This window comes from Microtus pennsylvanicus, chromosome 1 (assembly GCF_037038515.1).
Source record: "Microtus pennsylvanicus isolate mMicPen1 chromosome 1, mMicPen1.hap1, whole genome shotgun sequence".
NCBI lineage: Eukaryota > Metazoa > Chordata > Mammalia > Rodentia > Cricetidae > Microtus > Microtus pennsylvanicus.
Window position 1 is genome coordinate 143,066,094 of NC_134579.1, and position 72,089 is coordinate 143,138,182.

Here is a 72,089-nt window from a genome sequence, read left to right on the forward strand (position 1 = left end):
ACTAGGATTTATCCCTATTGCATGTAATGACTTTTTTGGGAAACTGTTCTGTTGGAGGAGGGGCCGCTTCTTGGTTCCCGGCCACTTAATCCCAAAGTAATCACACAGAAACTGTATTAAATCACTTCTTGACTTCTAACTTCTTATTGGCTAACTTTTGCATATTAATTTAACCCATTTCTATTAATCTGTGTATCACCATGAGGCTGTGGCTTACTGGATAAAATTCTTAGAGTCTGTCTCTGGTGGAGGATTCATGGCTTTTCTCTGAATCTCCCCCTTTTCCTCCCAGCATTCAGTCCAGTCCTTCCTGCCTAGCTCAGCTCTGCTCCGCCCTGCTCTGCTATAGGCTCAAAGCAGTTCTTCATTCATTAAAAGTAATCACAGTATACAGAAGGAAATCCCACATCACTATTCTCTTTAGATGGATAATAGTAGTGAGGACCTTAGACCTTCCCTAAAGCAATGTTCCTTATCCTCTCTGAGGAATGGATGGAGTGGGAGTGGGAGGATATGTGGAGGGAATGGGAGGAGGAGAGGGAGTGGAAAGTTGGATTGGTATGTATAATGAAAAAAAAAAGGTAGTTTATTTTCTTTTAAAAAATAATACTTTAAAGAGAAAAAGGGGTTGGATATAAACATTTAATGGCCATAGTCAATTTCTAAATGAAATAAAGGGGGATATGATATAGAGATGAATATTGGTATTGGTATGGATCTTAGTCTATTGATACAAATTTAAGATCAATTTTGTTACACATTGTATATGTATTTCTGCTCTTGTTTAAGGTATTGTGTTTGTGAAAATCATTTAAAAATATAATGTATAATTAAAATTATAGATTAATACATAGCCATTTATAATAGTCAAAGTTATAGTCATGTTAGTTAGGTTTTCTAGATATACAGAGATATATTTCAGTTAGATAAACTTCAACACATCAAAGATCTAAAGAATATGGCATCTAAAATGTTTTAAGAACTTAGATTTTTCTCCACAGTAAGACATGTCTGCTTTTGACAGTACTAACTACTTTGGAGAGATTGATTGACATTGAAGAAACTCATTTTGGAATTTGCCTTCAATGTGACAAGGCTAACCATTTGTGTAGAAAACTGTTCTTGCCTGGACTGATTAATGTGTGCTGTATGGGCTGAATTACAGAACCCACAGAGAAATGAGTGATGAACTTGTCTAAAGAAGATGAGACAGTCCCTCAGGGTTCTAGCTTTATAACAGAGTATGCCAGACATTGATGTGGGAGTGTCATCTATCTGTTGCTTTTATTGGTTAATTAATAAAGAAACTGCTTGGCCTTTGATAGGCCAGCCCTTAGGTGGGTGGAGTAGACAGAACAGAATGCTGGGAGAAAGAAGCCGAGTCAGGCAGATGCCATAGCAGAGTAAAGTCATGTAGAACATCCAAACAGAGATGAAGAGAGAGAGTGGACAGAGTCAGAGAGACACCATATAGTTTCTAAAGGAGAAGGATCAAGAACTATTCAAGTAGGCCGCAGCCTCATGGCAATACACAGATGAATAGAAATGGGTTAATTCAAATATAAGAGCTAGGTAGAAATATGTCTGAGTCATTGGCTGAACAGTGCTGTAATTAATATACTTTCTGTGTGCTTATTTGGGTCTCGGTGGACAGGAAAAGAATGAGCATTCTCCTCTTATAATTGGTATCTAAAATGAGAAAAGGTTGTTTAAAGAAATTTTAAAAATCATATCTGTTTACTGTGTGGGTGTATATGATTTGGCACATTTGAGTCATAGTATATATGGAGATCAGATGATAATTCTGATGAAGTAGTCATGAAATCTGAGCTCAAGTTTTCAGGTTCAGTAGAAAGCATCTTTATTGATGACCCATTCTACCATTCTGGTTTCTTCTTTGATAGTGAAGTTCTGTTTAATCTAGTTGCATCAGTTTGGAGGTGTGTGTGTGTTGTTTATGTGTGTGTTTCTATGTGGGTGTTTGTGTTTATTTAGTTGATATATGCATATCTGGCTCATACCTACAAATACACCCTCTATTTGTTCTCTGTGTACTTTGTCATTTTATCTCTGTTCCCAGATAGCTTAACTTTGCAACCTTTCTGACCTCTTTCACTGACTCCTCTTAGAAGACACACATACTTTTCTCATACTGTGAACAAATCAGTTTTACATTCCACTTAGCCCCTATGAAATTCAGAGTTCTATAGTAAACCTAATCATGTTCTTCAAGGCCTTTTTTTTTTTAGTTTTTCTAGACAGGGTTTCTCTGTAGCTTTGGAGCCTGTCCTGGCACTAGCTCTTGTAGACCAGGCTGGCCTCTAACTCACAGAGATCTGCCTGCCTCTGCCTCCCGAGTGTTGGGATTAAAGGCGTGTGCCACCACCGTCAGGCCTTCAAGGCCTTTTTCAAGCCTGTGGTCCAATATTGACCCATAACAATAATGTTTTACCAACAAAATACACAAAATTTACTCTTGCTGATCTGGCATGGTTTTGTCTTCAAGTATTTGATAAAACCCTACCTCTAGGACCAGAAGACAAACCATTCAGAAATCCTTCATCCTTGCTCATAAAAATGATTCCAGAAGTCAACAAAATTTGTGAGATTTCCTTTTCAGAGCCAAAATCTTGTGATTCAAAGTTGCTTGTATCCTACTAGGCCAGGTCAAATAGAACATTCTGGGAAGCAGTCTCTATTTTTGCTCTCTTCCTACACTTCTGATACAGAATCTTGAAAGGGCTCATGAGAGAAAGTATCTGCCATCTATGGATAGTCTTCATATACTCTGCTTGTAGCAAAAATGCCAGAAGCACCAGAAGCCTTTTACTCATACATTCTCATGGATAGCCTTGGTCAGAGAACCACAAACTAGTGAACACAGTGGTCACTGCAAGACACCTGTGGACAGGTGTGTGAGCATTTCAGAAGCTGCTTCCTTAAAAGTTCCCAGGAGGTCTGGAGGGATAGCTCAGAGGTTAAAAGCACTGCTCTTCCAGAGGTCCTGAGTTCAATTCCCAGCAACCACATGGTGGTTCACAACCATCTATAATGAGATCGGGTGCCCTCTACTTGTATACAATACATGCAGGCAGAATACTGTATGCATAACAAATAAATAAATCTTTTTAAAAGTACCTGGGAGGGATGTGGCTGCAACTCCATGAATATGAGTGATCGTCAAACAACTGTATCACTGCAGAGCTCCACCCATCACAGATAACTTCATTGTTACAAGTTTTCTATTAGAACTTTCTGAGACTTAATGAGCTTCATTTCAGGATCAAACATTCTAATTTGGGGGAAATTAATATATAGGACTTTTGAAAAATGTAATGTGGAGTCCTGCTCTGAATTCACCTCTCATTGGCTCTTTGTACTAATTTTACTTTCAGTACATTACTTTTGGACCCAATCGTAATTTCTGCCCATCTACTGCTTAGGGGTTTGATTTATTTTTAAACATGACTTTAATATTCCTCATAAAGTTATTTCTTTGAAGTTACTTTCATTTTTATTATTTTATTTCTTTTGAATACTTTTAAATTCAGGCACATATATCTATAAATTTTTCTGCTGGGCTGAATTCCTTGGGTAGGTTTTTGATAAGTTGTGATATTTTGTAATTTTTTACTGTTGATTTCTATCTATATTTTATTATGATCAGATAGAATATAAGAACATATTTCAGTTTTCCTATATCTGGTAAGAGATTTTTTGTGTTCCAATATGTGGTCTACTTTAGAGCAAGTTCTACAGACTGTTGAGAGTAATTTTCCTTCTATAGTATGTGAGTGGAGTATTGTATAGACATGATGAATAGGTTCATTTGATCTATGAGGTTAAATTCAGTGTTTCTCCAAATGGCATATCCTGTGATGAGAGTGGGACATTGAAAACACCTTATGCCACGATCTTGGGATTGATCTTCTATTATGCACCATATTTTTTATAGAACTGTGTGTATCGACATTTGATGTGTATGTGTTCAGAATCAGCTTCATTTATATGGATTGTTACCCTGGTTAGTAAAAAATAATGTTATTATCTCTTCTTATTGGCTATGAATCAAAGTCCATTTTGTCAGATATTAGAAGAGTGATGTCTACTTTATTCCTGATTCCCTTTGCTGCATTCCATCCTTTCAACCTAACATAAATTATGGGATGTGTTTCATGTAGACAGGAAAATATGGAAAGATCAATCCTGTTTATAAAAGATACCTGCTAGCTTATGTCTTTTGTTTGGACACTGAGACAACTAATATTCAGTTATTATTGAAAGGCATGTGTTGACCCCTGTCATGTTCATTTCTTATTGCTTGGTGCTTTATTGGTCCTTGTTTGCATAACAGATGCCATAGCATTACATGTTTTTATTTGTTTATAGCTACTTCCAGCTGCCCATCTGTTTCTGCCCACTCTTCTCACTTCTAAACAATTATTCACTATCTCAGGCTGGTCTGCAACTTGCTATGTAGCCCAAATGGCTTAAACAATTTGTCTTCCTTGCCTCTGTCTAACTAGTGGTGAAATTACAGGAGTCTTTCCTTCTCTTCAGTCAGCACATTTACTTTTATTCTGCTTGCTCTATTTATTTCGTATTCTAGGTATGTAACACAATGGCTTTGCACATGCCAGACAGGTTCTCTTTTGCTGAGTTAATACAACTCAGTCCATCTTTTCAGTTTCTAAATATTCTCTGCAAATAAATTTGTTCAGGTAGGTGATGTCTGTTTATATTTACAGTGCTGGCTGTTGGAATGGGGAAGGTCTAAAAAATATTTGCTGATTCATTTGAAAATAGCAGTGATGAAAGAATTGTATAGTTACATAAAGAGCATCTCAGCATCAACAGAGAAAAAAGTAGAAGCACAGGTAGGGGACAGGGGGTGGGGCAAGGAGGCAGAAAGCAGGGTTAGAGAGAAATGAGGTAGGAGGTATCCTTAGGTAAAGTTCCAACATTTTGTGAATATGCAAGGAAAATGAATAGATAAAATTTGGAGAACAAACCTTGCTTGGCTTTGATTGTAGTTTCTGATGTTTGGGTAGGAACTTTGAAATGCTGTAATATTGACAGAGTCCATTCAACTTTGATGCTGTTTTAATCATTAACAATCTGGTCCATGTTATAAAAGTTATTGTTTACTTTTCATGTAATAGTTTAAAACATCAATGTTTCTGTTCCTCACAAGAATAACTTTCCGTGTTTTATGCTGAGTATTTACACAGTCATCATTAGGTTTTGCTACTCAGTAATGCTTGGTCCTGCTAGCATTCAGTTCTCTGATTTTTACCTTCCCAAACTGAATCCAAAATAAACAAAGAAAAGCTTTGATCTATCTTTTGTACTTAAAATTACTTTTGTAGTTTTTGAAGAGGGACCTGGGGCCAGGGAGGGTAAATCACAGATTGGCTTTCTTGAGATACAATATTATATTAAAATAATTAGACAAGTTTGAAAAGTTGCACGTGAATATAGGCCAAGATAGAATTTAAATCAGATTTTCCATACTTTCAATTGCTACTCAGACAGGGAAAATCTGTTCTGTCCAGGAAACAAGAACCCTCTGATAGATAAAGGGGCCTTCAGAAGAAGCACAAAAGAGATGAAATGCCCTTATCATTGATTTATTGAATTGTCCTAAAGACCCCCAAAGATCAGTGCATATTTTTGAACCATTTTCTGTGTGGAAATGTCAATGCATAAAAGTGTCCAAATCTTTATTCTTGGGGAATATTTAGATTATATCATTTGAAAAACTCCTAATTAGGCTAGAAGTTCCATCCCCTCTTGATTGAACCCCTGACTGTGTACTGTTCTAAGCTAAAAGAATTGTACGCAGTTTGCCACAAACAACTCTGTTAAATTAATATATGCTGAATTCCTTGTAGATTCCAAATTTTAGCTTCTTGTCAGATGTTCTGTCTAATTTTATGTCAACTTGGCAGAAGTGAGAGTCATCAGGGTGGAGGAAGCCTCAATTGAGAAAGTGCCTCCATGAGATCAGGCTACAGGCAAATCTGATGGTGAGAATCCCAGCACACTGGGAGTGGAGCCACCCCCGATTTAGTTTCTGCCTCCCCAAGATGATGGTGTAACTCAGAACATAATGGAAAAATAAATTACTTTTAGACTAATACCCAAATTTGTCTGCATAATTAGATACAAATTAAAATGTTAGGTTGTATATAAAAGTAATTCCCATGCATGAATTTTCAGGTGTTCTATATTGTGTGGGATACTCAACAAAGGTGGGTCACTCCAGAATGCAATTCAGGCTCTTTAGTAGCAAGGAGGTCCAGCCTGCAATGGAACAAACTTTGAACCACTGTACAAAAGCATATTTATGGATTGTTACACAATGGTTGCATTTGGGTACAAGTTCCTCATTCCAAAGCCCCATTAATCCATTGTATAGGTTTTATGAAAAAAATAATGGCACCTGTGTGATGTTAGCATCTTCTCTAGGTGTATGTTTTCTACTTAATTAGTTGATTAATACATTAGTTAGTTAATTTAATTAGTTTGAGACAGAGTCTTTCATTAGACCTGAATATATTTCATCAGTTCAGTTAGGCTGACTGACAGACCGGTCAATGAGATCTGATTTTACATGCTCTACCCTCAGAACAATGGGGTTCCATATGTATGCTCCATGTTTAAGCCTGGCTTTTATGAGGGTACTTGGGGTCCAAATTTAGCTCTTTATACTTGTGAGGCAGGTACAATTCAGCTGAGCTATCTTCCCAGCTCCTCTTCCTACTTTCAATCATTTTTAGTACATAAATATGAATTTCTTTATGACATTTTCATGTATATCATATTTTATTCCTCTTCCAGAACACCTCTCTCTGTTATGAGAATTAAAATAATAGTATCATGCTGGGTGGTAGTGAAGCACACCTTTAATCCCAGCACTTAGGAGGAGGAAGTAGGCAGATCTTTGTGAGTTTGAGACCAGCCTGCTTTAAAAGAGCTAGTTCCAAGGCAGGCTCCAAAATTACAGTTTCTCGAGACACAGTCTAGAGACAAAAATAAAATAAAATAATAAAATAAAAAATTGTAGTCTCATTTATGCTAGATTGTGGTCATACCATTGAACCCCAAGCTTCTCACTGTTGATTGCCAGAGTCCGTGCATGTTAGTTTGAATGAGAATGAACCCATAGACTTATACATTCGCATTTTTGGTTCCCAGTTTGTGGAAATGAGTACATACCATATTCATCTTTTTGGGTCTGGGTTGTCTCACTCAGTAAAGTGTTTTCTATTTCCATCCATTTGCATGCAAACTTCAAGATGTCATTGTTTTTTACTGCTGAGTAAAACTCTAAAGTGTATGTGTCACACCTTCTTCATCCATTCTTCTATTGAGGGGTATCTAGGTTGTTTCCAGGTTCTGGCTATTACAAATAGTGCTGCTATGAACATAGTTGAACAAATGCTTTTGTAGTATGATTGGCCATCTCTGAAATGTTTGGGAAGAATTAAGATGTGTATCTTTTTAAGGAGGCATGTCACTAAGGGTTGGCTTTGAAATTTTAAATGTCCAACCATTCCCTGTTAGCTCTCTCTCACTTGTTTCATGCTTGTGAATAAGGTTGTGAGCTCCCAACTACTGCTCTATCACCGTGCCTGCCTGCCAGCTGCCATGATAATCATGGACTCAAACCCTCATTCCATGCTTCCAACCCCCCTCCCACACCCCCCAAGGTAGTCTTTCCTCTATAAGTTGCCTTTGTCCTGGTGTACATTCACAGCAATAAAAAAGTAACAAATACATCAGGCAAGTGCTCCATCACTCTGTTATATCACCAGTGCTTTTAGGGTCTTAACTGGACATAGGGTTTTATTAAGTTACTTAGGCAAGGGTACATGCTTAATGTAAGCCTTCCTAGTGTTAAAATGAGAAGCATGGGAGGCCATACCCATCCTTAGACTTCTCTTCTTAATAAGACTTCATTTCTCTTTACTGGAGTGTAGTGGGGAAGCAGCACCCTTCTAGTGATGTTTAGCCAATGCCCATTGTTGTTGGCAGTAGAGCTTTACTCCAGTAGTTGAGTAGGTAAGTCAGGAAACCACAGTGATTTCAGAAAAGCATCTGTGCTTTTCTGACCTTGACAAAGTGCCATAATGGACCTGAACGACACTAGGACCTTGTTTCTGCCTTTCTGTCAAACAGGGTGATCCGGCATTGATCTTGTGTCATTATTCCAGCCCAGGATTCACAGTGGGAGATATGACGCATATTTCATGCAGTAAGGATTACAGTCTTCACACTTTGGGGGAGATATACTGCCTTCACCTAGTAATAGGCAGATATACATAGATATTAAGAACCTTTATCTTAAGCCACATAGTGTATTAGAACTACATTGTACTTATGATATCTACTCCCAAAATATGACTATCAGATATTTGAAATATCTCTGATGTGGTAGCACATACCTGTAGACCCAGCATTCGAGGAGTTTAAGAGAACATTATTGCTATGCTCTTGTGGTTGAAAATAAATGTCTGGAAAGTATGGTGATTTTAGGCCTAGCATCTGTACTTTTTTTTTTTTTACTTCAGCAAGGTGTCAGAATAGACTTAAATGTAACCAGGACCTTGGTCTTGTCAAGCAGGATAATGTGGCACAGAATTTGAATCATTGTTCCAACCCAGGATTCCCAGTGGGAGTCATGAGGTGCATTTCATGAAGTAACTGTCACAGTCCTCACTTTGGGGAAGGTGTATTGCCTTCATCTACTAACAAACTTTATCTTAGGCCACACAGTAGATTACAACATCATCAGCCTGGGACACAGAGAGAGACAAACAAAGAGGCCAACCACCAAATGCATTTCAAATGTGATATAGTCAATCAAATGGAAATTTAAATCAACTGAATTTTGACATTAATACACAACTCTTGGAATACTTCAGATATTCTTGGAACATCAGAGTAATGGAAAATTCTTTTTTTTGTAGTGAGAGAATACATGCACTTTAAATATATATACAAGTTTTTTTTTAATTTTATTTTTCCATTAAAATTTTCCACTTCCTCCCTCTTCCCATTCCTCTCCAGCTCACCCACTCCCCCACCTCCCTGCCTTTCCCTCCTTTGAGAGGGCAGGGTACCCTGCCCTGTGGGAAGTCCAAGGCCCTCCCCCTCCATCCAGACCTAGGAAAGTATGCATCCAAACAGACTAGGATCCCAAAAAAGCCAGTACATGCAGTAGAAACAAGTCCCAGTGCCATTATTAATGACTTCTCAGTCAGCCCCCATTGTCAGCCACTTTCAGAGAGTCAGGTGTGATCACATGCTTGTTCAGTCCCAGTCCAGCTGGATTTGGTGAGCTCCTATTAGATCAGGCACACTGTTTCAGTGGGTAGACCAACTCCTCACTGTGCTAACTTTTTTGCTCGTCTTATCCCTCCTTCTGCTCTTCAAGTGGACCTTGGGAGCTCAGTCCAGTGCTCCGATGTGGGTCTCTGTCTCTATCTCCATCCATCGCTGGACGAAGGTTCTATGGTGATATTCAAGGTTTTTTTAAAGAAGGATAAAACAAAAAAACAAAGAACAAAAGAACATCTTAGAAGAAAATTTTGGTTCTCAATTAAAACAGGCAAACACTGCCAAAATGTACACCATATTTCAAACATAATGTGAAAACCAATGACAGCAAAACCATAACCAGGATTGTTGACATTAGCTGGCAAATCCAGATACTTCACAAGTTGAGGCAAATTGACCACATGTTAAAGACCAGTCTGGGCTATAAAATAAGACATAAAACAAATAGCTGTGTTGGTAGCAAAAAAAAAAATCTATAATCTTGATATTTGGGAGATAGAGGCAGGAGGATCAGGAGTTTTAATTCAGCCTGGGCTACTTAGTGAGGCTTTTTTTTCCCACAACAAAACAAAAATACAAGAAATTATGGGTGCCCTGGGTATAGCTAAGTTGGTAGAATTCTGGCTTACAAAGCATACATGAAACCCTGGATTTAATCCTCAGTGTCTCTTAATATGACTGTAGTGGCTCATGCTTGTATACCCAGCACCTGGGAGGTAGATGCAGGGTGATCACATTTCAGTATAATCCTTGGCTGCAAAGTGAATTTAAAACCAGGCAGAGCTACATTAGACCTTGTCTCTAAAATAGGGAAGACATTATGGTACATATAAACCTCTTACAATTTATCAAGGGGACCATATTTGTAGAGTCATCTTTGACCACTGAATCATGATGGTGCTGATGGTTTTGGGTGTTTGATAATTGTAATTTCTTTTGATGAAAATACGTATGGAAAGTCATTATTACTGAAAGTGCATTAACTATGTATTTTAAAATGATTTATGTTCCTGTTCTATTTCAAAAGTCATGGATTTGTATGCATGTGCCCTCACATACCACTGATGACCAAGTCCAGAATTTAATAAATTCTCAGCAAAAACTACCAACTGAGCTACAACTCCAACCAATTTTGTCCTATAATGCCTCTGTAGTTGAAAGGTTTCTATAGATGTCAATGTTGTTTACCTGGTTCTTGCTTAGTTTCTCCCCCTTCTTCCTCTATAGTTGAGTCAACATGACCTTCCAGTTCTCTATTTATCAATTCTATTGTAGATAGAAAACAAGCTATGAGAAAGAGAAGATAAAATCTCATTGGAGGCATACACATATATAAACTTTCCATTAGCAATATACATGCACAATATAAGTTTATCCTAGTTTATATTTTCTCAGGTGAATGATGAATAATAAAGTCCACAAGTAAATCTTTGTGTGAAGGACTGTTGGCAAAATGAAACTTGGGACTTATTGGTATGGGAAAAATATATTTAGTATGTGAAGGGCTATGTGTTCGTATGTGTGTGTATATCTATTTTGTGTGTGTGTGTGTGTGTGAGGGCAGAAGGCATCAGTTTGAATGTCATCTCTACAACCACATGTTGAAATTTAAATGTCATTATAACATTGTTAAGAAGTGTGATCTTCCATGTGTAATAAGGTCGTAAACCATTTTGCCTTTATGTTGCATGGTTGATTGTGAATGTTGCCCAAAACATGTGCTTAAGCATTTGGCGCAGAGCTAGTTGTTCTGTTTTGGGAAATTATGGAATCTTTGAGAGGTGAGGTCTGTCTGGTAGTAGTAGGTTACTTACAATGGACTACAGATTGATCAGTCACAAGCTTCCATATCAAGACTTGAGTCCCAACTGACAGTGATTCCAGCCTTTGAGTAATACGGTCATGTTTACACTCTAATTCCTGCATTTGTTGCTTTTCTTGTCACTATGGACAAATTCCTACTGAAAAGCAACTTTTATTAATTTTATGGCAGGTTAGGCATGCCGCTTGGGGCTTTGATCTAAGTATGGGAGCTGGTATTTGTTCTTTTTTTTTTTTTTTGGTTTTTCGAGACAGGGTTTCTCTGTGGTTTTGGAGCCTGTCCTGGAACTAGCTCTGTAGACCAGGCTGGTCTCGAACTCACAAAGACCCACCTGCCTCTGCCTCCCAAGTGCTGGGATTAAAGGTGTGCGCTACCACTGCCCGGCTGGTATTTGTTCTTATTTGTGGTAGATGGAAAGAGGAGGAGGAATAGGACACTGAGGAAGAGAGAAAGTCACATGCCATGAATTTATGACCCCATCATCTTCTCTCCAACCTACTACTTTCTTGCAAGCTTTTCCTCTTAGGCTGTCTTGCCACCTTCTTAAATAGTATCATCAGTTAGCTACAAAGTATTGACATGGAACCTGTGATAAATATTTTACATTCAAAAAATAATACTTTGAGAATAGATAAAAGTCACCATTGTAGGGTGAGCTAGCTAAGAATGTTCAGTTTCCTTTTTAGCTTTCGCCACTAGTTTTAGGAGGTATAGTTGCTGAACTATGTATCATATCAAAGTGCAGCAGTAAAACATTCATCAGATGCCAGTTCAGTGTTCTTGAAAATAAGTGCTTCCAGAACCACAAAACCAAAATTCCGTTACAGCAGAATACAGACTAAGGCATTCTCAGTACAGCAGTGAACAGAGAAAGTGTCAGATAATGATAGAAAGAGAGAGGATCAGAGAGCTTCTGTGTTATATCTATTGTCAGTAGGACAAAAGAAACCATTTTTATCAGTCACAGTCATCAGAGACTATTTTAGTTAGGCTTTCTACTTCAGTGACAAAACATCATGACCAAAAGCAATGTGAAAAGGAAAGAGTTTATTTTGCTTGCATTCCCACTTTACAGTTCACCATCCAAGGAAGTCAGGGTAGGAACCTGAAGGTAGGAGCTGATGCAGAGGCATGAAGGGGTGCTTCTTATGGGCTGCTTCCCATTACTTGCTAAATCTGCTTTCTTATAGAACTCAGGACCACCAGTGCAGAAATAGCCCCACCCACAATGAGCTGCCCACTTCTCCATCAATCCCTAATTAAGAAAATACCTTACAATCAGACCTTATAGAGGCATTTTTATCAATTAAGGTCCCCTACTTTCAGATATCTCTAGTTCGCTTGTCAAATTGACACAGGACTAGCCAGCACAAGGTCCATTCTTGTATTACTGAGTAGACTAAGCAAAACTATCACTAGGTACAATCATCCACAATTGATTAAACATAAGTGTAGATTATTAAATTTATTTTAAAAACAATTACTAGTTTTAAACGTTTTACATAGGAATAGACTTTTGTATATTGTATACAAATTTTGTATATTGATACAAATTTGAGATTAATTTTGTTAAAACATATGTTTTTAAACTTGTTCAAGGTATTGTACCTATACAGCTCATTTAACAATGTAATGCAAACTTCTAGTCTTGGAATGATATTATTACCAACTGTTTAATATAACAAGGAAATGCAGGTTAGTAATTAGTCACCTCTTATATTTGAACTTGTAATTATATTACAATGTAATGGATGTTTTCAAGGTAAAGCAGAGATATATTTTAGATAGACAGGTCATCTTCAAACAATTCAGAGATCTCCAGAATATGGCATTTAAGATGTTTTAATAATATAGGCTCTTTTTATGACAATAAGACATGTCTGCTTCTGGCAGCACCAATATACTTCAGAGAAGGTAATGGGCATTAGAGAAACTCAACTGGCAAAAAAATGTCCTTGCCTTGACTGCTGACAGTATGCTTTCCTAATTGGACAAGCAGGACACAAAAGAAAGCAACTGGTAAACATTGTCAAGACAAGGGAGGATAGCCCTGCAATACATCCTGTTTTACAGAAGAGTCTGTTAGATATGCTAGACCTATAAGCTGAAGAGAGATGCCCCAATGTTGCAGAGTGTACCCGCGCAAAATAAATGCAATGCAGATATCAAAGAAATTTACCACTTTAATGATAAACTTACAGAACCAAAGTTCCAGCGTAGTACAGGTAGGGAGGAAAAAAGGGGCGAGCCGCCTCTCCGCGCACCATTTATTGGCAGGCATTCGCCTGAGGCAAACCCCGCCCTCTAAAGGGGGCTGTCTTAACCCTTCATCTCCCCCTTTTGTCTAAATAAGACACAACTAAACCAAATATAACTATAACAATAATAACAAATGATAAATATAACAAACAATATTGAGAGCAAAAGTTTTGCTAAAGAGTAACTACAATTAAATAATCTTCAACTCCATCAAAGATCTGAGAAGGGAGTAAATATTACTTAACAAAAGAGAGATATCCAAAATGTGCAACAAATGACAGAGACAACTGACTGCCTGGGCAATCACCCAAAATCTCGTTTGCAATGTTGAGTCAACCAACTTTGGCTAAGGCCTAACATAACTGACATACCATTCTCAAATGCAAGGAACTTTCTTAGGATTATCCTACCCTGTCTTGGCAAGATAAGACAATCCTGTTTTATATCTTAGTCAGTAGTTGTCTCGATGGCACAGAATTCTAGGTTAGATTAAAGGCCATTTTCTACAGCTCTTCAAAGAGGCTGAAGATTATACTATCTATACAGAAAATAATCTCTATGTATCTAAAAGACCTGATTAACCTAAAAATAATATGACAAACATATAATTCTCAATACCTATCTAATTTGAAAACTAAGGGAATAAACAATTGTGCAATGTATGAAGACAATGATCTTCACCTGTAAACAATGTCATTACTTATCAAATGTAAACAATGTTATTACATAAATAGTACCAGAGGTAGAAATGTACATTGTGATATGATAGATGTATCCATACAATATAAGCATACTCTTATACCAAAATAGAGGTAGGAACACTCACATTCAATATTCAATATATCAATATACAAGAAACAGTACCAACATAATTTTCTAAAAACAGTAAGTCACAAATACCAATCATCCCATCAACCCAGTTAATCCCCCTCTTTTTTTTTAATATACCCCTAATTCCATACAATATCTCCCCATCCCTTCACCCCTAAACCAACCACTAAAAGATGTCCCTAACCCTGTGGGCAAACTCTGTTGGGAGAGGGGACGTCGTCCTCTTAGATTGCTTCTAGCTGACATGGGCGCGACGTTCTTCTTAGGGGCCCCTGTGAAAGCAAACGATGGTAAAATTCCCAAATTAACCTTTGACTTAAGAAAATTATAACTAGTCTCTGTGTGTTTCGAGAAGGTCCGGCCAGAGCATTGTCAAAAATGTGCATCATATGAAATTGTCTCTTGCAGTTGGTACCAAAAAACAGGTCTAAAATTAGTGCTTAAAAAAAAATTCATGACGTCATAAAAACCAGATTGAGTTGATGTTGTGGGGCCCCATCTTCATCCTGGAAACTTCAAAGATTACTGTAGGAAAATATGTTGCTTGTTATGGGAAATTTAAACATTAACAACAAGGACATGTACTGAATATAAAGAAAGACACAGATGTGAGGGAAGGCAAAGAAAGTTTATCAAGTATAAAATTATTCTTATTCTGTCCCATTTCATGGCTCCTGACCTGAGACAGAAACTTTGAAATATCTCTTATCAACAGGCTTGGAATTGAAGAAGGACTGAGCCATAGTCCAACTCCAAAACCAGCTCTACACATTTATAAAGAAGTGTTCAATAAAACATATATATATATATATATATATATATATATATATATATAAAATCAATACTTACGATATGTATAGAATTTTATTGTTGATGTTTAATGGGTCGTAACTATTTTCCATCCATCAGTAATTAAATATTCAGGGTCCCTCAAATTCTTTGGAGATGAATATTTTCCTGTGGAGATAAGAAAAGAACCCTGCCCTCATCCTATCAGTAATCCTTACCATCTGTATGTCGGTCATCCTTGTGAATGAATTGTTATTTATCTTTTCCAAGTGACTTCTCTTCCTCAAACCGAACCTTTATTAATTTTGACGGTATCCATAATTTTTCCTCACCTGTGGAGATAAGAGCAAAACCCCTTCCCCAACGCAGCACATCTCCTGGCTTCCATTGTGAGGTCAGTACATCCTTGAAATAAACTGGTTGATTTAGTTCAGCAGACCTTTCCATTATCCAATGTCTTTCTGCAGCCGTCGTTCCCTTCTCATTAGCGTTGAGAAAATTCAAGGTTAACAAAGCATTATGTAACCTATTTCTGGGGGTGTTTTCCACCCCTTTCTGTTTGTTCAACATATCCTTTATAGTTCGATTTGATCTTTCTATGACTGCTTGACCTGTAGGATTGTATGGTATACCTGTAACATGCTTGATATTGTAATGATCAAAAAACCATTTCATTTTCCTAGAGACATAAGCAGGACCATTATCTGTCTTTATTTGTGTAGGTATACCCATGATAGCCATGACTTCTAATAAATGAGTGATTACTGAATCAGCTTTTTCTGAACTTAAAGCAGTTGCCCACTGAAAGCCTGAATAAGTGTTGATGGTGTGATGAACATACTTCAATTTGCCAAATTCTGCAAAGTGGAACACATCCATCTGCCAGATTTCATTTCTATGAGTGCCCTTTGGATTAGCTCCTGCTGGCAGTGGCGTTTGGTTATAGAAAGAGCAGGTAGGGCATTTCTTCACAATCTCCTTAGCTTGTTGCCATGTAATAGAAAACTCTTTCTTCAAACCTTTGCTATTAACATGATGTTTTTTATGAAATTCAGAGGCTTGTAGCATACTACCAATCAATAATTGATCAATTTCTGCATTACCTTGTGCTAGAGGACCTGGCAGACCCGTATGGGATCGGATGTGTGTTATGTACATAGGGCAAAGCCTGTTCCTGATCAAATCTTGAACCTGGATAAACAATGAGGTTAGTTCTGTATCATCAGGTATAAATTCAGCAGTTTCAATATGTAAAATAACTCTTTCTGCATATTGTGAATCAGTAACTATATTAATAGGTTCTTTAAAATCTCTTAGTACCATAAGAATGGCATATAATTCTGCCTTCTGGACAGAATCATAAGGACTTTGTTCCACCTTACCCAAGTCTTCTGATTTGTAACCTGCCTTCCCTGATTTATTGGCATCAGTATAGAATGTATGGGCTCCAGTTATTGGAGCATCACGGACTATTCGAGGAAGGATCCAAGAAGTTCTCTTTATGAAGTTGAGCCGCTTGCTTTTTGGATAGTTGTTATTAATGTCTCCCAAAAAAATAGCACAAGCTCTTTGCCATGGTTCATTATCTTCCCATAATTTCTTTAGTTCATCAGCAGTGAAAGGCACTATAATTTCTGCTGGGTCTATGCCTGCTAGTTGACGAAGTCTCAGCTTGCCTTTTATAATTAACTCAGAGACTTTTTCCACATAAGTTTTCAGTTTTTTACTTGGTTTATGTGGTAAAAAGATCCATTCCAAGATAATATCATTTCTCTGCATTAAAATTCCTGTAGGAGAAATTTTTGATGGTAATATGACGAGAATACAATCGAGCTCTGGATTCACTCTGTCCACATGTGCCTGTTGTAATTTCTCCTCAATCATTGTCAGTTCCTTTTCTGCTTCAGCTGTTAATTCTCTGGGACTGTTTAAATCTTTATCAACATCCAAGGTCTTGTTCAAATAAATTATTAGATCAGGTGTTATCCCAATAGTTGGTCGTAAACTGGAAATGTCTCCTAACAGTCTTTGAAAGTCATTAAGAGTCCGTAGGCGATCTCTCCGAATTTGTGCCTTCTGTGTCTTAATTTTTTGCAAACCTATTCTATAACCTAAATAATTAACAGAATCTCCCTTCTGAATCTTTTCAGGAGCAATTTGCAATCCCCATTTAGGTAAAAGTATCTTTATTTCTTCAAACAGTCTGTTCAAGGTATCTATGTTTGAATCAGATAACAATATGTCGACCATGTAATGGTATACAATAGATTTGGGAAATTTCTTGCGTATTATTTGCAATGGTTGGTTCACAAAATATTGGCACAGGGAGGGGCTATTTAACATACCCTGGGGGAGGACGGTCCAGTGGTACCTCCTCGAAGGTTGAGAATTGTTATAAGTAGGCACTGTGAAGGCAAATTTTTCTCTATCTTCTTTTTGCAAAGGTATAGTGAAAAAACAATCCTTTAAATCAATAACTATGAGAGGCCATCCTTTTGGTAATAAAGAGGGCAACGGAATTCCAGATTGCAGAGGGCCCATAGGTTGAATAACCTTGTTGATGGCCCTGAGATCTGTCACCATTCTCCATTTACCTGATTTTTTCTTAACCACAAATACAGGAGAATTCCAAGGGCTGGTAGATTCTTCTATATGTCCAGCATCTAGTTGCTCTTGTACCAGCTGTTCTAAAGCCTGTAACTTTTCCTCAGCTAAAGGCCATTGCTTTGTCCATATTGGTTTCTCAGTCAACCATTTTAGAGGCAAGGCTGTTGGTATTTCTGAAGGGACATCAATTGCTTGTTCTTGCACAGCCCTAATGGCCGGTTTTGTCCATTTGTAATAACTTTTAATATTCTTTTCAGAAATATGGACTCTAGAAGTAGCAGGAATGTTAATTTCGGTATTCCATTGTTGTAATAGGTCACGACCCCATAAATTCATTGCAATATTGGCTACATAAGGCCTTAATTTTCCTATTTGTCCCTCAGGCCCTATACATTCAACCCATCTCGTGCTCTGCCTTACTCGAGATAGGGTTCCAATTCCCAGGAGCTGAACATTTACATTCTGAAGAGGCCAATATGGATGCCAAGATTCTGGGGTAATGATACTTACATCAGCACCTGTGTCCAGTAGGCCAGTAATAAAAATACCATTTACACACACTCTCAGCTTAGGTCTTTGATCATTTATAGAAGTTTGCCAAAACACACGTAACTCATCTTTCTGATTACTATTGCTTGTAACAGTAGGCATGTGGCTTTCTAATTGTCCTGACGAGGCATGTTCTCTGCAGAAACTGGGAATGTCTGAACCATGTTTGCCATGGGGGCCTGAGAGGCCCCCCCTCTCACGTTTCCCGTCTGTATCAGGTTGCCTTGTCTGTCTCTTGTAGACCTGCATTCATTCGTCCAGTGTCTGCCTTTCCCACATCTTCTACATAAACCTGAAGGCTGATTCCTTCTATTCCTGTTATTTCTAGAAGACGCATTATTAATATTTCTGAAAACCCGTTGTTTACAATTCCTTTTCATATGACCCATTTTGCCACAATTAAAACATTTGGGATTCTGGTGTCTCCTTTTACCATTGGAAATTGCTTCTTCTACCCATGCTTCAGTGCCATAGTCAAATGTGTCAACATCTAGTGTATGCAAGACCCATTCCTCCAAGGACACTGATCTGAACATTAAAGGCCTCAAGATCCTTTTGCATTCCACATTAGCATTTTCGTAAGCCAAAGACTCAATTATTATACGTCTTGCTTCTGGGTCAGGTATCCCTATTTGTACAGCCTTAGTTAATCTTTGTAAAAAGTCACTAAAGGGTTCTCTCTGACCCTGTTTAACTGTGACAAATGATTCCATTCTCTGTCCTGGGTCTTGTACTCTGTCCCAAGCCCTTAAGGCTGCTGTAGTACACATGGAGAGTATGTTTTCATCCAAATTAGCTTATTCCTGAGGGTCGGAAAAGAGCCCTTCACCTAGAATTTTATCTAGGGAAACGTCAATTCCCTTCGCCTTTTCCTGCTGTTCTAAAAGTCTAGCCTCTTGCCTGAATAAGCATTTCCATTTTAATTGCGGTCCACTCTCAAGGACCGCGGAGCTCAGCTGGAGCCAGTCCAAGGGGGTTGCTCTGCTTGTTGTGGCCCAAGATTTTAGCATCTCTTTAACAAAAGAGGAGTGCATCCCAAAAGACATGATGGCCTGTTTAATTTCTTTGAGATCATTCATACGGACAGGCTCCCATGTATCTTCCTTGATGACCCTAGGGTTTCTGGAACCAATCACCTTTTCTGTTGTTATTACAGGAAAGGCATGTAGGGCTGTAGGTAGAGCTTTGTGAAAATTGTCCAAGAGGGATTTATCCACAGATGTAGTTAAAATTTGCCTTTCTACCCTTTGCTCTTCTTCATCAGAATTTAGAAATTCCTCAATCTTTTCAATTCTATTCACCATTGCTTTTTGTAATGTCTGAATCTCCTGCCCAGAATTATGTTCTAAAGCCTTCATTGAGGATTCTAGAGTATGAAATTTGTCCAGCAGAGATAACTTGTCATCTTTGGACATAATTTTTATGGCATAAACCGTGCCTTCTTGTATTGACAATCTTTCTGCCAATCTGTCATAAGCTTTAGACAAAATTCGATTGTCACATTCAGCAGTTTTGATTCTCTCAGTTAATGTTTCAGTTCCTACAGAAAGGGACTGCTGGAACTTACGATCTAATTCAGCTGTTCCTTCTTCCATAGTAATGAATTTCTCCTTAACATCAGCCTGTACCTTTTCTAGATTTTGCTCAGTTAACCGAGTCATGTTAAACAAGGTTTGTTTTCTTCCTGGAGAACTTCAAACTGATTCTTGAGAAGATTGTTGTCGCTCTCAATAGTTTTCAAACGTTCAACCTCTGCCTTAAGAGATTTGATCATTTTCCTATTATCGAACCAAATAGTGCTAAGGAAAATTAAGAATCCCAGGAATATCCATATATGTGGTGTGGTAGACACCTCTTGTAAGATCTCCCAAATGGTGCACTCAAAAAAACTGTTGAAATTGGATGTGGTCATGTTCTCAGACATTATTTATAAAAGAAAAAGTTCTCTTACCTGTAATAACTGGTTCCTGCCAGTGGTGGCGAAAGAGTCCAGTTGAATCCACGTGTCCTAAATCTGAAATAAAATGACTCAAAAACAAAATTGAAACAGACACCAGGCTGATAAGTAAAGAAAAGCCAGCAAAGTAAACAAATCAAATGGATGCCGGCGTTTTTTTTTTTGTTTGTTTGTTTGTTTTTGTTTTTCCGGGGCTCTCAGGCCGCTGTCACGTGACCCGAGCGCTGGCGGCGCGCGCCGGCGTGAGAGGGCACGGGAAATCTGGCCGGGGCGGCTCGGAACAGAGACTTAGGCGCTGTTAAAAAGGCTCTGTCGATTTCAAACCCACTGCTTGATACTCTAGCAAGCAGCAGGGAAAATCGAGTCGCTCAGAATCTCAGCTGTTTCAGCGCGTGCCCAGAGAGACTGCTCAAAATCTCAACTGCTTCCGCGTGCGCCCAGAGAGACCGCTGCAGCGGCCCGGGGTGCAAGAGACTCCGATTCGGGGCCGGTTCTCGGCAAAGCCCCATGGGGCAGGCGCCAGATGTACCCGCGCAAAATAAATGCAATGCAGATATCAAAGAAATTTACCACTTTAATGATAAACTTACAGAACCAAAGTTCCAGCGTAGTACAGGTAGGGAGGAAAAAAGGGGCGAGCCGCCTCTCCGCGCACCATTTATTGGCAGGCATTCGCCTGAGGCAAACCCCGCCCTCTAAAGGGGGCTGTCTTAACCCTTCAGCAGAGGAACTTTGGGTGACTGTCTAGAAAGCCAAATGTTTCTTGTATTTCTCACATTTTTTGCAAGTCGCTTGCCTGCACTTCCTTCTTTCTCAGTTAATATTATTTCCTTTTTAGGTCTCTAAGGGAGAGTTGAAGACTAGATAGTTATAGTTATAGTTTTCCTTGTTTGCCTGACACAGAAAGCAAGCTATGGCAAAAAGCAAATTAAGGACAGGATTTGGATTCACCAAAATAGATATTGATAGGATAGATATGGAATATTTTTTTTCCTGTGGAAACAAAAGCAAAACTTTTTCTCCAAAGTAACATATATTTGACTTAAAATTTGAAGTTAAGGCATTTTCAAAATATATAGGTTGCATTAATCTAGCAACATTTATAATCAACTGTCTTTTAGCCAGGACAGCCAAAGATACACAGAGAAATACTGTCTCAAATAAAACAAAAAATAAAAAACAAAAACAAAAGAATAAAGTCATGTAAAGATGTAAAATACACAGAGAATCTGGATATTGTATGTTACTGTGTTGTCTTTGAGTTGTTTGACTGCGAAGGAAGAAGCAACAGCTGCTAAAAGATATGGAATATTTTCTCTGTATTTGTCAATTGGAAGTGGACTAGATATTGTTAATGTTTTTATTGCCTGTACATATGTATAAAGTTATTGTATTTACTGTGTATAGTTTTTCTTATATTAGCAATAGCCTAATTTTTTTATTTTAGACAAAAGGGAAATGTAGTAATATTTCATTTTTATTTTAATAAATAAAGCTTGCCTGAAGATCAGAGAGTAAAACGGCCCCACTGGTCAGTCTTACAGACCAGGTAATAGTAACACACACAGTTAATCACAGTAGTCACATTAGTTTGCCATAGAAACTGGGTGGTAGTAGTGTATGCCTTTAATCCCAGCCCTAGAAAGGAATATAAGATGGGAGGAGACATCTCTCAAACACAGTCCAGGATTCCTAGAGGCAGGATCACCATTTCAGACTGAGGTAGAGGTAAGAGCCAGTGGCTGGGTGTTTTGCCTTTCTGACCTTCAGGTTGAGCCCCAATATCTGTTTCTGGGTTTTTGTTAATCATGCTACACACAACCATAATCATATCATAATCATATCATACCAGATACCATTCCGGTGGTGTGGATGTGTGTGGATGTGTGTTAGGGAGGGTCATGAGATAGGGAGACAAAAAGGAAATAAGAGTCATGAGAGACCCTGGAGATGATAGTTCTCTGCCTTATGAAAGGCGTCCTAGGAGACGCAAATGAGAGTTTGTGTTATTTTTCCTTCTGAGTTTGTATAACCTCAATTAATATTATGCACTCTAAATCTTTTCATTTCCCTGTAGATTTTGTGGTTATATTCTTTTCTTTTAGAGCTGAACAAGAATTAATTTTAGACACACACTAGGTTTTCATTATCCTTTCACCTGTTGATGAACAGCTATGTTGATTCCTTGCTGTAGTGAATATAGCAAGTACCTCTACGGTAAGGTATGGGATTCACTGGGTGGATGCCCAGGAGAGAAACAGCTGGTTAATGTGTCAGTTTGGGTTTGCAGGGAATTGTTGTTGCTATTTTCTTGTTTGTTTTTGAGGGACCTCCAAAATTATTTCTATTATGAATGCATTTATATATGTAAATAAATGTACACTCATGTGTATAGTTTAACATGTAGAAAGGAAATGAAGACAGGGTAACATTAGGTGGTAAGGAAGGGTAGAATGCAGCTATAGGAAACATGAGCCATGAAAGAGGATGCAAACTAGTTGTTTATCTTGTTTCTTTAGAATAAAAGGAAAGGTGTCTGAAGAGGAGGCCTAGCATGAAGAAGGTGATACTTTCAGTCTTCCTAGAAATCTCACCATTTCTCCTGGACATGGGACACCTTCTTAGCCAACTAAATTCTCATCATTTTCCCTGTCTAGCTCTTGCCACATATCCCCAGGCTGTCCCTAAATCCTGATTTAGCTGCTGATGTTACAATCGTGGGCGCCATGCATAACTCATGCTCTGTTCTTGGAATCTGCAGGTAAATAAAAGGAACTCAATTTCCAAGTGTGAGAACCCAGACATCCAAGGACAGGGTCAGATCTGTGTGGTGGTACCAACGCACACAGAAAGAGAACAATAGCCTGCAAATTTATTTGGGGCCAGAAGTTTTACAAATATTTGACATGAAAAGAACTGGGAACTTTTTATTAATATTCTTAAGGCAGCATCTCTAATGGTGAATCCTGTTCATAGGGTGGGGTTCTAAGTCTCTCTGCATCTTAGACATCACATCATAAATTTTGGATAAATCAACGCAATCTAATCTTTCATTACTGTTTGTATCTGGAGTAGATAAGAACGTGTATGACATCCTATAAAATTTGGTTTACTTATTTTATAGTACTTTATTGAATACTCACAATTGAATATAATGTGTTTGGATCAAATTCATGCCCCATTCCCTCCCCTCCAATTCCTTTAATATGCCCCTATCATTTTTATAATATCCTCACAACACCACATTCTCTCTCTCTCTCTCTCTCTCTCTCTCTCTCTCTCTCTCTCTCTCTCTCTCTCTGTGTGTGTGTGTGTGTGTGTGTTGCACACACACACACACACATACACACACACGCATGCACAAACACATACAGTCATCCTCATTACTTACATTAGATGTGATTCAGAGGGATAGAAGTCTCGGGGACAAGTGGGAAAGTCTCAGGGGTTGTATGCATAATGTCCTTGGATATGCTGGACTAGGGAAGTAAACATGTTGCCTCTGAAGTTCTTTGGACAGGTGAAGTAATGTACAAGAAATTGGCATTTCAAGGTCAAAAAACAAAGGTCTAAAGGAGAGTTCATGCAGCAGAACAATGTAGGAAGGACTAGGAGGGTCTATACCTTATGCAGAGTCCCTATAAACTGGCTGTTTCTCAGATGCTACAAAGAATATGAATCTGAGGGACAGTTGGAAAACTTGAAATGGGAAGAAAGGGGAAAACCCCTTGTAAAGTTTTATGGGTAAATTCAATATAACTCTATTAACTGTATCACTATTGATAAAAAAAAACAAGAGAAAAATATTGGGGTTCAACCTGAAGGTCAGAAAAGCAAGACAGTCAACCACTGACTCTTCCGTCTGCCTTAGTTTGAAATGGTGATCCTGCCTCCAGGGATCCTCAGAAATGAGACTAAGTCTGAGAGCTGTCTCTTATCATTTTGTATTTCTCTCTGGGGCTGAGATTAAATGCATGCACTACTACTGCCTGGTTTCTATGGCAAAGTAATGTAACTACTGGGATTAAACATGTATGTCACCACTGCCTGGTCTAAAAGACTGATCAGTGGGGCTGTTTTACTCTGATCTTTATCCAAGCTTTATTTATTAAAATACTAATGCAATATCACTACAGTGCAGATGAGAGATTAAAAATTACATAACTGTACATCTATCAAACAATCGGACCACTGATGGCATGATACAGGGACATTTTGAATTCCACAGGGTTCAGATTTTAGTGTAAGCTGATTTCCTAGAAGCTATGTAGGCAGGATCTGGATCCAAGGTCATAACCTTTTGACTTAGCACCATGGAACTTAAGTGGGCCTTCAGCATCTTTATGGTACTCTATATGCATTGCCTGCTCATCTTGATTGTTTGGAAGAGAACCAGTAAGGAAGGGAAGCTATTCCCTGGCACCACACCAGTACTATTTTGGGGGGATCATATTACAAGTCTGTGTTGATGCCTTATTTCAATTCTTCCTCAAGGTGAGTGTGTTCATTGCTTCTTAGAGCAATGAAGTCAACAAACAACATAGATGATTACACACAAAAACTCATGATTCCTAAACAAAGACTCAGAAAGAAACTTTAAGAAACCTAGGATTCTGAAATTATAGAATCCTAAAATGAAGACGAAAAAATTTAGACTCTGAGCACACTAGAACAGAGCCCTCTCTTCTCAGGACTCTGGATCACATTCTAAGGATTTTGGGAATCTCCTTTCTTTAAGCACAACTTTTGTTCTCAAATTATCCTAGACTTTTAAGATGCTAGAAACCTAGCATTTCAAAAAGAGAATATGTAGATCACAGAATTCATCAAGTCAAAGTCCATTGTTTCACAAACAAAACTAAGCCATAAAAAACTAGTGACATGCACTGCCCAAAGTCAAGGAATCATTTTGATGCTTTTTTCCCCAATAGACCTTCTACCTTTCTCTATTCTATGTTTTCATCCTCCTAGAATTTCTACGCTCTACATTCCTTGACTGGGTGTCCCATCATTTTGCAATTTACTCCTTCCTTCCTTATTTTCCTTCATTCCTAGCTCCAGGAAAAATATGGCTCTCTGTTCACTGTACACTTTGGTCTATGGCCAGTGCCTGTCTTATGTGAACATGAGGCTGTGAAGGAGGCCCTTTTAGACAAAGCAGATGACTTCAGTGACTGTTGTGAAATGCCTGCACTAGAGAACTTCAAGGTCATAGTAAGTGGCATCAATAAGGATAGAAATGACTGCAATGTACTCAGTGTATTGAAGAGTCTCTGACAAGTGATTCATGAATCACCTACATGGATTCCCTAGAGAAGACTATGAATGTTCTGATAATTTTGCGACTATAAAAGCTGATAAATGAACATCCAAACTGGCTAGGCGACTTTCCACAGGGCAGGGAAACCTGACTGCTCTTTGGACCGGAGGGGGTGGGGAGAGGAGTGGGGGGAGAAGGGCGCGAGAAGGGGGAAGGAAATGGGAGGCTGGGAGGAGGCAGGAATTTTTTTTCAAAAAAAAAAATAGAAAAAAAGACAATAAAAACAAAACAAAAAAAAGCTGATAGATGAAAAGGCAAGGTAATGTCACGCAGAATGTTTGAGGAATAGTTTGCTTTTGAATTCTAGAATTTGGACTCTAAAGTGCTTGCAGTGCTATTTTTTATCTTACTTGTAATGAATTACTGTGTGGTAATATTTGTGTACCCCCTAAAGCTTTTGCAGCCAAACTTAGTTCTTATCTGCCGATAGGCACATACAACAACTATCACCAGAACCTGTATTTAGGAATATTTTTGTCTAGTGTTAACTATGCTTAAGCTATTGACTAAAAGATATTGCCAATAATATGGTTTCTGTGTGATTACTTTGGGTTTGCGTAGCCAGGAATAAATAAACAGCCTCCGCCTACACTTCCTCTTCTGGATCTTTGATGTGGGAAGACCCACCTTCAATCTGAAGACAGCCTATATAAAGGACATGGAAGAGGGTAGCTGGCTCTCTTTGCCTGTTTGTTTTCACTGGCACTAGAGCCTACTTCTTCATGATTCTCGCAGATTCTGAAGACCAGCTGAAACATCCAACCTCATGGACTGAACAATTATTGGATTCTTGGACATTCCATTGGTATGTAAACATATTGTTTGGCCAGTAGCTTAAGAATATTTTTAGCTGGCTCTTATATCCTAAATTAACCAGTCTCCATTAGCCTGTGCATCACCATGAGGTCGTGGCCTACTTGCAAAGTTTCAGCGGGCTCTGGTGGAGGTGTCTGTCTCCTGTGGTGTCTACATGGCTTCTCACTGACTCCACCTATTTTCTCCAAGCATTCAATTTAGTTTTTCTGCCTAGCTCAATTCTGCCCTATCATAGGCCAAAGCAGCCTCTTTATTCATTAACCAATAAAAGCAACACACATACAGAAGGACTTCCCACACAATTTCCCCATTTCTGTTCAAATAAAAAGGAAAAATTTAACTTTAATCTAGTAAAATTACATATAACAAATCAGGTATCAAGCAATAACTACACTTATAATACTTATATCTACTTTATTTTTTATCATACCTAAGGAAAACTCTTTTCTTCAACTCCACTGAAGACTAGAGAAGGATATAATATTACCTAAGTTAACAGGAAGTGCACTGGAAGCAACTTCCAAAACTCTAGAATTGGCAGGGACATCTTGCTGCTTGGACAGTCACCCAAAGTTCTTCTGTACCATTGGGGCATCCATCTTCAGCCTACTGCACCATAGTATCTGCCATACTTTTTCATGAAGCAGGAAATTTTAAAGACAGTTTCACTTATATTGGCAAATTGTAAGTCACTTCCTTATATGTCTTGCAGAATGTCTGACAGACTCTTTCATGAAGCAGGAACCCTGAAGGATCTTTTCACCTTTAGGAGAGTTTAGTTTACATTTCTCTGTGGGTCTTGCATGTTCAGTTTGTACAGCATAGCATCAAGCAGTCCAGCCAAGAGCAGTTTCTTGCCCAGATGGCTTACCTATACCAAAAGGTGCCCATCATCCGCTTGAAGTAGATTGGTGCTGACAGGAGCAGATGAGTCTCACTCATTGTCATGAAAAGTCGAAGTTTGTGCTTAAAGTTGACAACCAAGAATAGTCATCACATATTAGCTGCATGTTAGTGGACTTTCATGTGATACTTCATTAAAAGAATACAGCATGCACTGGTCAAAACCAACACCCTTTTTCTTTGTGAGCCTGGCCTACTTTTAATTCAACATTTCCTAACTTCCATCCATGATAGAGGACATGCAGTAACTGCCTCTGTGCCTGACTTGTTTCAAGTAAACTAATTCCTCCAGTTCTACCCATTTTGTGGCAAAGGACAGTTCCCTTGTATATATATACTCCATGTATATATACCAAATTTTGCTAAAATATACTTCAAATTTACAAAGTTTACTATAAAGAAACTTTAAAATTACAATTTTAAGACCATCTATGCAACAGACATATTGTTGAAAGTCAGAATGTACCTTAAAAGTCTTAGATTTGAGAACTTTGGCAGCTCAGTCTCTATATTTCAGTTTAAACTTCAGAAACCAGCACCTTTGCTTTCATTGTTTCTTCTGGACTTACTTAATCCATCTTTCCTCCTTTCACAAATGCATCTTCTCTACACAGAGAAAAGGGTAAGATAAAGGCTCAATGGGGTTCTTTTGTTGGTGATCCACTTTGTTTTCAGGACAAAAGAGACCCCAACACAGAATTAAATTTCGAGGAGTTGGTCCTCACTACCCTCAACCTCTTTGCTGGCATGGAAACTGAGTTCCACCTTTTGCTATTAATTCTTGCTGCTGATGAAATATCCCAAGTTGAAGGGTAAGTTTCACTCTGAGCAGCTAATCTGGTACCTCCCATACCTCCTCAGAAGGATAGCAATCTTGAAATTATAAAGTCCCACAGCCGTAGCATTTCTTCCCTTAATGACCTCAGAATAGGGGCCTTTTCCTCTCTGATTGTCCCTGTATTCATTCTCTGTGGTTGTTGAGACTGAGTAGCCTGTATTTATCATCTGACATTCTTTGTCAGGGCTTCTGCCCAGAGTGGCTTCCACTAGACTGATATCAAGGAAGACAGTGACTTTTTTCTGCTTTTCCAATTCCCAGAGAATCTTCCTTGATTTCCTGGGCCCAAGCTTGTTTCCTGCATCTACAAATCTAAAGCAGAGCAACTTCCCATCTCTTTGTTTCTGTTACCTTCTCTCCTAACTCTCACCTGCCTGCTTCTCTAGATTCAGATACATGACTACTCATAGCCAATAGGGATAATCTGGCTAATCTATTCATTTCTCAGAAACTTAGTGACAGCTGCCAAGTCCCCTCTGACCTTATGTCATCCTTTGTACATAATGTTGAAGACAAGGGTTTGAAAAAAATGTAGGGGTTATTTGTTTACTAATGAGCAGAAATGAAACTGGTCGAGGGCTATGTATAAATTTAAACCCAGACAAGCATATGCAGGTACCAAATGCTCATCTATACACACTATGGATCCATGTGTCTGCAAATGTACACCATAATGGATACAAAAATATACACTTAGTTAGAAATAGTCATTTCTTGAACACACATTCACACAAGCATAAATATGGTGTTAAGCACCACATTGAACATACACATGGTAGACATGCTACAATGGGAACATCCTAAAACATGTATGTATTAAGATGTTTACCTGCAGAGAATGGTGAGTGTGAGACCCTCACCCCTTATTCTCAAAGGGACAAAATTTTCCTAACAGAATGTTTTAAAATTAGAAACACAGACTAGTTTCACTTTTCCCTTCCCACCTGAGATATTCCAAAGCACAAGGACACTCAGCCAGTCACCTGGTAATAAAGGAAAACAAAGAACAAACTAACATAGCAGGATGGGAAAAAGCAAAAGACCTTACACCCGTGCCAAAGCTGCTCTGAAAGGCCTTCTTGTAGTATCACCTTTCAAAAACTAACCCGCAAAGGAAATTTTTAACTTCTCTCTTTACCTTGCTGTTTCAGGGTTTTGGAGGAGAAGTTCCTGGCTAGCCTGCACTTGCAATAAAGGAGTTAACCTTGCATTTTGCAGTCTGGTCTGTTCTGGGTTTCTGGTGGTTTCCCTAAGGGGATCGTGATCTAGACACATCAGTGAGCATGTACACACACAGAGACACCCTCAGATACACAGATGTGAAGATGTTGATATGAAGTATATGCCCACTGATTATGTTCCCATAAGAATCCACCTAAGATTGGTACAGATACAAATTAATCAGTCCACATGGGCATTGTAGTGCTTTGAATGAGATTTGTCCTACAATGGTAGCTCTGTTGGAGGAGGTTTGGGTGGTATAGCCTCCCAGGGGGAAGTATGTCACTTGACCTTGGATTTTAAATTAAAAGTCCACATACCACTTTCAGTTTGCTCTTAGCTTTGTGTTTGGGGTTGAAGAGGTGAGTGCTCAGTCTCCTGCTACTGCCACAGTCCCCGCCACTAGCTACCATGCTCTCCACCACAACCAACTATTATCCATCTGGAAAGGTAAGCCCAAATAAACTCCAGTACTTTGTCTTAGTCATGGTGTGTTGTCATAGTAACAGAATAGTAACTAATACACAGATGTTGCAACATGCCTTTCCACAGAGACCCCAAACATACTCAAAATGATACATAGGGAAGAATGTGTAAACAAAGCTAAGCCAGGAAAAAGTACCTATTGTAACTTACTTGTCAAAATGATAATAACATGAAGACATCCATGAACACAGAGAACTCTTGGGGACCACAGTGACTTGCTAGGAAGGAGAAAGAAAGCAAGTGGATAGTTTAAGGTAAAGGGAGGGAAGATCAACAGTGAGGCAAAGTCCTGTGCAGGCTTCAGCTCCATCCAGAATAGTCTAAACATCTAATAATAATCTATGCTTGCTCAGAAGTTGCCCAATAGAGCACCAGTCTTCCAGAACAAATTTCCTAATCACAGCTGCAGAGATAGAAGGGTAGTAATGATTGACTTCAGTAAATAAGTATTGGGGAAGGAGGTTTCTCAAATACTCTCTTCTGGCTGGTCCTTGAGGCACTCAAAACAAGACAGACTATTGCTATAGTTCTGCCTTTACCCCATAACTAGATGTTAGGACCCTGTTGCTGAAGACACCACAAACTTTGGCTGCAGGACATAGAGAGATCAATCTTGAACTGACCAGGAAATTGTCTCCTTGCTGGCTAACTTTCATAGTGCTAGAAGATGTGGAACAGAGAACTCTGGGGGAGAACACCTGGCAATGATCTTCCAGTGCTGGACCCTCTATGCTACGATGAAAACTATAGGTTACAAAAGGCAGATTGAGGTTTAGAGTAACATCAATCCATCTCCTTTTTCTTATAGATTAATAAGCTGCAATAACACTTGGAAAAATAGCTAATATTTGTTGGTTTTATGTATTAACTCATATATTGATGGGGAATCTCAACCAATCACCTTGTTTGTGGGGTGTGTTCCCCCGGGGCCCCAAATAGCCTATAAAACCATCGATGTGCACTTGTTTTCCCTCTTTGTTTTTCCTGTGCTTTGTGGGAACTCTGGCTTTGTAAGTCCCCCCTTTTCTTGCCCTTATTAAAGCTGAATATTTTTTCCGTTTATTTATTTATTAAAGATTTCTGTCTCTTCCCTGCCACCGCCTCCCATTTCCCTCCCCCTCCCCCAATCAAGTTCCCCTCCCTTGTCAGCCCATAGAGCTATCAGGGTTCCCTGCCCTGTGGGAAGTCCAAGGACCACCCACCTCCATCCAGGTCTAGTAAGATGAGCATCCAAACTGCCTAGGCTCCCCCAAAGACAGTACGTGTAGTAGGATCAAAAACCCATTGCCATTGTTCTTGAGTTCTCAGTAGTCCTCATTGTCTGCAATGTTCAGCGAGTCCCGTTTTATCCCAGGTTTTTTCAGACCCAGGCCAGCTGGCCTTGGTGAGTTCCTGATAGAACATCCCCATTGTCTCAGTGTGTGGGTGCACCCCTCACGGTCCTGAGTTCCATGCTCGTACTCTCTCTCCTTCTGCTCCTGATTTGGACCTTGAGATTTCTGTCCGGTGCTCCAAAGTGGGTCTCTGTCTCCTTTCATTGCCTGATGAAGGTTAATATTCAGGAGGATGCCTATATGTTTTTCTTTGGGTTCTCCTTATATAGCTTCTCTAGGATCACTAATTATAGGCTCAATGTCTTTTGTTTATGGCTAGAAACCAAATATGAGTGAGTACATCCCATGGTCCTCTTTTTGGGTCTGGCTTACCTCACTCAGGATAGTGTTTTCTATTTCCATCCATATGTATGCAAAATTCAAGAAGTCCTTGTTTTTCACTGCTGAGTAGTACTCTAATATGTATATATTCCATACTTTCTTCATCCATTCTTCCATTGAAGGGCATCTAGGTTGTTCCCAGGTTCTGGCTATTACAAACAATGCTGCTATGAACATAGTAGAGCATATACTTTTGTTGTATGATAAGGCCTCTCTTAGGTATATTCCCAAGAGTGGTATTGCTGGGTCCAGGGGTAGGTTGATCCCGAATTCCCTGAGAAACAGCCACACTGCTTTCCAAAGTGGTTGCACAAGTTTGCATTCCTACCAGCAATGGATGAGTGTACCCCTTTCTCCACAACCTCTCCAGCAAAGGCTATCATTGGAGTTTTTTATTTTAGCCATTCTGACAGGTGTAAGATGGTATCTTAAAGTTGTCTTGATTTGCATTTCCCTGATCGCTAAGGAAGTTGAGCATGACCTTAAGTGTCTTTTGGCCATTTGAACTTCTTTTGTTGAGAATTCTCTGTTCAGCTCAGTGCCCCATTTTATAATCGGGTTGATTAGATTTTTATGGTCTAGTTTCTTGAGTTCTTTATATATTTTGGAGATCAGACCTTTGTCAGTTGCGGGGTTGGTGAAGATCTTCTCCCAGTCAGTGGGTTGCCTTTGTGTCTTAGTGACAGTGTCCTTTGCTTTACAGAAGCTTTTCAGTCTCAGGAGGTCCCATTTATTCAATGTTGCCCTTAATGTCTGTGCTGGAGAGATGGCTCAGCCGTTAAAGGCTGGGCTCACAACCCTAAATATAAAGCTGAATGTTTTATAATAAAGTTAGCCTGGTTAATTCTAGTTGCCGGTCATTTACACCTCTTCAATATATTACTACCGAGAGATACATAAACTCAGTCCTAGAACCCATAAAATTCGGTTTGTCAATGAAGTCAGCTCTTCAAGGAAACACAATAAAAGAGAAGATTTTAGGGAGACTGACTGGATTGTGAGGTGGTGGAGGCTGGTATCTGCCCAAGTCAGGGTTCCATTTCATGCCTTATCCTTGATCTTATTCACTCAACCAGAAAGGGTAACTGAGGTCCATCAAAGGGGATTTTCTGCATCAACACTAACTCACTCTGGAAGCCTGTCTTGTGGTACATCCACTTGGACATGTCTCTTCCAGGTGATTGCAGGCACCCACCCCTTGTTCGTGTGCCTGTATCTCTCTCACCTGACTTCAGTTTCTACTCTAACATTCATGGGCTCACAAAAATCATTAAGAGCAAATACACTTGATCTCTCTTGAGCTTTCAACCTCAGTTCCCATTCTGGCCCTTTTACCCCATCCCCTGTACAGATCATGGGAGCCTGCCTGAACACTTAGGCTCCTTGCTGGTACCACCTTCACTGAGAAACAGTGTCTCCAAAATGATTCCCTTTCTCCTATTCAAGTGGAAACAGTGGGAAGGAGAGGTCCAGATTTGGGATTGGTGCAGGTGCAGGCTGGTAATAAGGATTAAGGAGATAATGCTACCTGCCAAGCCTAGGCTAATCCCATTCCCTGCCTCTTTCTCCTCCAAACTCAACAAATAGCGTTCTTCTCTGCGTTTCATGTCTCCCCAACCTGTCTCAGAGTCCAACAGCCTAGAATGAAATGAGCAACATGCCAGCTATAGAATTTCCAGCCTCACCCACCTCCTCTTGTCTAAAGCTAGGGTACCACCATGAATGGTCCATCCATGAAAGTCTGCCAATGTCCACCAGAGGTTCTTTCCAGGATCTAACTCAGGTCAATCTCAGCAAGTACCTGGTGTTTATGTCAGAATTTGCTGGAACCAAATCCAGAGACTGTATGATGGCACACGTATGCCTTCAATTCAGGTAATTCCAGTGACAGCTTACCTCCACTCTCAAGGTCCCTCTTAGCTTAAGAGGTGATTCTACTAAAATCCCCTTGGTGTCAAATTCAGTGCTAACTTCTTTCTGGCCTCAGTGCTTTCTGGGGACAATCTCAATACCAACCCCATCCCCTCCCTCCTGGGTCTGCTTGAAACTGACATAGTAACTGCTAGCGTCTTTTCTTTTGTCCACTGCAGATCTCAATCTCAGCACCCACCCTGTCCCTGAATGACTCCTAGAATGAGGTGGGCCAGGCAATGAAGAGAAAAACAAGTCAAATTACAAATCCTTTATGATCTTGGCAATCTCAGTGAGGTTGAGGATGTGACAATTTCATAATTATTAACATTCCACAGTTGGGATACACATAATCTTACTGGGGTACAGGTTTATCAAAAGGTAACTACCTTAGCCGGGCGGTGGTGGCTCACGCCTTTAATCCCAGCACTCGGGAGGCAGAGGCAGGCGGATCTCTATGAGTTCGAGACCAGCCTGGTCTACAGAGCTAGTTCCAGGACAGGCTCCAAAGCCACAGAGAAACCCTGTCTTGAAAATCCAAAAAAAAAAAAAAGGAAAAAAAAAGAAAAACAAAAGGTAACTACCTTAATTACTATTAAAAAAATTCATTGTGGAAGAACAGTGGACTATTCCTTTCTCTGTGGCCAGATTTAGCATCCCAGGATCCTCTTTTGTTTCCCATGCTGGATGATTACCTAAGCACCTCCCTCAGTCTCACTTCCTGCTATTAACATCCCCAGGTAGTGCAGGCATCAGTTTGCTTCCCACACATCCCAATGTTGACCTGCTCCATGTTCTCCTGCCACTGGCTGGGAAAAGAAGTCTAGAAAGAGAAAGCTGAAAATGTAGGCTAAGGAAGATTTTGATGCCTTGGGCTTACAGACTTTTCATGTGTGTTGTCTCCATGCCACGCTCCGTGTCCTATTCTCAGTGCATCCATATATAGAACAGGGAAATTTTGTAAATTACAACAGCCACGAGCCAGTGAACCTGGTAGCCTTTCCTAAGGATCTGGAAAGGAATGGGGGTACTTTTGTAAATTAGAACTTCTCTAATGTATTGGTGGTTGTTATCATCATTCTTCAATGACAGACCCTTTGATGATCATGATCCTCAGATATTATCTCTAGTACTGTGCAAAGTTCCTTTGAAATGGGACTCTGGTCTTCCCCAACTTTTCTAGATCCTACATTCCTATACTAGCCTTTGGAACTTCCTTAATGGTTCTGAGTATCAAATATAGTCTAGGGCCAAAACCAAAGTATACCCTGCCTGGGTCCAGATATTTACTCCAAGATCCTCTTGGAATTTCCATGTGTTCCTCCCAGGTACTCCTCATCCACAGTCTTGCTTCAAGATCCAAAACCTACAGTCCTGAAATCTCCCCTTCCGTAAATCCAGGACCCTCTGCATTGAAAGGCTCAGGAGTTAGGGGTAGTGATGTTGGCCTAAAATCCCAGCACTCAGGAGGCAGAGACAGGTAGATTTCTATTATCGACATATTGAGCTTGAGGCCAATCAGGACTATATAGAGAGAATTTGTCTCAAACTAGAAAAAAAATGAACTTCCAAACTTATAGCCATTTGTCCCGTTTCAAGCCAATGAGACCCTAATATCATATCATTTTGGTTCCTTCCCAGGAGAACCCACACCCAGAGCTCAGAAGGGTCTCCAATACAAATGTCATGAAGGATTCAGTTGTGGCTTCTGTCTACTGTCCCTTTCCTCTGTAACACAGAGCTCTGGAGTACTTCCTCCTCAGACGTCACAAATTCAGTCCACTCCCTCATGCGACCTCCTCCTCCTTGATTTTTGGCTGTGTCTCAAGCTAGTTGCATGATAGGGGGTGGTAGTCTGGAGGTGAAATAAAACAGTTGCATAATCAAGGCCAAAGGCCACCCTTCCACCTCAGGATGTATAAAAGCAAACCAATTCAGCCATCGCCATCTGTCTGTCACCCTCATTGCCACCATGCTGACCTCGGGACTGCTCCTGGTGACTGTGCTGGCCTTCCTCATCGTCCTGGTCTTCATGTCTGTCTGGAAGCAGAGGAAATTTTTAGGGAAGCTGCCTCCAGGACCCACCCCACTGCCCTTCATCGGGAACTACCTTCAGCTGGACACAGAGCAGATGTACAACTCCCTCATGAAGGTGCCACTGGGAAGGGTGAAGGGTAGAATGGGGCACAGAGGGATGCCCCGTTTTGAAGAGGCTTTGTGGTAGGGTATTGACCCTAGGGGGTGTAATTTTAGGCTGGAGGAATTGTGAAGAGCCAGCAACCAACTCCTACGTATGTGAGACCACATCTTGGGGCAACCCATCTGAGAGCCGTTAGAACTCCAGAGAAATCAATCCCAAACATGTCATCAAGGTCTGACCTGTTCCTCTAACTTTTCTCATCCACCTCCATCAGATCAGTGAACGCTATGGTCCCGTTTTCACCATCCACCTGGGGCCTCGCCGAATTGTGGTACTATGTGGACAGGAAGCAGTCAAGGAGGCTCTGCTGGATCAAGCTGAGGAATTCAGTGGGCGTGGCGAGCAGGCCACCTTTGACTGGCTGTTCAAAGGCCATGGTGAGGGGGACAAGATGCAGGGGAATGTGGCAGGGAACAATAGGAAGGCTTCAGTAACCTGCCTTCTCCCTGACTCTTCCATCCACATCACTGCCTCCTTCTGTGTTGGGTATTGGACCCACTGCTTCCTAATCTTTTTGTCTTTTTCTGCCTCTGTCTCCTGACCCCCTCCCTCACCACACACACACCACCCATGCCTTGTTTTGCATCTTGGAATTTTCTATCTGAATCTTGTGCTTCTAACATGCTCCGGAGATTTCCCCGACCCTATCCCATTATTCATAGTTTCTGTGATTGCCCGGGATGCTGTCTCTCTTCCTTTCTTCTGGTTTCTTCTTCCACTGTCAGGGCATCACTGAAATCTATTTCCAAGCCCGATATCATGGCAGAAATCTTGTTTCTTCCCAGACTCTCTTTGTCTTCTCTCCCTATTTCCCTCTCTTATTATAATTATTATTATAATTATTCCCTCTCAATTATAATTCTTTCACAACTGTATTCACACCCAGATCTCTCCAATCTCCCTTCTCTCACCTGTGCCCTGTCCCTCCGCCTCTGTGCCTCTGGCATCTGTCCTCCTTCTGTCTCCCTCTTTATTTTATTCTCTAACTTGCTCCTGGGTAACAGCAAGGGTGGTCAGTATTCAGCCACATCCCTCTTCTCTGACCTCTCCTTGCCCCTCATTCTCCTTCTCAGGCGTGGCTCTCAGCAATGGGGAGCATGCCAAGCAGCTAAGGCGCTTCTCCATTGCCACATTGAGGGACTTCGGTGTGGGCAAGTGTTCCCAAGCCCAATATCACCTCTTCTAAGACTCTCTTTGTCCTCTCCCCCTATTTCCCTTTAGTCCCTATCTCAATTATAAATCTTTCACAACTATATCCACCCCTAGATCTCCTCAATTTCTCTTCTCTTGCCTTTTCCCTGTCCCTCTGTCTCTGGCATTGGTCTTCCTTCTGTCTCCCTCTTTCTAATGTCCTCTAACTCGCTCTTGGGGAACAGCACAAGAGTGGTTAGTCATCAGCCACATCCCTTTTCGCTGACCTCTCTCTGCCCATCACTCTCCTTCCCAGGTGTGGCCTTCAGCAGCGGGGAGCGCGCCAAGCAGCTGAGGCGCTTCTCCATTGCCACACTGAGGGACTTCGGTGTGGGCAAGCGTGGCATTGAGGAGCGCATCCAAGAGGAGGCGGGCTTTCTCCTGGAGGCATTCAGGAAGACAAATGGTAAGCAGAGCTTCACAAGTTCTCAGGACCAACGAAGGGGAAGACAACCTAGGAAAAATAACACCAACATCCATGATGGGAACTAGGCTAGGGAAGAGAGTACTGGTCCTGCTGTGGGACCTGGTTACTGGGTTTTGGCGGAGTTGAAGGACTCCACGTTGCAGCAAGTGCTCATTTTGAATTATCTGATACAAAGTATCTGATGCTATCCATCATGGAAGCCTTTTTTAAGCTCCAAGGTCTCGCTCTCTGTCCTCTTCCTTACCTACAGGTGCTCTCATTGACCCTACATTCTACCTGAGCAGAGCAGTGTCCAATGTCATTAGCTCTATTGTTTTCGGGGACCGCTTTGACTATGAGGATAAAGAGTTTCTGTCACTGCTGAGGATGATGCTGGGAAGCTTCCAGTTCACAGCTACCCCCACTGGGCAGGTAATATGTTTCACCTTGTCCTACCACCCCCAGACCACAGCTGCCAGCTCACTCCAAAACTGCTAACCTCTTTCCAATAGGTACCTTCAAAGTAGCCCGGCAATTGCGCCTGAACCAATGTCAATATACAGTCTCTATAGCTGCTCCTGAAATCAGAACCAGCAGTACAAGCAGACATGCACACACAGACAGGAAGAGAGGGAGAGAAGGAGGGAAGGAGGGAGGGAGGGAGGGAGGGAGGGAGGGAGGGAGGGAGGGAGGGAGGGAAGGGGGGAGGGAGGGAGGAAAAAAGAGAGGAAGAAAGGAAGAGAGAGAGATAGAGGGGAGGGAAGGAGGAATAGAGGGGGAAGGGAGGGAGGGAGGGAGGGAGGGAGAGAGAGAGAGAGAGAGAGAGAGAGAGAGAGAGAGAGAGAGAGAGAGAGAGAGAGAGGAAGCTGTCTCAGCATGGTGAACATTACCATGATATTTTATTTTATTCTCTAACCAAGGTTGCTACAGGAATTCATGCTGAATACTCTAGCTCCCTTCAGTTTCCAAGTGCCTGGTGCTGCAAAATAATTCAGGTCACTCAAATCATGTGCCATAGGCAAAATATATGGAGCAAGTCCATTGAACTATGTAGATGAGGGCTCTTTACTCAGCCATGGAAATACATAAACTTCTGCATCTCTAAGCAAAATTTCTGCAGACTGTCCCTCAAACACCCCAGTTAAAGGTCCTCCAGCACAGCTCACTCACACATCTAAGTGGGGTCCTCCGTGCAGCCATTTGAACAGCAATGCAGGTGAACATGTGAATATCAGCACTATTTTAAAATACCTATTTTTTATATTTTTTGGACAAGCATATATTGTATATTGAGCCAATCACCCCCATGACCCCTACTTTCCCTTTTCTCATACCTCATTCTCCTTTAGTTCTCTTTGTCCTCTCAGACAGATTTTTTTACTTCCAAGTGATACACATGTACACATATATACATAGATATGTGCACACATGATTTAATATATGTCTACCACAAATGAAAAAAATACATGAGTTATTTCTCTAAGACTGCTTAAATTTTCTTAATACAGTTATCTCCAGGTGGACCCACTTTCCTGAAAATGCCATAGCTTTGTTTTTAATGGCTGAAGAATAATTCAGTTGTGTATATGGATCACACTTTCCTTCTCCATTTCCTACATGTTTTTGGACACTTAGGTTGATTGCGTGATTTATCTATTGTGACTATCCAGCACTCATTGAATGTTGAAAAGCCTGTTAGAACTCACCAATCCAAATCCCATTAGTGTATGAAGAGCTGTCCCCAGCTGAAGTCACCAATCTCCTAAACATCTACATAGGTAACTCCTACCCAATCTCCTAAACATCTACATAGTTAACTCCTACCCAACTTCCTAAACATTTACATAGGTAACTCCTGCCCAATCTCCTAAACATCTACATAAGTAACTCCTACCCAACTTCCTAAACATTTACATAGGTAACTCCTGCCCAATCTCCTAAACATCTACATAAGTAACTCCTACCCAACTTCCTAAACATTTACATAGATAACTCCTATCCAACCACCTAGACATCTACATAGGTAACTGCTATCCAACCACCTAGACATCTACATAGGTAACTCCTACCCAACAACTGGATGCTTCCCACTCCAGTCTCACTTGAACACCCCAAACCTGCATGTGTTCCCAAATCCATCTCACTTAAAACCTTGAGCAATAGCCCTCACACTTAATCTATAAGAAGTCTGTTGCCACATGGCCCCACGTGGATCTCTAAACTCCTGGATAGGTGATGTGAACATCTGTCATCCTAAGACAGATGTCACATCTATTGGGTTTTGTCTAGTGACAGCTGCCTTGGCTTCTCATCCCTTTCCCACCACCAGCTCTACGAGATGTTCTCTTCAGTGATGAAATACCTGCCAGGGCCACAGCAACAGGCCTTTAAGGAACTGAAGGGGCTGGAGGACTTCATAACCAAGAAGGTGGAACAGAACCAGAGCACCCTGGACCCCAATTCCCCAAGGGATTTCATTGACTCCTTCCTCATCCGTATGCAGGAGGTAAACCCAGAAGCCGCGGATTGTGATGGGAGGTACACAGCCAAGTAGGATGAAATCAGGGACAGGGACGGGGGAGTTAACAAAGGACAACTCACCAGTCCCCTTGCTATAATCCTCATTCAACATCACTGTTCTATCCACTATCCCTTGTTCTCAGGAGGGTGTGCAGGCTGAGAGAGCAGCCAGTGTACAAGGCTGCCATGTTCCTGGCACTGTTTTAAAGGCTTGGTTTTATTCACGTATTTATTACGCACAACTCTTGAAAAAGGTTGTGTTTCACCTCCCGTTCTACAAATGAAGAGGCTGCAGCCATGTAAAAATAGGGGACCCGCCTGATATCCCAGCAAGAAGGCCATGCATCCTACCTCACTGACTCGGGCTGGTGCTTTCAGCTAACACACCATTTGCCTTGCCTGTCCTCATAGCCGTTTACATCTGTGCAGCCTGAGCTTTACTGTGACCTCCTACCTGTTTGTAACAGATATAAAGATTTTGTCATTGTTGGTTTTGAGACAGAATCTTGCTAATGTAGACCTGACTGACCTAAAACTTGCTATGGAGGCCAGACTAGCCTCAAACCTGTGGCAGTCCTCCTAGGTCTGCTTTCTGGAGGCTGGGATTACCAGTGTGTGGTGCCTGGCCAAGATGAAATTTCACATACACTGAAGGGCAAAGGGCTGAGGGGTGGATTTTTTAAAGAGAATATTAAAGATTATAATTAAGAAATAGGATCCTGTTGCCTAAAACTCATTGTCTGAAGGCAGGAGAGGTGGATCAGTGGTTGTGAGCACTGGCTGCTTTTCCAGAGGATTTGGATTCAATTCCCAGCACCTACATGATCGTTCACAGCTATCTGTAACTACAGTTTCAGGGAACCCAACACCCTTGGTAAACACATTAAATAAAAACTGACAATTAAATTTGTCGTTAAAATTCAGACAATTGACTAAATCCTCACTGACAGATGAAAATGGGATCAGGGCACCGGATCACTTCCAAAGGTGTAGAACCTGAAGAGAAGCTGTCATAGCCATAATCCTCTTCTCACCTTAAGTCTGGGTCAAAAAGAAGTGAATTAGGGCAGAGAAAGGGAATAAAACAGAAGGGCACGAAGAGCATAGAGAGTGGGTTGGACTTGAATACTTCTCTCCCTGCAGGAGAAGAACCCAAATACAGAGTTCTACATGAAGAACTTAGTGTTGACGACACTGAACCTCTTCTTTGCTGGTACAGAGACTGTCAGCACTACCCTTCGCTATGGCTTTCTGTTGCTCATGAAGCACCCAGATGTACAGGGTAAGGCTGCAAGGGGAGTGATGTTGGAGATCATAAACAGGCTTCTCTGATCATCCCCAACTTCTCTGAAGAAAATGGACTCTTAGCAACTCCTTTCTCTGCAGAGACAGAGAGAGAGCTGGTGGGAACCAGCCTCTAGTTGTTGAATCAATTGGTGTGTTGCTCAACTGAACCTCAAAAGACTCATTTCCCTGTTCCCAAGACCCTGACTAAATCTCCTTCCTCACAATTCTCATATAATTCTGATATGACCACGTTAACATGAACCTTCTCCAACAATGCCTATGACTCGCATGTACTGAAAATAATTGACAATGTCATACACTGCTTAATGGCCTCCATCTAGTTCTACACTTTTGTATTATCATTCTTAGGGTAATGTTCTTGGATCCTAAACATATGTCTCTTTTTCTCAGCCAAAGTCCAAGAGGAGATTGACAGGGTGATTGGCAAGAACCGGCAGCCCAAATATGAGGACCACTTGAAGATGCCCTACACAGAGGCTGTCATCCATGAGATCCAGAGATTTGGAGACATGATCCCTATGGGCCTGGCTCGCAGGGTCACCAAGGACACCAAGTTTCGTGACTTCATCATCCCCAAGGTGCTGACTCACCTAGCCTATAGTAATCTCCAGCCTTCTTCATGGCTCTGCAGGCCCTCCTCCTCATTAGAAACCACCCAGCCCTCTCTCACTTTCTCAGTAACAGGCTTTCTTTGCTACTATATCCCTCCAGCCTCCTACATAGAATCTCCTATATCTTGGGTTCCCCCTCAGAATTTCTGACCCAGAAGTTTTAACCCCATGCCTCTCAATCATCAAGTCTCAAGACATAAACTCAATTTACCTAGAACTCCAGTCATAGATAAATACATTTCTGCCATGTGTCCTGTTTAGGGGTACATAAATCCAATACCCTTCAGTTCTTGACTTGAGAGACATGAAGCACATATCCTTCAACCTCCCACCACAGAATACAGACCCCATGTCACCCATTCATCCTGTGTCCTATAACATGAACCCTATATCTCATGTATTCAGGATGATAACCTCATATCCCTCAAAGTCCCTCCCTCAAAGCCCCCTCAATTCACATATATTATCCTTATCTCACCCCTATGGGCCAACAGGCACTCAGCCAAATCTATCTTATCAATCAAAACTTTCTCTTCAACAGGGCACTGAAGTGTTTCCTATGCTGGGCTCTGTGCTGAAGGACCCCAAGTTCTTCTCCAACCCCAAAGACTTCAACCCAAATCACTTCCTGGATGACAAGGGGCAGTTTAAAAAGAGTGATGCATTTGTACCCTTTTCCATAGGTAAGAGGTCTAGTGCTAGACCACTGCTCACACCAACAGAGATAACTCATCCGTATCTCTCCATCTTGAAAGATTCTCTTGAATCAAACCCCCAGCCAGTCAGCTGCAACTCCCATACTTCCCAAGCCCTATGTAGCTGAACCCTGGAGAAGTGATTATCAAACCGTAGAGATAGATTCAAAGAAATAAAGTCTCAAAATAAGTCAGTGATCTCTCTCAGGTCACACAACCAGTTTGTAGAAAGATGCGGCAGCTGCCTGTGTTAGCACTCACAGCACTTTGGAGGCAGAGACTGGAGGATCTTAGTGAGTTCAAGGGTAGCCTGGTCTACAGAGGGAGTTGTAGAACAACCAGGGCAGTCACACAGAGAAATCATATTTCCAAAAATCAATAAAAAAAGAAGAAAGAGAGAAAGGAAGGAAGGAAAGGATGTGGGAGGAAGTAAGGAAGGAAGGAAGGAAGGAAGGAAGGAAGGAAGGAAGGAAGGAAGGAAGGAAGAAAGGGAAGGACAGATGTTGCTACATGGCATCCCTACTGGAGAGCACCTCTGTAGAGAAGGGACTCCACATTTCTCATTGTTACAGCCTGGTGAGGATCAACTCACAAGTACAGAAGAAACTGAGGCTCAGAGATTAAAGCCTTCTTTAAAGGTCTCAGCCCTTCCTCCCACAGAGAATACAATCAGGGATTTGCTATAAGGATGACATTAAGAACTGGCTTCACCCTCCCTGTCTCTTCTCTTTAGGTAAACGGTACTGCTTCGGAGAAGGACTGGCTAGAATGGAGCTTTTTCTCTTCCTTACAAACATCCTGCAGAATTTCTGCTTCAGATCCCCACAGGCACCCCAGGATATTGATGTGTCACCTAGACTCGTAGGCTTTGCTACTATCCCACCAAACTACACCATGAGTTTCTTGTCCCGTTGAGCCAGCTCTGGATGAGGGTAAAGGGAAGGATGGAGACCAGGCTAGTGGGGGTTGGGATTTAGAAGGGATCAGAGGTACATGAGAGAGAGAGGACATGACAAACTTGATGAAGATAGACTGTCATTTCAAAGATAGTGTGGGAGAAAGGGGAAATTTATACTATGTTGTAAGCAGTATTATTATTATTATTATTAAACATTACATACATAAGTATTCTTTGTCAAGTTTATGCTAAAGAGTCTTGTGATCTCACCACTCACAAATGTATGGGAAGGGAAGAAAATTCATGTCCATTTTGCTATCGAGGCACATTCTTGAACTCATAGTGTTTCTTTAGTCTATGTTTACTGAAGTCCCAACAATTCCAAGAGCTCAGTAACTCTTGCATGAATATTTGTGTGCACTGGCCTTGGTCAAATTTTCAAATACCACCACATGTCAGATAAAACAACAAGAGCTCAGTCTATTGCCACATCATCCTGCCCATAGGTATTTCAGAGCTTGGGGTTGGCTGCCAACCTAGTTTCACCATCAACTTGCCCACACTTTAATCTACCTTTGTAGAACTGATTACCAGGGCATCATCACCCAAGGCTTGTTGGTTAAACTCATTGTGTTTGATTCAGAATCCATCTGGAGAACTGGAATCGGGCCTATTAATGAGATCTTTGGTGAAGAAAAACATTATCAGAAACGGTCAGGAAAGCATAGGGTCAGCACACTGACAAGAATGTGTGCTGATTCATGAGTGTGTGTGTAGGTGCACATTGCAGGGATGCACACGACCACATCTTCGCCCACGAGTTAGATTCCAAAGACCGAGTGTTTTCTTACCAATCTGAGATCAGAGCCAGTAAAGAGTTTTAGAGACATACGCTCCAGTGGCACTAGTATAAATCTGCTGAGTGGACAGCTGAGCAACGCACAGCCTCCATGTCAGTGGGTACACCAGCTGCGCCTCTTTTCTTATTTTTAGGATGTCAGTATCAGGCAGACCCAGGAGGGAATGGTGGTATAAGGGCATCGAGATGGCATCTTTGGGAACTGCATTGCAAGCCCTCCCTGGTGGCAAACTCCAATCCTACATGCTCCGGATGGTTCCTAGGGGACTGATGGAGAGAGGAACAGAGTAGGGGAAGATGTTTCAGTTGAAAAAGTGCTTGCCAAGCAATTACAAGGACCTGAGTTTGGCTCCCCAAAACCCATCAATAATCAGTCCTGGTAGCACATGCTTGTCACCCTTATGCTGGGAGGGGGTTGAAGACAGCCCAGTCTAATCAGATCATAAATTCTTGGTTAAATTAGAGGCCCTGTCTCAAAAACAGAGTAGAGAGAGACTGGGGAAGACATGCAGTGTTGTCCTTTGGGCTCCACATGTGTACACACACATACCTGCATGTACATACACGCACACACACAGAGGAGAAAGGGGTTAGTTCAGTTTTAGCAATGAGACACACCTTCAGCTGTAAAGACAATGGCTAGTGAGCCTTTGTATGAAAGGGAGGGAGGAAATAAAATAACAAACCTTGTAATGTTGGAAAAAAATGTTAGAACTCATGAAGTCATGACCTGGTATACAGAGACAAGGTGTACTGTGTCCAACTATGTTTTGCACAATAGCAGAGAGTGCACATCCTGCTAAAGCAAGTCTGGAACATTCTTTGTGATAAGGCATTTGCTAGGGTACAGAATCTTCAATCACTTTGTAAATATTAGGGTAACCAGAGTAGCTCTGATGAACAAGGTGAAATGCAGCCAGAAATCAACAAGTGTTAAATCACAAAGGCCAAAAGGATAGGGAAATTAAGGAATAGGCTTGTTAATTTTTTCTTTCACAGAAAGTTAGAAATTACACATATTAGGGGCTGGATACAGCTTAGTGTCTGTAAACAGAGGATGCTCTTGCAGAGGACTTGAATTGGGCCCTCAGCACCCATGTCCAGCAGCTCAAAGCTACCTGCATCTATAGCTTTGGGAATCCAACATTTTCTTCTAGATTCAGTGAGCACTGCAGCTTTAAACACATTCACACACAGACACACACACACAAATACACATGATTTAAAAATAAGCCTTTAAAAAATATATGCATTAATGGAGTACAAGTGATGTTTTGACACATGTTATCAATTATGCAATAGTTAAATCACACCAGCGAAAACAATGCAGACTTACATACCAGTGGTTCAAAAAAATATCATATGGAAAATCATAAAACACTTAAATAACGAAACAAAAATAAGTATGGACAAACTTACAAAATGAGCCATAGCAGAAGGCATAGGTAAATTCATGGAATGGCTTTTAAAGAAAGCTCAGATTCATAAATGTTCTTTTTAAAATTTCCCATGGTCAAATAGATTCATCACAATGAAATTTTTTCTTTTATTTTAATTTTAGAAATCATTTCCTTTATTTTTGAGATTATAATATTCTAGCATCATTTCCACCTTCTCTTTCTTCCCTCCAAACCTTCACAGCCACAATACCAAAGAAGAAGCCATAGTCCAAAATTATAAAGAGGAGATAAAACATTTAACAAGGTAGGGGAAAGGAGAAGCAAGGAGGTGACTCAGCAAACAAAAAGAAATCTCCCTTCCAACCTGGGTACTCAGCAGGAGAGTGACAGGAACTCAAAGTACCCTAGAGACTGAAGGTGATGTGGGAGTGTCATATATCAATTTGTTGCTTTCATTGGTTAACTAATAAAGAAAATGCTTGGCTTGATAGGTTAGAACATAGGTGGGTGGAGTAAACAGAACAGAATGCTGGGAGGAAGAGGAAGGCCAAAAGACCTGGAAAAAATTTATCCCAAGTTCAGAAAGGTTGCATCTGCCACCCTCTATGGCACTCAATAAACTATCTATCATATTGAAGAACAATAAAAACAAACTAAAAGGATCTATGGCCACTAAGCTAACTCTACAGAAGATAATAGAAGAAACACTTTGAACTAAAGAGAAGGTTAAACATACCCAAGGGACCATAGGAGGGAAAGTAAACAATATCATGATTGTTAATAAAAGGTTCCAGGAAAATGACCTGGACTAGCAGATCACTCTTTGATGACAGGATTCTAAGAAGAAGGTTCAGTAGATGAGAAGATAAAGAAAATTAAAAAAAAATAACAACAACAACAAAAAAAACAAGTCAGGAGATCTTGCTCAAACTATGTCTTATGCCAGAGAAGCTTTTTAAAAAGTACAGAATCTTATATACACTCTTTCCTGACAGAAAAAAATGTGATGGAGCCAACAAAAAAAAGTGTTACACAATGAGACAGAGACATTGGGAAGCTAATCAAGCACTGTTACACAGGGAACGCAGATGACCTCAAGGACATTAGAGACAGAGCACCTTGGGGCTCTGACAACCATAGCCCATGTGTTTTCTGAAGTTGAAAGTGTTGTTCTTTTGCGGAACCACAGTTCCCAGCGTTCTCCTGGATACGGACATTTCCCAGAAGCCTTTGCATTCCCCGTTAAAAGCGAAGGTTGTCATGAGTTCACTCTCTTTCTCTTCTCTTTTCTTCCCCTGCCTTTCCTACTGTGTTGGCACGCCCTTAACTGCCTGTTACCCCTCCCCCATTAAAGTGCACCCACGTGGGACCGTCGCGTGTCTGTGTCTTTCCCTCGCATAACGTCTTTACCCTCTAACCTGCAGCCAGCCAGCAATTAAGAACAACAGAAAGTACCAAACTTTCACTTATATATGTTTATAATTTAAATGTCTGCTTTCTTGTTCCCTGTGGAGTGGCTCTGATTAGGTCGGATTTGAAGTCTGTATGTCAGCTGTTAGAATAGCTGTGCCTGCTTATTTCCCAGTTCCAATTGTTTGGAGTACCTTTCTTCCAGCCTGTTATTCTAAGGTATTCTCTGTTTTTGATAGTATTGTGTTTCTTATAGAAAGCACAACTATAGGCCCCTTTTCATAATTCATTCTTCTTGTCTGTTACTTGGGATTGTGGGATTGAGACTATTACAATGAGAGTTGTTATTGAAATTTGTATATTAATTCTTGTCATTTTGCTGCTTTTGTATTGTCCTCTGTTGAGGGCTAGGTCAACCCAGTGCTTTCCCTTGATGTATGGAAAATAAACACAATTCCTTCTCTAAACCAGGAACACACTTAGCAGAGCCAGTGTTGGCCCTAGGCATAGGTTCTCACAGAGACATACTGTGACCACATTATTCTAACAGACAGACAAATAAAACACTTTTAGATACCTGTGTCAGCTGACCACCTTAAAAATCCCAGCATATGTAGGTGACAGAAGCCAGGGAAGCACAGAGGTGGTCCCGTTATAGACCAGATTAACAGATACTGTAAGAAGGAACAGAAACATAAGGATGGAAGAACTATATGGTTTCGAGTGAAAGGAGAGGGGAAAAACAGATACATTTTAGAGAATCCCAGAGTGAGACAAACAGCAAACAGCTAGAGAAGCAGGGGAAGAGAGGAGAGTGGGGGCAGTAACAGGCATCCAGAAAACATGGGTCTTTGCTGCCTTGTTCTTTTTTCCATTAGATGTTAGATTGCCCCAATTTAAGAGGATTTTTGTAATAGGCAGCCCAAGGTCTTTTGAGGATTCGGCTTTGAATCACAAGAACCCATCTAGAAGCCCATGCCAATTGGGACTCAAGCCTGTCGCAATATGTCCATCAGGACAGAGCTCCTGAGTCAAAAACAGGGGTTCATGAGAAATGAGTGGCAGATGTCTCTGGTCCACTCTAGTCCCATCTCAGTGAGGCCTCACTCGCTGCTTCTGACTTCAACAAAAAGCCCCAAAATTGACAAAAGTAAGGAAGAGCAAATGGGCCCTAGCTGTATGTACTCAAATAGGGGAATTCACTGAGATGAAGCTCATTTTAGCCAGGTGAAGAACATGCATGAGAACGGATGTTTTTCAAGACGTGGCCGTGGGACCATGGAAAAACCAGACTCCCCTCTTGGGACCTCCATATATTAGAAATATTTCTTAGGACAAGTCTCTCTGGGATTCTCTAAAATGGATCTGTTTTTCCCTTGTCCTTCCACTCTAAAATCGTATAGGTTTTCCATCCTTATGTTTCTTTTCCTTCTTACAGTATCTGCTAATCTGGTCCTTACTGAGACCACCTCTGTGATTCTCTGGCTTCTGCCACCTACTTACACTGGAAGTTTTAAGTTGGTCAGCTTTCCCTGAAGCTATGATATGCCAATAGTTCCTCAGTGAGTGGTTGGACTTCTATACCTCTCTGTTTGTTTGTGTAGCTTAAGCTTGGTCAGGGATTGTGTGTGTGGTTACAATCATGGTGAGTTCACAAGTGTAACTGCCTTGTTGAGTGTGGCCAACACAGCTTTCTGGTGCTACCGACCACCTCTCTATGTACCATCTTTCTGTCCCCTCTTCTGTGGCGACCCCTGAGCCCTTTGGTGAGAGATGTGATATGTATGTCCCATTTAGGGCAGAGCCCTGAGCACAGAAAATAGATTTTTTTTATCCACACAGGAAACAGCTAGCGAAATATAGGAAATATTGAAAACTCAATAAACTCAACAGAGAATCCTAAGAAAACAGCTGAAAATTTGAGAAGGCCAGCGTCAATAAAGAGAGGTGTCCAGACTTCGAAGCTCAGATTGTTTCAGAAGGCTAGCCCCATGCCCAGACTGCTAAGCACATGTGAATCAGAAATTCCGGAGTCTAGGGAGAGTCCTGCAGTCCTCTCAGGGTCCTCAAATTGAGAGGGTCTTTCCCACCTATGTTCGAGGTGTCATGGGATGCTGGTAAAATTATGTCTAAGTGAAAAGATGTGATGGTCAGTTTTAAATGTCACCTTGGCAAAACCTGAGCTGTTGAGATTACTGGCTGGGCCAACAAGTTGGCTCAGCTGGTAAGGTCACTTGACACCAAGCCTGATGACCTGAGTTCCAACCCTGGGACCTGCATGGTAGAAAAAGAGACAGAGCCCAATAGGTTGCCCTCTGACTACCACATGTGTTACATAACACACGTGCCCACACACATACAAACACACACGTGCACACATACACATGCACAAATATATAAATCAATGTAATAGACATTTAAGGTAAATGTAGTGGATTTTGTTTAAATATATTTTTTTAAATCATGAAATTTGCAGAAAATGAGTATAACTGAAAATTATCACATAAAGCAAAAACATTTCAGACCCTCGAAGACAAATACTAGCTCGTATCCTAGACTTTAATTTTCATTTATCTGTTGGACTGGTATAGGCCATGAACCTAGAAAAGAAACAATGAAAAGTATAAGAGGTCTTAAGGAATAGTTAGAGAGGAAAAAGGAAAAAAATGAAAAAGGGGGCACTGAGAAGTAATGGGGCAAAAAGGGAGCCAGTAGGAGGGGATAAGAGGATTAGGGAAGAGGATCAACAAAAACAAAAAGAGGCTGAGGAGATGGCTCACTGGTTAAGAGCACTGGCTGGCACTGGGATAAAACCGGACTCGCTGAACATAGCAGACAATGAGGACTACTGAGAACTCAAGAACAATGGCAATGGGTTTTTGATCCTACCGTACATACTGGCTTTGTGGGAGCCTAGGCAGTTTGGATGCTCACCTTACTAGACCTGGATGGAGGTGGGTGGTCCTTGGACTTCCCACAGGGCAGGGAACCCTGATTGCTCTTTGGGCTGACGAGGGAGGGGGACTTGATTGGGGGAGGGGGAGGGAAATGGGAGGCGGTGGCGGGGAAGAGACAGAAATCTTTAATAAATAAATAGATAAATAAATAAAAAAAAGAGCACTGGCTGCTCTTGCAGGTTCGATTCTCAGCACCAACTATCTGTAACTCCAGTACTACGGGATCCAATACCATCTTCTGGTCTTTATAAGCACTTACATACACTGAAGGCAAGACACCCATATGCATAAAATATACATTAATTAATCTCTGAACTGTGGGTGGTGATGCACATCTCTAATCCCATCACTCTGGAGGCATGGGTAGGAGGATCCCCATGAGTTCAAGGCCAACCTCTCTACATAGTGAGTTCCAGAGTAGACAGAGTTACATAGAGAGACCCTGTCTCAATAAATAAATAAATAAATAAATAAATAAATCTCCAAAATAAAGTAAAAGGGGAAACATAGTAAATAGACGGAATTTTAAAAGTAAAAAGAATAATGAAATGTAACGTTATCTTCCACTGTAATTCTTCAACCCACTCAATTAAGCTCTGTGTCTAGTTTTCATTCCGCAATGACAAGTGTTTCTTGCATTGTTATACTTTCAAGACAGAATTTTCCTTTTTTCCCCCTTTCTTTCAGTACATCAAGAGCAACTGTCACAACCTGTGTCTACTATTACTGTGAGTTTTCTGTTGTTTGGTTTGGTTTTGTGAGACCAGGTCTTACTACATAGCTCAGATTTCCTGCAAACTCATAATCCTCTTGTCTTAGCATCCAGAGTCCTGAGACTGCTCTGCCCAGTATCAGCAATTTCTGTTATCACCATTGTATAGATAAGAAAACTAAGTCTCAGGGCTGGAGAGATGGCTCAGCAATTAAGGGCATATACTGATCTTCCAAAGGTCCAAATTCAGTTTCCAGCACCTACATGTATAGCTTTCCACAAGTAACTCCAGCTTTAGGTGGGATCCAATGCTTTGGGCACCTATAGACATCCACACTCAGATAAGCATAATCAAAAATAAGATACATATAGAAGAAGAAGAGGAAGAAGGAAGAAAAGAAAGAGTAATAGAGATAGAGGGGGAGGGAGGAAGGAAGAGAGGGAAGGAGGGAGGGAAGAAGGGAGGGAGGAGGGAGGGAGAGAGAAAAGAAGAGAGGGAGGAAGTCTCAGAGGCAAAAAGAGTAAAATAGTACCCAGAGTAGTGTCACCTAAGCCTGACTTTTCCTTGACATCCCCAATTCTACAAGCAGCAAATACAGTCAAGGGCAAAGTCCTTGACTCCCCGGGGGTTGGGGGGCTGTGTCTTATACAAACTCTGTAAACATGATTTGCTTTCAGATCTGTGCTAGTGGCTTTTGTTTTGGACCAGCCCATTTTTTCACTGCCTTAGCAGAGGAATGAGAGGCTGGCAGAGCGTCTGGGTAACATAAGTTTCTTAACAGACATAGGGATACTAAGTGCTCCATCAGTTTGCAACTGTGCTCCAAGAACCAGAGCTTTCCTCAATTTTTTTTGTTGTTAATATTTTACTTATTCTTAGACAATTTAATACATTTGCATGATGTACATTGATTAAATAAGTTTACTCTTTAGTATCCTCTCTTACTGCTCTCCCACTCCTCATCTTCCCAATAAACTCCCCTGCCCACCTGATTGCTTTCTTCCTCTTCTTCCTCTTCATCTTTTCCCTCTTCTTTCTTTCTTTCTTTCTTTCTTTCTTTCTTTCTTTCTTTCTTTCTTTCTTTCATTCTTTCTTGCTTTCTTTCTTTCTTCCTTCCTTCCTTCTTTCCTTATTTAGTTTTTCATTTAGGAGAAAGGGTTTCTTGTGTAGCCCTGGCTGTACTGGAACTAGTTCTGTAGAACAGGATGGCCTAAAACTCACAGATCCACTTGCTTCTGCCTCTTGACTTTGGCCTCAGACTACACAAAACACACCCCAAAAATAGAAAGAGTTGCTTGCTTTGCTGCAGTCTAGGTACTAGAATAGCTAAGTGGTGGTTTTCTTTGAAATGGAATTAATTGGCAAGGATTTGGAAGACCTGTGTGCTAGTTCTCCTTATGTTGCTATGATCAAATACCCTGGCAAAAATCAACTAGGGAAAGAAAGGGTTTTTTTTTTTTTCAGCTTATAGTTTCAAATTGCAGTCCATTATTGCACAGAAGTTAAAGAGGCAGGAACTTAACACAGCTGGTCACATCACAATCACAGTCAAGAGCAGAGAGAAATGCATGCACCCATGTCCACTTGCTTACCTGTGCTCAGCTTGATTTCTTCACTCTTATACAGTTCAGGGCCACTTGCCTAGGTTGTGGTGCTGCCCATAGTGAATTGGGCTTCCTGCATCCGTTAGCTTAATTAACACAATCCCTGCAGACGTAACCCACAGGCCAACTCAAACACAGACAACACTTCCCGAGACTCTCTTGCCAGGTGTTTGTAGATTGTCAAGTTGGCAATTACAGCTAGTTATCACATGTAGTCTCACTGTAACCATATGCACAGTGGTAGTATAATATGGTTGTAATGGAGTTCCTGCTCCCCTGCTTAACATTGTAGAACATGTTACTCTTGTGATTGGTGATATTGACATAAACTAAGTGACCTGTCAGTCACAAAAAGACATCCCAGGAGCTAGAGACACAGTTCAGTGGTTAAGAGCATTCATTCATTCCTCTTGCAGAGGTCTCAAATTTGGTTCCAGCACCCACTTTGTGGCTCACAATAGCTTGCAACTCCATTTCCAGGAGCTCCAACTTGAGGACCTGAATTAGGATTCCAGCACCTACACAGAAAACCAAGTGTGGCCTCACATGTTCCTGAAACTCACTGCTGTGTGGAAAGCAGAGACAGGAGGATTGCTGGGGATGCCCAGTTGCCATCTTAGTTTTAGATTCAATAAGAAATGTAGTTTTAAAGAATAATCAAGAATATCAGAGAAATATACCTGATGTCCTTTTGACCATGTGTTCACACACAGGCATTCAATAGTCCCTAAAACAAATAAATACAAGAAAATTAAAATGCAACTATAATAATCAGCATCATTCACTTTCATTTTTCTTTAAACAATTGTAACCTTTGTCTTTTATATATAATTTTAATCAATTACTTTGTAATTGTAATTATTTGTATTTTGCGTTTGTTTCTACTACTCTATATTTTTCTTGAGCATCCTAAGCATGTCATTTTTACTCCTTTCTGTCTTTTACTTGTAGAGACTTTCAAATTTTCACATTTTTTATTCAAAAGTTTGTTATTTATGCATTTACCTTTGCATATTTTGATTAGCCAATATTACTCTCTGAAATTCCCAACTATTACCACACTGACAAATTTAATTTACCCAGTATAAATGTTTACATTTTTAATTTTATTTTTTTAAATTGTTTTTATTGAGCTATATATATTTTTTTTGCTCCCCTTCCTTTTTCTCTACTCTCTTTCTACTATCTCCCATGATCTTGATGCTCCCAATTTACTCCAGATATTTTGTTTTTTTTCTATTTCCCATGTAAATTAAATTCATATATGTCTCTCTTAGGGTCCTCATTGCTGTCTAGGTTCTCTGGGGTTATGAATTTCTGGCTGGTTTTTCTTTGCTTTATGTCTAAAAGCCACTTCTGAGTGAGTGCATATTATATTTGTCTTTCTGGGTGTGGGCTACCTCACAAAATATGATGTTTTCTAGATCCATCCATTTGTCAGCAAATTTCAAATATTCACTTTTCTATTTTCAAAGATTTTTTGTTGGCCATAATATTAATTTACACAGAATATTAAAATCACCATTATTTGTCCTCAGGATTCGCCCACTTCAACTCATGAGTTTGCTCTTTTATCTGTCCTTCTTTTCTCTGAATCACCTGGTTGCCTTGTGAATTACAGTTTCCTCTGCCTGAAAAAAATTTCGATTTGTTTTCCCTTTGATGCCAATTGTCACGCATACTCGATTTGTTTCAGCTTGCTTTTATTGTTATTGTTACTTGAGAATTTTGTCGTGTTTGATCATATTTGTCCTTTTTCTCCCAGTTCTTACTAGATTCATTTTCCTTTCCACCAGTCTTTGTAGCCTCTCCCCAATCAAGGTCAATTTTTACTCACCAAATATTATTGAATGTGTGACCTTGCACTTGACTGACTGGATAGGTGATTCAGTTCTGGTCTCTTCATAGTGGTTCCTGTACCTTGTTATAGGCACAATTCTTCTGGTCTGGCAAGACTTGCTGCTTGGGCACAGGTACAAGTAGATGTTAGTTCTACTCAAGGAGACTGCTGATTTTGTGAGTCCTGAGATATTCAGAAGTCTAGGATAGGCCTTCCCAGGACTAAGCTTCCTATCATTCCAAGGTGCTTGTCATCGAACCCAGCAGGTTCCAGAAGGCTCAGTAGGAGGAAGAAAGAGACTTCTATACTCTGTTCCTCTTAGTCCTTTGCCTACTGCCTGAATTTCCCCACTCTTACTTCTGATAGACAAAAATTATCTTTAGTTTTTCTTCCTTCAAGAAGTCTGCTGAAGTTAGCCTAGAATTCAAGCATTTTAGTTTCTCTTCTTCCACCTCAGCTTTTTCTCATTCCTTTCATTCAGCATTCAATACAGCAGCCAATTACCTCTGATATTCAGGGCGGAGATGGGTCAGTATAGTTCCACTGAGATTCAGTTGTCTATGTGTCTGCTTGTAATATCTATATCTGTTTCTGTCCACATAAAGAATTGTTCTCTAAATTTTCCATTACATATCTCCTTCTTCAATTTTCTACCCTAATTACTTTCTCTTGTCATCACACTATATCTCTCATTTCATATCAGAATGTTGTATGTAGTTTCTCCCACTCATAAGACATGTCAGTACAAAACACACTGATTTCAATATCTGTAGGCAGAAGTAACGATTAGAAACTATAAAACTGGCAGGCATGTTCTTTGTTTCCTCCTCCTTCAAGAACTCATATTCTGCCTGTGACATCACTGGCTTATGTCTGGATGGGTCCAGGAACACAATTTCCTGTTCATGAGACACATTACGGATACACTCTTTTTGTGTTATGATGGGAACAACCCCAGGGCTGAGCCTGGAGGATTCAATATCAAGGGACACATAGGTGATGAGATCTGGTCAAGGAAGATTGAAATCCTGAGAATTCTGGCAGAAATCAAGAGTAGGAACATCCAGGATAAGGATGAGTGTGCAGAGTCCAAGGCACACATGTCCAAGGTCTGATACCTGGGAACTTGGGCATAGGGCAGAGCAAAGAATATGCATCTAGGACAAGTTCCATGGGAACACAGGTCCTCAAAAAGAAGGTGACAGTTCTCTGCTGAAGTGAGCCCAGTTTTGGCTCTTCTTAGGCACATTATGCTGTCAGCTTCAAGGAAAGTTAAATAGTATTATTCTGTCAGCTTCAAGGAAAGTTAAATAGTAAATTTTCTGGTGCCTGGGCTGTAATGAACAGGACTTCCTTACTTCTGACTTCAATTACCTCATGTAGAAAGAGTCTGTATCCTCAGCACAGGCAACTAAGACATTAACTAAGTTGCATGTCCCCAGTGTTGATCTTGTGAAGACTTTTCCTGTATGGTATCTACCCTACCTTCTCCAGAGACATTTGGTTTCCTTGAAAGACAACTTAGTTGATACAGGTACTGATTGAGTAGGTGTGTTCACTTACCAGGTCAGATCTAACCAGAAACATGAGAAGACTATAATTGATCTTTATTGTGGCATTTGTGAGGGATTGGGTTCTCACTGAGCTGTATATGGGTTGGATACACTAAGATTACAACTATATGTGTATTTAGAGATATTCTTTTGAGTCAGGGTTGGGATTCTCAGATAAGGAATCATAGGTCATTATTTTTGAATCTGCTTTTTTATATCCTTTCCCCAAGAAAACAAGAGAGAACATTTCTTCAACTATCTCTAGAATATGTTGATCTTAAGGCAGGAGAACAACTAGGTATGACTCTTAGAAATGGGTTTTAGGTGGGCCATATAGGTCAGAGAAGTCCAAACCTGTACTCGATCACAAGTTCAAATGCAAACTAGCTTGTGTCACAGCAGATGTTCCCCTTACTTTTAGAAAGATGAAGCTATCCCCATTGACTAAGAATTGTGACAGAAAATAAATTTTATATATTTTCATATATATATATATGAAGATAGTAATAGCATGCTGATAGTGCATTATCCAGAGCAAGAACCCAAAATGGATGTCAGATTTACAGTCAAAGTTTCAAGACCCCATAATATTACTGTCTGACTGATAGTCTTCTACTATCCTCAGTATTTTTTGGGTGCCTGAAATTTGTTGCTAAGTTGAAAGTTCTGGGTGAGTATTTAAGTTGCTCTTTGTTACCCATCTCTGAGGACTCTGTCAAGAAACAATCCTGCCCAAGTCTAAGGAGTGGGAGAAGAAGGAAATAAGAATAGAATCTGGCTGACCTCTTCAGTTTCCTAAAAGTATTCCACGAAAAGGAGTAGCATTTAACCTGAGAGCTACAGAATGAAAAGAGACCAGTTAGATAAGGTTCAAGTCATGAAGATGTGTAGGATGTAATCAGGGGTTGTAATAGGAAAGAGCAACACAGAGTAATGTGTATGATCAGGATGTTGAGGAAGGATCTTTTATGTCCCACAGCCACTTTAGGGACTTCATATATGCAGGGTCTTGGGAGCCTCAGACTACTCTTCCCAAGTGGCCCTGCATCTGAGTCTTGTAGATATTCAGACCTCTGATTCACTGAGGACACACACACACACACACACACACACACACACACACACACAGGGAGAGAGAGAGAGAGAGAGAGAGAGAGAGAGAGAGAGAGAGAGAGAGAGAGAGAGAGAGAGAGAGAGAGAGTTTAGAGGATATTGGAGGAGAGAAAATGGGAGTATTTTGCGATCAAAATACATGGTATATATAGACAGAATTCTCACACTCTTGTGGGGTATCTACGAGAGACTACTTGGATATTGGTCTAAGCCAATATAAATATTAGCTGGATGGCAATTGCACTGGGTATTTGTTCAAGATTTCTGTGTAGCACTGATCCTTTCTCAGGGTGAAATTTTAGGCCTAAAACTCATAGTGTTGACACACTTCAGTTAGCAAGAACAGTTATCCAGCATTAGAGCTACAGAAGCCAAAAGCAAGGTTAGTACACTTAGAGGCCTTCCCAGAACTATGAACTTTAATGGATAAGGCCTTTGTTTTCATTTTGACAGGTGGTCCTGTCTATATACTGAGTTTTAGGGCTAAAATGAAACTTCCATTATGAAGTCGGTTATGTTAATGTTTGAGGTTCTGTTAAATTCTGCACTACTCTTAGTGAATGAGTAAAATTGTGCACTCTGCACTCATTCTGCTCTAAAAAGATGTGGTTGGGCTTAAGAACCATTATTTTGACTTAATAAATACTTTGTTCCACATAATTGGCTACACACTTTAAGATGCAGAACCACAGCCATTCATCCAATTGTACTGAAAACTGAAGGCCCAGATAGCATTGGTAGCAAAGTAGTTATTGACAAGGGACCAAGAAAACAAAGACTGGTGCGAATTATCTGGTTTAAGACTTTTTTACATGTGTAGACTTGGACACGCAGCATGTAGAAATGTGGCAGAGGACAATTTGCTGGTGTCAGTTTTCTCTTCCCTGTGATAGGACTCAGTGTGATAGGTTTGGAAGCAGTTGTCCTTGCCTGCTGAGCCCTCTTGCTAGCCCTCATGAAACAAGGCTGATCGTATTGAGCACTTTTTACCCTTTTATTTTTGTTTCATTTCTGTTTACCTTTCTCTTCCACACTAGTGCCTCTTCTTTTATGAGTTTCTGTTTGATTGCTGGTGACCCAGGATTTTCATAAGCATCTTCAATATTAAGAAATTCAAGAAGTCACATTTTAAATTTCTATGACTTGATTATCTCTCAGCATATAGATTATTCAAAACAAATATTATAGCTCATATCATATACTTTGTAATCACTGAGTCTTAATGTCTTAAATGTCTTCCTTACAAAATGGCACATGTTTGATGTGATTTATACAATTTTTAAAACTGCCTCATTTGTATTAATTAATCATAACATTGTGCTGTACTTCAAAATTACAGACAACGATAAAGGTATGAATTTTCTTACATTTCATTAAAAATAAAGTACAGAAACCTTTATTTTATTTATTTCATTTATTTTTATGCATTAGTATCCAATAATTTTTACTTCTTCACTTCCTGCCAAGATCATGCTTAATAAAACAGAAGCTTCACTGGAGACAAAATGAATGATAATGATCTAAGTATTTTACTTACCTCACATGATGATTTCTGCTGTCATCTCTGTAGGCTATAAATGAGATGAAGATAAGAGATTGAAAAGAATGACATAAACAAGCTTATCGTTGGATGAATCACATCACAACACCCTCAACTTTCCAACTAAGATATATTAGGTAATAAATATCTACATATATATTCCCTAGTATGACATGATGTAACACAAACAAGCATAAGCACTGTTTCCAAAAAATAGGGTTTCTATTGCAGTGATGAAACACACTATCCAAAATTCAGTAGGGCAGGAAAGGTTTAATTTGCTTTATAGTTTCATACCACTGTTCATCACCAATGGAAATCAGGACAGGAACTCAAACGAGGCAGGAACTTTGAGGCAGAGCCTGATATAGGGGCTGTGTTCTGCTTACTGACTTGCTGATCATCACCTGCTCAGTCTGCTTTCTTACAGAACACAGGACTAACGTCCAAAGGATGGCCTCGACCACAATGGGATTGCTGCTTCCCCATCAACTGCTAATTAAGAAAATGCCCTTCAGGCTTTCCTGTGACCCAATATTATGGGGGCTTTTTCTTATTTTTATTCTTCTTTGTTATTTTGTTTTCAAGACATGGTTTCCTTGTGTAGCCCTAGTTGTTCTAGAACTAGTTCTGTGGACCTAGATTCTCTTGAACTCAAAGATATCTTCTAGCTTCTATATCCTGAGAGCTTGGAATAAAGGTGTGTGCTACCACCACCCAGATAATGGAAGCATTTTCTTAATTGAGGTTTCCCCTTTAGGTGACTCTAGCTTATGTTATTCATGTGGATTATAGCAGAACTTTTTATCTCTCTTCTTGTTCTCTCTCTTAATGTTTTTTTTTGAGGCAGATTTTCTCTGTGTAACAGCCTTGACTGTGCTGGACCTCACTTTGTGGACTCAGTTGGTCTCAAACTCACAGAAATCTGTGTGACTCTACTTCCTGAGCACTGGTATTAAAGTAATGCACTGCCATGTGCTGCATAACTTTGTCTCTTAAAGCCAAACTTGATAACAACTCATTCTTGCAATATTCTATACATATAGCCCATATTACAGAAGCAATTTCTTGAGTTTTCATTCAGCTGAAAGTTTTAATTATAAATGTTCTTTTTGAGATTTTAAAAATAGTAAGTATTTAAGAAAGGTCTCCAATATGGGTTTTAAAGGGAAACTGAGATTGTTGGAGGTCAGAAGTTTGTTAAAAAAGAGCTATAAATGTCATAGACAGACAGAAAGACAAACATACAAAAGCATGTCAGGAGCTTTAAGGAAAATTCAGGGCCATAAGGCAGGAATGGGAGTCCCTTCTTACAGGTGTCTAAGGAAGCATGTATCACATCAGGAATCAGGGAATGGGTGGGGAACCGGAGGCATGGTTACTAGTACCAGTAACTACTTCTCCAGGTGAGAGATCTTGGCATTTAGAAATATGTTCACTAAAGAGTCACAGATAGTACTTCCACAATTGAGGTTTCAAAGCCCATGCCATTCCCAGTTGGTTATCTTTGTATGCTTGGTGCAAATATATAAGATCTGAGCCTTCAACTGTTGTCCCAACACCATGTTTGTCTGCTACCATGATCCCTACCACAAAAGTCATGGCCTCTAACCCTCTGCAACTATAGCTCAACTAATGACTGTCTTTTAAAAGTTCCTTTAATCATTATGTCTCTTCACAGCAGTAAATAAAACACCATATTAACCTTTTAAAATATAAAAAGGCATGTCAACAAGTGAGCCATCAGATGTTAGAGAACAAATGATAAAAGATGAGTTATTTACACAATAATCATAATCTGAACTAACACGCAATAGCTTTTGAATTCTTAGTATGAAGTTTTGTACTTTCGTTGGATGTGACTAAAAGATGCTCCCAGATGTGCAGAGCTGCGACACCATATTAGGCATAAGAGATAAAGACAGGACCTCCTGGAAAAGAAAATGTGATATGCTTTGATAGAGTATTGTCATAGTTGTATCTGTATTTGAATAACATGTAAATTAGAATAAGAGTATACACACAGGCATCACACCTTCATAGTAACCCTCGCTCACCAGTCCTTTTCTAACCCAGATATTTTATACACATTTGTTGAGGTCACAGTTCATGTCCTCTCTTTATTTGCAGTAGACGGTATTGCCCCAAGAAAAATTTGAATATTTTTCACTTGGGGAACTCACAAAAAAAATGTAGTGAGCTTCAGAGTCTTGATGATAAGTAAGAGGTAAGAATCTGGTCTGATAATTAATTTTATGTACACTATATGACACAATGGCCTTTGAATAATAATGTGATCCTTTCTGATTAGCTAATGCAATGGTTTAAATGTGGGCCTCTGAAAGGCAAATATTTTAATTTAGCTCATTCTGCAAAAAGAAACACTACTTGCACATCATGTTACCTTTGAGAGGTAGGGCCTAGTAAGAGACTTTCTTTTAATTTACCATGCAAACAAACTGAATTCATTATGAGGTTGTTTTTTTTTTTTTTTTTACCATTTCAAGTATTTATAACATGGACAATTCAGGCATACATTTTATTTACTAGCTGCCCTCACAGGAATGATGACCCAAGGGCGATACAGATATAAAGATAGTTAACTATGTTTGCTCTGAGGTTACCTAAGAAATCACTGGGAAGGATGAAAAGCCACAAGAATCGGGGAAGGAAGAAGTGGGGTTTTCTACTTACCAAGTACTAATTACTGTAAATTCATTATTCGACTTAATAGCTAACATTTCTTTTTTAACTTTTTTATTGATTTTATTGAGCTATACATTTTCTCTGCCCTCTTCCTCTCCTCCCTCCTCCTCTTCAACCCTCTCCCATGGTCCCCCTGCTCCCAGTTTACTCAGGAGAATTTGTTTTTTTCTATTTCCAATGAAGATTAGATCCATGTGTGTCTCTTTTAGTATTCTCATTATTGTCTAGGTACTCTGAAATTTTGGATTGTAGGCTGGTTTTCTTTGCTGTATGTCTAAAAACCACTTATGAGTGAGTACATACAATGTTTGTCTTTCTGGGTCTGAGTTACCTCACTCAATATGATGTATTCTAGAACCATTCATTTGCCAGTAAATCTCAAGATGTCACTTTTTCTGCTGTGTAGTACTCCATTGTTTAAATGTACCACATTTTCCTTAAATGACAGACTATAGAATGGGAAAAGATCTTCACCAAACCCACATCAGACAAAGAGTTGATCTCCAAAATATATTAAGAACTCAAGAAATTGGTCATCAAAAGAACAAATAATCCAGTAAGTAATAATGGAGTATAGACTTAAACAAAGAACTCTCAACAGAGGAATCTAAAATGGCTTAAGGAAATGCTCAGCATCCTTGGCCATAAGAGAAATGCAAATAAAAACAAGCCTGAGATTTCATCTTACTTGTAAGAATGGCCAAGATCAAAAACACTTATGACAACTTATGCTGGAGAGAATGTGGGGTAAAGGTACCACTCCTGCATTGCTAGTGGAGTGCAAACTGGTAAAGCTGTTTTTGATATCAGTGTGGCAATTTCTCAGAAAATTAGGAAACAACCTACCTCAGGACCCAGCAATACCACTTTTGTGTATATACTCAAAGGATGCTCAATTATACCACAGGAACATGTGCTCAACTATGTTCATAGCAGCATTGTTTATCACAGCCAGAACCTGGAAAGAACCTAAATGTTCCTCAATCATTATGATATTTTTATATGTACTTAAGAAAATATTTTTCTGCTTCATATCTCTTTACTAATGCTGCTTCTTTTACCAGCCTTCCTTTCCTCAAAAGTTTTCACTCTACTTTTAAGTTACTTGTATTCTTTTCTCTTTTCCATTTCTTAAAAATTTAAGTGTTTGTCTACATGTATTTATATACACGATATATGTGCCTGGTGCCTACCAACATCAGAAGAGGATTTTGGATTCACCAGTACTGAAATTATGGACAGTTATGAGATACCAAGTAGGTACTGGGAACTGAACACTTGTCTAATGGAAGACCACTAGGCCATCTATTTAGCACTGTCTCTCCCTTCCTTCAAACCTCTTTTATCCTGCCTCATAATCCTCTTTATAGTTTCAGGACATTATCCACCCTACATATGCAAACTTTAAAGCCTAGGATCTACATATGAGAAAATTTCATGGTATTTGTCTTTCTGAATCTGTGTTACAACAATTAATAGGATCATTTTCAGTTCTTTTATTTTTATGTAAATGTCATGGCTTCATTTGGCTTTGTTGATGAAAACAATTTCCTTGTATATGTACACTACATTGTCTTCTTCAGTTCATGCATTGGCTGTCATTGAAATGGATTCTATTGTTCAGCTATTGTGAATGGTTTAAGAGTAAAGGTGGATATGAAAGTGTCTCTGTAGTGACTCTCACAAAACTTTGAGTCTACACAAAACAGTGATATGGACTCTTTGTTGTGATATGGAATTTTTGTAATATCAGAAACCTCTATACTAAACTGCATATGGGTTGCTTAAATCTATACTTTTCGTCAGCAGTAAGAGTTCCTAATATCATGGTTATGTAATCAGATCCCATGTCTCCCTGAAATTCATACTTTTGATGCCTGTATTCTGTCATCATTTCCAGTTCTTCCTTATTATTCTCTACTTCCTTTGTAGCTGGGTTCAATTATATCTGAAGCTGTTGAGCCTTGCATGCTTTCCACAGCACCACTTAGAATAAATTACAAATCACCAATATTGTGTAAGTGTTGACTTATAAATGATGTAGGCATGCAGAGTTCTTTCTACATGTGAAGTGTGAACATGCTCTTATGGAAAAGAACAAAAAAGATTCCCAGCACCTACAATGAGAATATAAAAGTGTTTCTATCCATATGATATTACCACACTATAGGCTTTGGGATGACTTTGATGAGTGAAATCTAAAAAATACTGGGTATGTCCTCTGCCTCCATCACTTGCATTTTTTGTCAAGGTTAGAGGTTGTAACCAGGAGTATTTGATTCCCACATCTTTTGGTGTGGATAACACCTATGATGCAAGGGGTGTGATAGCTCTTGTCTTATTATTGCTGTGAAAAAAAAACACCATGACCAAGGCAACTGAAAAAGAAAGAGTTTAATTGAACTTACAGTCTCAGAAGCATAGAGACCATGAAGGCAGAGCAAAGACACAGTGGCAGGAAGAGCTGAAACTGTACACCATGAATCACAAGCAAGAGGCAGAGAGGCTCACTGGGAATTGCACCAGTCCTTTGAAATGTCAAAACTCACCACAGTGACACCTTGTCCAACAAGATCAGACCACACAATTCTTTCCAAATAGTTCCCAAAACTAGAGACCCAGCATGTAAAAACCTGAGCCTCTGGAAGTCATTCTCATTCAAACCAACACAATCCAGTTAGTCTAAGTTCTTTCAGAAAGTTAGAGGCAGAAATTATTCATTGCTTCATATGGGCTTTTTGAAGTGTAAAATGGGTGATATTTTTAAGCCATAAGTCCAGGCTTTTTGAAGTGTAAAGTGGGTGATATTTTGAAGCCACAAGTCCAGAACACAACCTTTAGAGCATTCTAACACTACAACTTCATGAAGACATGTCCCAGTGAAGATACATGAAATTTGACTCTGCATGGACAGACCATGGAATACCTGACTTTTTCTTGCCTTCATCCATATCATAGAATTCTATGTCTCATATGCCCTTTCAATTAATGAGACTTTTGTGATGTGCAAACTTCCATTTTCTAATCTATAATATTTTAAGTGTAAGAGTCTAAGCAATAACAAACTCAGTGATAGTACAATATAAACAATGTCATGATATAGTTGTGAGTACTCTGATTTAAAAACAACTGGAGAAGAGGGAAGGCCAGAAAAGAGAATGAAGAGGGTTTTGTACAGACCCCTGCCTTAATTCTCCCTGAGGTCATCAAGCCCTTCCATTATTACACCTATGAAAGAAAGAACATTTGAAAGGGATCTGGTCCCAAGCCCTGGATCTCTGGGAAAAGGCTACTGCCTGTATTTCAAAATCACTTGATCCCATGACCTCCAGATGTCCTCCTTCTAGATGGTCCATTGCAGTCACTACAATTCTTATAAAAGAGTCAGACATTTCCCGGCTACAGTCCAGTGCTGGGATTAAACCTGATGAGCTGATTGATTTAAATAAAACCTTAGATAGTGACAAGGACTTAAATAGCCCCAAGGAATTATCAGCAGAAACTTGAAAGAGAATTGGCTTTGAATAAAGAGAAATTACAGAAGACACATGTTGATTGTGCAGATCTAAATATTGACTGCATTCTGGGCATATTACCCTTCAAACATTCTCCTACATGAATTTTAATACATAGGGAGGATATTGTCTTAGAATGGATGTTTATACTACATAAATTGAGTGGGAAAGTTCTAAGAATTAATTATAAAAGAAAATTGAGATTTTTATCAACTAGCAGGAATAGACCCATCAGAAATTATAGTACCTTTTACTAATGATGAAATTAACAAATTATGGGAAGAAAGTATACCCTGGCAAAAAGTTTGTAGTAATTTTTTTGGGAGAGATTAACAACAACTATCCCAAATATTAGAGAATTCAGCTTATAAAGAAAGCTAATTAGATCCTTCCTCACATTGTACAGGACACACCAATAACTGGACTCCCTACATTCTATACTGATGCAAATAAATCAGGAAAGGCAGGGTATAAATCAGAAAATTTCAGTAAAGTCATGTCAATAGCAAAGGTTTAAAAATAAACTTTTCCATTTCATGACAAGCTAAGCAAATTATGATGAAATGTTCTACTTGTTCTTTAACTAAACATCACTACCTGCAATAATCCAAAGAGTAATCAAAGAAATGAAATCTGGCAGATATATGTGTTCTATTTTGTAGAATTTGGAAAACTTAATTATGTACACCACACCGTTTTTCAATGGGCAACTGCTTTGAGTTTAGAAAAGGCTAATTCGGGGATCACACATTTGTTATAAGTTATGGCCATCATGGGTATACCTGCACAAATAAAGACAGACAATACTCTAAATATGTCTCTAAGAAATAAAACAGTTTTTTTGCTTATTATAATATAAAGCATATTACAGGTGTACCACACAATCCTACAGGACAGGTAGTTATAAAATGATCAAATCTAATTCTAAAGGATATGTTAAATAAACAGAAAAGGATGGTAAAGACCCACAGAAATCAATAGCATGATGCTTTATTAACTTTGAATTTTCTAAATGCTAATGAGAAATGAAGGACAACTGTGGAGAAGCCATCAGGTGGTAGAAAAAAACTACGGAACTAAATCAGCCTATATATTTTAAAAATGTATTGGCCTCAGAATGGAAACCAAGGCATGTGCTGTGTTGGAGAAGCCATTTTTGCTTTTGCTTCCACAGAAAAAGAAAAGATATGGACATCATCAAATTTGATAAGGATTCAATTTGAGTAAGAAATGTCTTAATTAGAACAGATGATAGTTCATCAAACATTATGGCCTTTTAATCTAAACTAACCTATAAAACTAAACAAATGCTTTTCATTTGATCAGATATAACTTGCCAAAAGAAAATCCGCCAAAAATTGGGTTGGGGAAGGGTTTTGTTCCTATCTTTTCAGGAGAATAAAGCTATCCAGCTAAGGAATTTGAAGACTACTGGACAAAGGAGATATCTGAAGCAAAAGAACAAATAATTCAGAAAAAAAAATGTCTCAAGAAAAAGAGTAAATTAGTCTATTGGTATCTCACATTTCCAACAAGATAAAATTTCATAAATCTTGCCAAATATTTGTTTCTGATGTTCTCTATAGACATATAATGCAAATAGTCTTTTTGTAGTTCAATCCAATTAAAGATTAAAGCTGGTTTTGGAGTTGGAGTGTGGCTCTCTCCTTCACTAAAACCAAAAATGCTTATTAAAGTGAAATTCAAAAATCTCTGTCTCATGTCAGAAGAGCCATAATATGGGACAAAAGAAAAATAAAAAATTTAAGGGCTATTTTATTGATATTAATCTCATAATACTTTGGTTTTATATTGAGCCTTTGGCAGCTTTTCTTTTTCTTTTTAATTTAATTAATTTTTTAAAAATAAAACAAACTATCTTTTCTCATTTTACATATGAATCCCAGTTCCCACACCCTCTCTCATCCATTCCCTCCATCTAAACCCCCACCACACTCCCATCCACACATCAGAAAGGGTAAGTCCCATTCCTTTGGGGAAGGTCCAAGGCCCACCCTACTATATCTGGGCTGAGCAAGGTATCTATCCAAAGAGAATGGATTCCCAAAAAGCCAGTACAATCAGTAGGATATATCCTGGTGCAACTGCCCGTGGCCTTGCAGTCTGTCCCAGCCATACAACTATCACCTACATTCAGAGGGTCTAGTTTTGTCCTATGTTGTTTTCGTCCATGTCCTGATATAATTGCTGAGTTCCCATTAGCTCAGGTAAACTGTTTCATTTCAGTGGGTGTTGAAATCATGGTTTTGACCTCTTTTCTCATATTCTCACTCCTCCCACTCTTCATCTGGACTTTGGGGGGGGGCTCAGCTCAATGCTCCCATAAGATTTTTAAGATTAATCCATGATAGATAGATAGATAGATAGATAGATAAAACTTTTGTCATATTAATGGTCATGTACAGTACTAACTAATTCTAGAAGAAGATTTCATCTACCTTCCTGTACATTATTCTGGGTTTGAGTCTCTATTAGTTTTTTTCAATGAACCATGAGCATGCCTAATAGTAACCTTTAAGTCACCATAAGGAGGACGGGGCCCCACATGACGACTCCTCCAAGACTATGATAATAGCACTAAGCTGAAAAATATTATCTGAGGACAAGCTTTGAACTACAAACTGCTCAGAATAATTTTGAGGTGACTTGCTTGTAACATGGATGGGGACCTGGCTTGTTTGTTTTTGAGGTTTTTGTCCTCCTACCAGGTACCCTACAACTGTTTAGATCCAAAGAAAATCACACATAGGTCTCCATAAATTGTAAGCTGATTGGCCCATTAGCTCTAGCATCTCACTGGCTAACTCTCACATCTTGATTAACCCATTTTTCTGATCTATGTTAGCCATGTGGCTCAGTACCTTTTTTCAGTGTGGCAGATCACATCCTGCTGCTTCAGTGGTCTGGTCAGGAGTAGGAGGAATCAACTTCCTCCTTCCCAGAATTCTCCTGTTCTCATTACATCATTTCTACTTCCTGTCTGGTTTTCCCACCTGTATTTCCTACCTGGCCAATCAGCATTTATTTATAACATGATTGACAGGATACAGACAATTCTCCCGCACCACTTGCTGAGATGATCCAGCCTAACAGACTACTCTAGCCAGGATGTGATGCAAGCCCTGTACCTTCCCATTATGAATAGACTGGACAATAAAAAATGATACAGTTACCTCTACCAGGACATGACAATTAACCCAAATTTTTCTTTTCAGGATCCCCTTTCCCAGACCGCAGTAAGTAAATTTAAGAATACAACATTCACATTGCCAAGAGGTGGGATAGGTGGTATTTGGTCATTTGATGGATTATAGATACTTGTCATTGTTTAGGGTGTTAGTTGCAAGTTATTACTGATAATAGTCAGGAAAAAATCTAAACAAATGAAATTAGATTCAAGACTCTTGTTTTGAAACAAAAAGGGGGATGTGGATATGATAGGATAAAAGGTAGATTATTGAATTTATTCTGAAAAGAAAAATGGAGGATATAGATATGATAAGACAAAAAGGTAGATAGTTGAATCTATTTTTTTAAAAAAGCAGCTACTAGTTTTAAATGTTTTAGATTCAATTGGACTTTTGTATATTGTATACAAATTTTATATGGAGATTAATTTTGTTAGAACATACTGTATACACATTTCTGCTCTTGTTCAAGGAGTTAAACCTATATAACTCATTTAACGATGTAATTCAAATTTCTAGTCCTTGAAAACTGTTATTGTCAACTTCTTATGATAATAAGGAAATTCAGGTTAGTAGTTAATCACCTGCCATAATTGAACTTGTATTCACATTATGTATGTTTTCAAGGTCAAACAAAGATATATTTTAGATAGGTAGATCATCTTCAAATACTTCAGAGATCTGCAGAATATGGAATTTAAGATGCTTTAATAACCTAGGTTTTTCTTTTTATGACAATGAGACATGTCTGCTCCTTGCAGCACCAATTTATTTCAGAAAAGATAATGGAATGTCGAAGGAATGCCACATGGAGTTTACTTTCTTTGTGGCAAAAGTAAGCCACTGGGCAAGAAAATGTCCTTGCCTCAACTGCTGATAGTATGTTGTCCTAACTGGACAAGTGGAACACAAAGGTAATGGGAGAAAAAGTGTGATGATGAAAAAGAGTAGTTTTAGCTCATGGAGTGGGAGGGCCCATGCCCAATGAAACCTTAATTTTAATGGGTACATTAGTCCAGGGACAGTCTGTTTGGTGTCATCATCCATGGGTTTTATTTTCTTGACCCGAGTATGGTGGAACCATGGTACTTTCTATCATACTATCTTTATGGCAACATAAATGGAAAGAGTCCAAAAAATTGGTTTTAGCACTCCCTTGGTTACCGAATATGACTCAGATAGCATCACAAGACTAGATAAGGAAGGAAATTGTTGTTGGACTTTTTAATATGACTACATATGAAACGAACTAAAATCCAAAAAATAGAGGGCACCCTTATGAGATATTTCTGCTTAACCGGTAAAGTCTATTTGTGGATCTTTGATCTGTATACTTGATGTAGGAAAACTTATACACCTTTATTCTAAACCTATAGAGGCTGGCAGCCTCTATAAGGACAGGGAAGAAAGAAGCTTTTCTCTCTGCATGTTTGCTTTCACCTTACTAGTAAGTTCAGTACTTAAGTGGTAATTAGAGCCTGCTTCTTCGGTATTTCAACATATATTGAAAAAGACTCCCAACTTTGTGGACTGAGTAATTACTGGATTCTTGGGCTTTCAGCTCATATGAAGTCATTGATGGATTAGATGGACCACAGCATATAAGTCATTCAAACAAATTCCCTTTGTTGCATGGAAAAATATATATAGTTACTCTAGAAAACTATGACTAATACAGTCAGTGCAGTCCCTGAGATCACCCAAACATTACAACATATTATTATTGCTTCCAGATCTTGATGGTGAGGCTTTATTGCCGAGGACAATATATATTTGTGTCATAGAATGTGATTCTATTGGCATGGACATTTCATTTCTACTAACTAGTTTTCATAATGATAGAAGGTTCTGTGCTTGCTACTAAAGGAGTTTTACCTAGCTGTGAGGCCTGCAAAGCTACAATAATTACTGCTCTGACAATGTATGCTTACTATTGCAATGGTGACATGAAAGATTTAGAGTAACCATCCAGTTTCTGATTGTATTTAAAGTCCATTTGATAAGAGAGAACCCAGGCCTAGTATTATTAACTGTAACAAAACCCATAGATGGCTAGTTTATGGTCCTAGAGGATACCTATTATTATTGTTCTAAATGGTCATATTATTGAACCACCTCTGAATTTCTTACATTTTTATCTATGGATTAAGGCTTTTCTCTATCTTCACCAAAGAAGCTTCTTTTCTGAAGTAGATGGTAATGAACACAAATCCAGAACTGATTAATGTGCAGAAAATAAGAGACTGTGTAGTGTAAAGTTTTAAATGTGTATTGTGCCACCTTTTTCAAATGCTTAAAGATCATGGAGAAAGTAGAGTCAGAAATACTATAACAGTCAGAGGAGGTGGGTATCTATAGAATACAGTATTTTCTGAACATAGGGTCTTTGCACATATGAACTCACACTGGTGGCAACAGTGTACACATCAGTCAGTCAAATCCATAGCATAGATGGGGGAGGGTATAAGGTGTTTCACTCCTAGCAGAGGTGCTAATGACAAAATTGATGGCTGTTTACAAAGGTGGAAAGAGTTTTTATAGGGACACAGGCCCTAAAAGTTTGCCTTGCTATGTAGTAGGTGGTCCTATATCCATACTTGTATCGGCACTGTTAAGTGGACTCTGGGATTATAAAAAGTGTACAAGATGGGAGGCAAATGTGGTGAATGTTATAGGGGAGGAACTAAAGGAGAATTATAGGGTTAAGCCAGCCCCTTTAGGGGGCAGATTTGCCTCGGGTGAATGTATACTGATAAATCGGGATACATTCTCGGTTCTGTAAGTTTATTTAATCATTAAAGCTGTATATATTCTTTAATATCTGCCTTGCATTTATTTACGCCGATAGAGAATGATTTGATCAAAACACATTACAAATATGTATGTATTCCTCAAACAATAAAAAAAACACACGCAGTAGGGACATATCCTAGTGACACTGCCAGTGGCCACTCAGTCTGCCCCAGTCATGCAATTGTCAACCACATTTACAGGGACTTGTTTGTCCTATGCTTGTTCCTTCACAAGTCTGGCTGGAGTTGGTGAGCTCCCATTAGCTCAGGTAGACTGTTTCAGTGGGTGTACCTATCATGATCTTGACCTCTTTGCTCATATTCTCATCCCTGCCGCTCTTCAGTGGACTTTGGGAACTCAGTCCAGTGCTCCAATAAGGGTTTCTGCCTGTTTCCATCAGTTGCTAGATGAAGGTGCTATAGGGCAAGTCAAGATTGGGCCACCTTTCCTTTATTGCTTAGGGTTTTAGACGGGGTCATCCTTGTGGATTCCTGGGGATTTCTCTATAGCCAGGGTTCTTGCTAATCTTATAATGGCTCCCTCAATCACAATATCTCTTTTCTTTTACTCATCTCTATGCTTCCTCCTTCACAATTATTCTATTCCCTCAAGCTCTCCTCACCCCTCCCCTTTCCCCTCCTCTTCCCCTTCTACATTCCTTTCTCCCCCAACCCCCATGCTCCCAATATTGCCAGGCATTCTTGTCTGTTTCCACTTTTCAGGTAAATTTATAAGTTTTTCTTAGGGTTCACCTTATCACTTAGATTCTCTAGTGTCATGTTCTATAAGATCAATGTCTTTGTTTATAGCTAGTATCCACTTATGAGTGAGTATATAAAATAATCATCTTTTAGGTCTGGGTTACCTCACTTAGGATAGTGTTTTCTAATTCCATCCATTTGCATGCAAAATTCAAGATGTCATTACTTCTGAGTCATACTCTAATGTGTAAATGTGCTTCATTTTTTTTTTATCCATTCTTTGATAGAGGGGCATCTAGTTTGTTTCCAGGTTCTGGCTATTACAAATAATGTTGCTATGACATAGTTGAACAAGTGCCTTTGTAGTATGATTGAGCATCTTTTGGGTATATCCCCAAGATCCTAAAGTAGGTTGATTCCCAATTTTCTGGGAAACTACCATATTGCTTCCCAAAGTGGTTGTAAAAATTTGCATTCCCACCAGCAATAGATGAGTATTCTCATTTTTTTAAAAAAAGCAACAACAGAAATAATTATATAAAATTTAAAATTTATGCTAAAATTACACATTATCCATAATAGGTATTCCTAGTGGATATAGACATAAAGCAAGTTTAGGGTGCCTCTCCTTTGAAGGACATACTGTTGGCAGAAGAAAGGCAAGGGCAGCAACAGTTAGGAAGACAGAGATTTCCCTTTCAGATAGGTGACAGTCCCCACTAGCAAAACCAAATGCCATGGATTAACCAGAAGAAAAGAACCTCCAGCTGTGAGAGATAGTAAAATATTCACAAAAGCCAAGCAAGGTTCAGCACACACACACACACACACACACACACATACACACACACACACACACACAGGCATATTTTGTATAACAGGAACAAATTAATTCAACAATAACAAAGGACTAACAATTATGCTTCTTAGGATTGTGTTACTTTAGAAATAAATGTATAAGTAAACAATTATATAGGC

At 39.6% G+C, this 72,089-nt stretch overlaps 1 protein-coding gene and 1 long non-coding RNA gene across 2 annotated transcripts; one reads left to right on the plus strand and one right to left on the minus strand.

Annotated features, from left to right (window-relative positions):
* Positions 1-9,161: 9,161 nt before the first annotated feature.
* Positions 9,162-27,252, minus strand: LOC142859911 (uncharacterized). The gene is made up of 3 exons (XR_012912275.1): positions 27,167-27,252; positions 10,534-10,632; positions 9,162-9,517 (listed from the first exon to the last, which is right to left on the minus strand). It is a non-coding gene; the product is annotated as an uncharacterized LOC142859911 (long non-coding RNA).
* An 8,058-nt stretch (positions 27,253-35,310) lies between these two features.
* LOC142859903 (cytochrome P450 2A3-like) lies at positions 35,311-43,425 on the plus strand. The gene is made up of 9 exons (XM_075990471.1): positions 35,311-35,521; positions 35,784-35,946; positions 37,017-37,166; positions 37,438-37,598; positions 39,496-39,672; positions 40,830-40,968; positions 41,385-41,572; positions 42,147-42,288; positions 43,034-43,425. The coding sequence occupies exons 1-9, from the start codon at positions 35,342-35,344 to the stop codon at positions 43,213-43,215; spliced, it is 1,482 nt and encodes a 493-aa protein (XP_075846586.1). The 5' UTR covers positions 35,311-35,341; the 3' UTR covers positions 43,216-43,425.
* Positions 43,426-72,089: the final 28,664 nt, after the last annotated feature.

Excerpts from the sequence above, each read along its gene's own strand:
- LOC142859903 (XM_075990471.1), top strand. The coding sequence starts at position 35,342 with ATGCTGACCTCGGGACTGCTCCTGGTGACTGTGCTGGCCTTCCTCATC. Across the intron at positions 37,599-39,495 it reads CAGCTACCCCCACTGGGCAG|CTCTACGAGATGTTCTCTTC; the intron begins GTAATATGTTTC and ends TCCCACCACCAG. Across the intron at positions 40,969-41,384 it reads GAAGCACCCAGATGTACAGG|CCAAAGTCCAAGAGGAGATT; the intron begins GTAAGGCTGCAA and ends TCTTTTTCTCAG.